This window comes from Onychostoma macrolepis, chromosome 04, assembly GCF_012432095.1.
Source record: "Onychostoma macrolepis isolate SWU-2019 chromosome 04, ASM1243209v1, whole genome shotgun sequence".
Lineage (NCBI taxonomy): Eukaryota > Metazoa > Chordata > Actinopteri > Cypriniformes > Cyprinidae > Onychostoma > Onychostoma macrolepis.
Window position 1 is genome coordinate 11,284,913 of NC_081158.1, and position 72,089 is coordinate 11,357,001.

At 38.0% G+C, this 72,089-nt stretch overlaps 1 protein-coding gene, 1 long non-coding RNA gene and 1 pseudogene across 4 annotated transcripts; all 3 read left to right on the top strand.

Moving 5' to 3' along the window:
- Positions 1-21,570: 21,570 nt before the first annotated feature.
- LOC131539456 (uncharacterized) lies at positions 21,571-30,798 on the top strand. Of its 3 annotated transcripts, XR_009270857.1 has the most exons (7): positions 21,571-21,693; positions 26,342-26,479; positions 26,753-27,027; positions 27,641-27,725; positions 28,072-28,166; positions 28,383-28,474; positions 29,251-30,798. It is a non-coding gene; the product is annotated as an uncharacterized LOC131539456 (long non-coding RNA). The 3 variants fall into 3 exon arrangements; XR_009270858.1 differs by lacking the exon at positions 21,571-21,693 and having other exon boundaries at positions 25,011-26,479; positions 28,392-28,474; XR_009270856.1 differs by lacking the exon at positions 21,571-21,693 and having other exon boundaries at positions 25,012-26,479.
- A 9,808-nt stretch (positions 30,799-40,606) lies between these two features.
- Positions 40,607-41,554, top strand: LOC131538488 (uncharacterized). Its single transcript, XM_058772361.1, has one exon. It carries the CDS (start codon positions 40,607-40,609, stop codon positions 41,552-41,554), a length of 948 nt encoding a protein of 315 aa, XP_058628344.1.
- Positions 41,555-47,016: 5,462 nt separating this feature from the next.
- On the top strand, positions 47,017-56,235 carry LOC131539372 (uncharacterized; annotated as a pseudogene).
- The last annotated feature ends 15,854 nt before the right edge of the window (positions 56,236-72,089 follow it).

The following is a 72,089-nucleotide window of genomic DNA, read 5'->3' on the forward strand; positions in this document are numbered from 1 at the left end:
AGTTTAGTAGATTGATATGCTGTTTTTTATTTTTTTATATAGAAAACAAAAAGGAATGTTTTAAAATAGGGCACATTAAACATATTTCCAGTCTAGAAAATTACAGTAATATAAGGCTCGACTGTGTAATTACAGTTTTTCTCGATTGCTAACACACAATTCATGAAACAATTCACCATTTTTGCAAACTTCAAACTTCCAGGTCAAAATCAAAATAGTTCAGTCAAAAACATATTCTCTTTTGTCAGACTCAAACTTTGGCCTCAGATGATACACAAACCTGTCAAATACTCAGACTACGTTCCTGACTAGAGAACACTAGTGAGATCAATTCAAAACACTGTTACAAAAACCTCCTTTTGGGAAATAGAAATCCTTTTGCCAGTCAATGTCTGTTACAGTATACGGCATAAATAAAGGGGTGCAGATACAGTAAAATTCAGCAATTAACTTTAAGAAAAGTTTACTTTCATTACACGACTGTAAAGATATCTTACAGTAGATGAAAAGCACTAGAAGAGAAAAGTTCAAAGACCAAACAACTGAATATACAGTAAACACACACTGGACTATACTGTCAGTTACTGTGAATGAATAAATAAATTAATTAATTACAGTTTTTCTCGATTGCTAACACACTGTAACTGATTCATTTGGCCCATTTTTCCAAACCATTCATACAGTTCTCAAAACAAAGACATGTTTCTCAAAACTTTTAACACATTTCACTTGTTTGCACACACGTTCCACTTTGTTCAGTGTTTTCTGCAAAACTACACAAAAACGCCATCATTTTGCACAGGTTTAACCATGTTCACATTTAGAAAACTCAAACACACAATATAATTAACTCAAGCATCAAAAAATGAACACAAACAGCACATGTTTATCCATGTGTGAACATTCAGTAGCAAAACTGATGACACACAGGTCAGAATCTCAGGATGATATGCACAGGAGCACAAGTGATTATGTGTTTTGGAAAATGAATCCTGGTAGTGGGAGACAAAGAGGAAGAGGAGGAGAAAAGAACAAATTAAGGGGATGAGGTCAAAGGTCGTTTGTTCCTGATGAAATACAAAGCACTATAGTTGAGCATGTTCTTCTGCATGGACTGACCGTGAGGGAAGATGGCCTACAGGCTCATCTACAAGGTTTCAATACTACTGACACATACAATATAATTACAGTACATAGCAGCAGTACTTCAGATGAGACAACTTTCATTATTCTATGTACAGTAAATAATGTAGCACATGTTGTACACCCTCAAACTCATTACAGTACTGTTGAAATGATTTGTAGCCAAGTAGTCCTTACATCTACTCTATTTTGCAGAACTGAGAGACGACTGTCCAGGAAGGCAGAGAAGTCTTTTTCAGAAGACTAAGAAACCGCTATAACAAATAAGGATACTACCAATACTGTAATGCAGTTTGGCTGAGGATGCTGAATGAATGAATGAATGAATGAATTTATTTATTCATTCACAGTAACTGACAGTATAGTCCAGTGTGTGTTTACTGTATATTCAGTTGTTTGGTCTTTGAACTTTTCTCTTCTAGTGCTTTTCATCTACTGTAAGATATCTTTACAGTCGTGTAATGAAAGTAAACTTTTCTTAAAGTTAATTGCTGAATTTTACTGTATCTGCACCCCTTTATTTATGCAGTATACTGTAACAGACATTGACTAGCAAAAGGATTCCTGTTTCCCAAAAGGAGGTTTTTGTAACAGTGTTTTGAATTGATCTCACTAGTGTTCTCTAGTCAGGAACGTAGTCTGAGTATTTGACAGGTTTGTGTATCATCTGAGGCCAAAGTTTGAGTCTGACAAAAGAGAACATGTTTTTGACTAAACTATTTGATTTTGACCTGGAAGTTTGAAGTTTGCACAAGTTGGTGTGTAATTTTGAGATTGTGTTTATAGTTGTGAGAAAATGGTGAATTGTTTCATGAATTGTGTGTTAGCAATCCAGAAAAACTGTAATTAATTACTGTAATTCATTCATTCAGCATCCTCAGCCAAATTGCATTACAGTATTGGTAGTATCCTTATTTGTTATAGCGGTTTCTTAGTCTTCTGAAAAAAGACTTCTCTGCCTTCCCTGGACAGTCGTCTCTCAGTTCTGCAAAAATATGTAAGGACTACTTGGCTACAAATCATTTCAACAGTAATGAGTTTGAGGGTGTGTGCTACAGTATTTACTGTACATAAAATAATGAAAGCTCTCTCATCTGAAGTACTGCTGCTATGTACTGTAATTATATTGTATGTGTCAGTAGTATTGAAACCTTGTAGATGAGCCTGTAGGCCATCTTCCCTCACGGTCAGTCCATGCAGAAGACCGTGGTCAACTATAGTGCTTTGTATTTCATCAGGAACAAACGACCTTTGACCTCATCCCCTTAATTTTTTTCTTTTCGCCTCCTATTCCTCTTTGTCTCCCTCTACCAAGATTCATTTTCCAAAACACATAATCACTTGTGCTCCTGTGCATATCATCCTGAGATTCTGACCTGTGTGTCATCAGTTTTGCTACTGAATGTTCACACATGGATAAACATGTGCTGTTTGTGTTCATTTTTTGATGCTTGAGTTAATTATATTGTGTGTTTGAGTTTTCTGAATGAGAACATGGTTAAACCTGTGCAAAATGATGGCGTTTTTGTGTAGAGTTTTGCAGAAAACACTGAGCAAATTGGAACATGTCTTTGTTTTGAGAACTGTATGAATGGTTTGGAAAAATGGGCCAAATGAATCAGCTATAGTGTGTTAGCAATCGAGAAAAACTGTAATGTTAATGAATATGAACTGATTATTTAAAATGATTTAAAATGAAATTATTCAGGGGTTGACTTGATGGGTATGTAGACCCTACTGTATATATTCCTGCTTTAATAATTTCTGTGCATGACTGCATGCTAATGTAATGCCACATCCATGATTTACGTTTTCAAATGAAGTTAACATTTTCTAAAGTACGTCAGAATCAGAATGAGCTTTATTGCCAGGTATGTTTACACAAACAAGGAATTTGTTTTCGTGACAGAAGCTTCTGCAGTGCAACAGAATGACAGCGACAGAACAAGACACAGATAATAAAAATAGAACTAAAGTAAATAAGGAATAACAATATACAAACTGACAATTGTATGCACAGGTATATTACAATAGACAGTTTTGTATGTACAGGTATATTATGTGCAAATTGAAATGTAGACTAAGTATGCGTGTTAGATAAATAAGTGTATAAGTGTATAAATAGTGTTGTGTGTTCCACGTTATTGTCAAGTGTTCATGAGATGGATTGCCTGAGGGAAGAAACTTCCTGTTCTTGTGCTCAGAGCTCTGTAGCGTCGACCAGATGGTAACAGTTCAAAGAGGGAGTGTGCTGGATGTGAGAGGTCCAGAGTGATTTTGCCAGCCCTTTTGCTCACTCTAGATGAGTACAGTTCTTGGAGAGTGGGGAGGGTTGTACCAATGATTCGCTCAGCAGTCCGGACTACCCTCTGTAGTCTTCTGAGGTCAGATTTGGTAGCTGAGCTGAACCAGACAGTTATTGACGTGCAGAGGACGGATTCAGTGATGGCAGAGTTAGAACTGTTCCAGCAGCGCCTGTGGCAGGTTGAACTTCCTCAGCTGGCGAAGGAAGTTCGTCTTCGTCTTATGTCTTCATAAGTGTGAAGCGTATTTTCGCCCGAACAAAACAAGTAGTGTGATGAGGTTTGAACACAGCGAAAACTTTACAGTGGATGGGAAAAGGTCTTTTATTATTCCTGAATCCTGCATCACAATACGTGAACTGCATTTATGACAAAGAACTGCACAGATGCAGATATCATTAAAAACTAGCAATAAATGCACACACGTTCCGTCGAATTGTAGATGTGGATTGAAGAACGTGCTGGTGCAGAATAAAGCCCAGTACAGATTGTACGATTTTAGAAATCTAAGATCATTACAAATCACACTATGCGACATGAAACTAATAAACGTGAGTACAACATGTACATTTACCCAGTGGCGCCTCCAAGGGGGGGTCAGGGGGGGCCACGGCCACCCCTAAAATGACACTGGCCACCCCGTTGGCCCCCCCAAACAGAAAGAGTGGAGTTTTTTTTAGAATAATATATATATTTTTAAATTAACACGGACATTGACGAAACACTACATTAAAAATAAATATAATAAACTTGTATTATGTGTACCGTAGAATTCGCTCTCAACCCCTCCCCCTCTTTACCTGCGTTGCGGCGAGAGACTTCGCGCACTCACACAGCAGCACTATCGAAGCATACTGCAGCACATGGTCTGTTCAAGTTTGAGAGATGCAATCAACGCGGGAGAGGAAACTTACAAGTAAAACTTAGTTTTCGTATGTTATATAAAACTTAGTTTATTCTGTCAAACTCACATAATATAATACTGTTTGGCTATAGATTAGGCATCACTAAGGCATTCATTACAAACTGATCTAAATTTTTATTAGATTAATATTACTCGGGGCTCTACAGTGCGACCATTTCAGTTGCATTTGAGGCTGAAAACTAGGCTACTGCGTGCGACTATGAAAAAAATATTTAGGAGAAACGTGCGACTGACTCAAATCAGCATATTTGAGTTTGCACTGAAGGGGCTTCAAAGGTTTCTAACTTCCTCACAACACGTTTGGCTGCGTTGAGTAATGTAGCCTATCACTTACAGACCTATCCACTCATTATAACAAACAACGCAAAGACAGACAGATTCACTGTGCAGTGTAAGGAGCTGATTATAATAGAGTTTTGTGAGATCGCAAACTAAGATGAGTGACAGCTTTTAATGATTATTAAGGGAGTTTGCAAATGTGATGGATTTAATACAACAGTTCATTAAACAAGAAGTTAATATTAATTTAAGTGACTTATATTTTCTGACTACAACAGTATTGCCTTATTTTGCTCTATTTCGTCAATGAAAATAGTTTCCGACAAAGTAACAGCTGAGCCGCTGCGCATCTCCATTCAAACACAGCGGTGTTTTGTTTATGCATGAGCTGCGTTTTTAAGGAATCTAGTGTCAATAAAGACAGTCATGTACTTCGTTCCTGAATGAATCAGCCATTCAAAGGAATCAAATAAATGAATGATTCAGTGATAAAATCAGTGAATCTGCTGGCAGTTTTAGTTTAATTTTTAAAGTGTATTTCCTCTTATTTAAATCATTTAATATTTCTATATTCAAAATTTTATATTTAAAACATTAACCTCAACATGAATTTATGAATTTAATTGCACTCTCAGCCTCATTAAACATTTGAAAATACACCTACAAGCCACTTGTGTGTTCTTCTGTGCCACCTCTGTAGTACAAATTTATTCCTTAAATACTGATTGCATTTGATTGAGAACTTATTGTTATTCTACTTTTTATTCTGTTGTTTTAATTAGAAATGTTAAAAAGCTTATACATTTTTGAACTGATAAATAAAAGATGACATACGTTTAATAAAGTTAGAAAAATGCCATTACAAAGGTAAAACAAAATTCCCTCTAAATCACTTTAAGGAGTCAAATATCACCTCGTAATGGGATTTTTAATTATTGATTAGAAGGTGTTCCTAAATTTTTGACCGTACTCCTAAAAAGAAAAGTAAGCGTAGAGCCCTGTTACTCCATCAGTTGATCTGTAAATTATTGCAGATTTGGGCAACATTTAATCTTTGGCTCTTAAAGTCACATATGTAGAACAGTTTTTGTTACCCAGACAGACAAGTAGTATTTTATTAATTTATGTCTGACAACAGAAACAGAAAATATTTAAATTAAGCACTGACAGCATATTTCCACAAAAATGTAGGGTTTATGATAAATAATCGAAATGAAGAGGAAAGCAGTCAACATCCACCTTCCTCAGCAAAAGGTCTGCAAATTCTGAGAACATTTAGGGCTTCATTTACTGCAACAGTCAGTGTACCAATTGTTTTGATGAAGTGATGGGTTAAACATCTATGCTTCTTGTTTACTTTTACTCTCATTTGAAATGAATTTGCACTCCAAATAAATATGAGGGTACTTGCAGTTGAATTGCAGAGCGACTTTTTTCTATTTTGCTCTATACAGATTTTTTACATTTTGCTCTGTATAGTAATAGCCTACTGAACTTTATATGCTCCCATAATTAATGGTAACACCAAAAAGTAGTGTCTGCCATTAGATTTAGGCATGCAACACTTTTTTGTATTGTGCCACCCTAACATTTTATACTGGCCTCTTTCGGCCACCCTATAAAAAAAATCCTGGAGGCGCCACTGCATTTACCGGGATTGGATCAGAATTGCACGCCGAACCCGCAACAGTCCACCGCGGGAGGAAGACGCAGAGTTGCACGCTAAAACTAGTCGCAGCCACCGCTACGAGAAATGAGGCAACGGTTGCGCGATGAAGGATACAGCCGAACAGCCCCAAAGTCCCAGGAACAACGCAGCAGAGTCACGTGCCGAAGACAGCCTCTATCACCGCAGGAAGCAGCCAAACCGTGCACAGAGATCCAGAGGCGGCGAGCCACACGCTGAGACCGGAACACCACCACCAAAGCAGGCTTCGGTAGAATGGAATTAGGCCACTTTTTCACTGTAACTACTCGCTGGTCATTAAATAGTCCACGCTTCCAAAATAATGATGTCCATATGTTTTATTTTTCTGATATGGAACTCCGTGAAAACTACAACAAAACAAAGAAAACATAATTTTACACACAACAATTTGAAGGACATCAACGCAAATAAAGAAATATACAAACATTAACACTTTTACTGTATTGGCCTGATAACCAGCAGTAGAATGGTAAGGAGCTCTAACGTGCACGAAGGACCCTCCGAAGTGCATGAGACGCTCCGCCTTCACAGTATTTCCACCAGGTGTTCCCGATTGCCGCTCTTGTTGCATAGCAACGGTGCGAAAGGAGAGCTGCCATCCTGACAGGATAGGTGGAGCCAGAATTGCTCTTTTTTTGTTTTTATGTTTTATGTCATGACAGTGATTAGCCAAGACCGAGGCCAGGTAAGTTACACTGGTTTGCTGCGTCCTTAATTGCCGGAATACAACTTTAAATGCTGGTATTGGCTTTGAGCTTACTTGAATAATGTAATGACACATATTTTAAAGTGAAAGTGACATACGGAATGACCCATACTCGGAATTTGTTCTCTGCATTTAACCCATCCACACAGCAGTGAACACACACACACCGTGAACACACACCCGGAGCAGTGTGTTCCATTTATGCTGCGGCGCCCGGGGAGCAGTTGGGGGTTCGGTGCCTTGCTCAAGGGCACCTCAGTCGTGGTATTGAGGGTGGAGAGAGCGTTGGACATTCACTCCCCCCACCTACAATTCCTGCCGGACCTGAGACTCGAACCTTTGGATTACGAGTCCGACTCTCTAACTATTAGACCACGACTTCCCCGAAAATTAAAAACTACAAAACAAACACACACACACACACACGTTTACTTAGCTATCTAAATGGGGACATTCCGTAGGTGTAATGGTTTTTATACTGTTCTTACTGTATGTGCTATTGTCCTACACCAACCCTACACCTAAACCTACCCCTTACAGGAGACTTTCTGCATTTTTACAATTTCAAAAAAACTTTGTTTACTTTATTTTTAAACCAGTTTTACAAAGGAGGACGTCCCCAAAGGAAGGTTTTTGGAGATTTTGTCAGGTTTAGCTCACTTTTGGGTACAAATTTGTCTCCAAAATATGGTTAAGTAGGTACACACACACACACACACACACACACACACACGTCTATGTTACTAAGAGGGGACTGTCACTCTACACTGACCAAGAGAGGACCAGGGTTTCTGCTTATTTTGACGAAACAAAAATCACATACAAAATTTTCTTTTAAGGCCTTTTTTCGTAATATAACTGAAAATAAGATTTTTTTTTTTTTTTTTTAAACACATGCCAAGTGGGGACCTGAAACTCTGAGTGACTTCTACCTATCCAAGAGGGGACCTTCATAGACTGTAATGCAAATGTGTGTGGAGACGCAGAGACTGGCACACAGTCTTTCTTCACAATCTGACTTTATTTCCATGCAACTCTAAACTTTTACACGTTATCACTACTGCACAAATATTCAGACAGTAATGCTAAATGGTCCTTAAATCAATAAATAACCTGCAGATATTTTCTGGGTTTCAAATAAAACCAAAACACTTCTCAATGTATGAATGCAATTATATATAATATATATGATTGCATTCATACATTGAGAAGTGTTTTGTTTTATTTTGAAGCCATATAATATAATATAATGACCATATAATAGAGAATTTGTTCAGATGACTTTGGTCCCCTGTTGACTTGTGAAGAACGACATGTGTTTGGTTCATTTGTCATTTCTTGCATCACAAACACACTGTAAAGATGCTGGAGCTCAAGAATCAACACTTTTAATACCGCTGAAGACGGTTACATTTAAAAGTTTTGTTGTGGAGTGAGAAAACTAAAATACCCTACTGTGTTTAGTGTTTATTTCTAAACGTTTAATTGCATTAAGCCATATTTTTTATTTATGAGTATAATAAAATATAAAATATAATCAAATGTGAATCATATGCAATTTATCAGTCTTTTATTGACTGGTAAGTGTAGTATATTTTTCTTAAAAAAGGACTTTCAGTAGGACCAAATGGAGCTTCAAAATATGGGTGACTGGTTGGTTTCAAATTTGATTATTCTTGTAAACATTTCAACTGGTATTACATAATTATACAGTTTTGCTGGTTGCTTTGTGTCAAAACACAAACTTATTATCATGGCAGATGAAACATGATAAATACTGAGAAAGAAAACGGAAGTAAAACAACTGGCCATAGTGCCCCGGTTTCACAGACAAGGCTTAAGGCTAGTCCTAGACTATAAAATAGCATGTTTGGGCTGTCTGAAATAACTTGCCATGAGATATCTCAAAAAATGCTAGTGCCATTGTCTCAAGATACAAACCAGTCATGTGTCTTTCTAAGTCATTTTTATAAAAGCTGCTTAAATACCCTAATTTAACAGAGGCCAAGTCCTGGTTTAAGCTAATCCCTGTTTATGAAACCGGGTCAGTGTCTGGTAAAGATGCAATGCATAAGAGATAAAGTGATAAAATAAAAACTGTTTTTCTGTATTGCATGCAAACTGAGTGAATGGTGCTTTGATGGCAGATAATAACAAAAACAGGTCAGACGGTATCAGGGAGAAGAGACGACTGAGGTGAGGCACATATCTGCCTTTAAGACAATGTTACAATTAAAATGTACAATTTAAATGTTCCCATACTTTGAAGTCACTGCTAAGGGTTTAATGCATATATTGTGGATTTGGCAGTGTGTTGTGTATATTGAGGCGTCTCAGAGTCTCTTGGCTTAAGCCTCTCTGTATAGAGATGTAAATGAGCAGCGGGGGATGGTGAAGTCTCTTTCAGACACACATTATAGTGGAGGAGGGGAAGACCAACAGCTTTACTAACACTAACACTAGTTTTACACACACTAACAGTCTATCAGAGAAATATGTTGACTTTAGCCATCTTTTTTGACATATAAAGCAACAAAAATGACTAAAGTCAACACATTTTACTAATAGACCTTCCACGTGGGCTGTTTATCAATGTGCATTCTTGTCTGTACTTGTATTGTTGGGAAACTTATAACATTCCATATAAGATGGCAAAGTTTGATGTCAAATTTGTGATACAAGAAATGGTGAATCAAGCTATTTTATTCAACAAATTCACTCTTCTCTGTTTTTACCTTAAAGGAACGACTTTCTGCTCGATTTAACTCAAAAATTTGAGTTTGTCGGTGTAAATGTAAGTTTGGTTCAGTGATGTTAAATAATATTCTTCACTTGAACAAAATCAGTTAATTTAGATCTTCTGTATGTTTCGAGTTACAGGCAAGCAAAACAATAAGTGTTTCTAAAATATCTAAAATGTGAATCATATACAATTTATCAGTCTTTTTTGACTGGTAAGTGTAGTATATTGTTTCTTTAAAAAATGACTTAAATTACATTTTTAACTGTTTACTGATAGTACTAATAGACCAATTTCATGTAGACGTCACAGTTACGTCACTCGGAGCTGCGCGCGCATTCTGGTGGCAGAAACACACGGTAACAAGCGGAGTGAAACGGGGAAAATCCACAGAATAAGAGATAAAATGTACTGTTGTGCCTTTGGATGTCGGAATCGGAATGCAAATAATTTTTTTTATAGAAATACTGTCGTCAAATATGCCATTTGAAGCTAAACGCAGACGTTTAAACGGACAGACTAATGAATGAAACCTGCTATGATTACTCTACTTTTAAAGCATAAATTTGATTTAAACAATTGGTCTACATAATATTCACATATACAGTTCATAGGGAATATATTATATTTGTCCTACATTTACAGCATGAAATACCAATTTGCATCACGTTACCTATTTTATCCCACAATTCTTTTTTGAGACTTTTTTTTTTCAACTTTATATTCGTATTTCGGACTTTATAACTCGATTTAACTCAACAATAGTGAGTTTGTCCATTCTGAGGGGAAAAAAGCCAGATGTTTGGGATAAACTCAAAAGAGAGAATGACCTTGATTTTTCTTATCAGACTTGTGAGATATAATCTCGGAATTGCAAGAATAAAGTCAGAATTTTTAAATATTGAAATTTTAATTTGAACGCTGCTGCCAGACAAAATAAATAAAAAAAATAAATAAAAAATAAAAAATGGTCTCCCATAGTAGCATACATTTAAATCATAATAAAACCACACATATAACCATGGTAAAAAAAAAACATATATATAATGGTTTTTAGGTTGCCTGTATGAAAAACAGTAGTCTAAAAACATTCAGTATAATGCACACATGCTATAGCTTAATCACAAATACATACTATAATTTTACACCATTACTCCTGTAATAAAATTCAATGTGAATATCCCACATTTCTGCCACAATACCATGGTGCAGTGAGTGTTACTACAGTAAATCCATGGTAAATGGCGGCGATGTGTAGACTTGAAAGCCTTCTGACTGTCTTGTTGCACACAGTGTTTCTCCTGTTTGGCTCTTAACTAGTTTAAATCACAGAATAATTTGTGTTCATCGCTGAATGCAATCGCTTCAATCTCACAGCGCTGTGTACTGCTCGCGTGACCGTCTCATCCACGAGTAAACACATCTGCTCTAGTGAGCTCGCGCCGCGTGGCAGTTTGAATTTTTTTTTATGGCCTTATTTCAGTGGCTTCAAAATTTTAGTTTTTCACATACCAATGCTGGCTGTTCAAATATGGGAAAACACTTATTGTTTTGCTTGCCTGTAACTCAAAACATACAGAAGATCTAAATTAACTGATTTTGTTCAAGTGAAGAATATTATTTAACATCACTGAACCAAACTTACATTTACACCGACAAACTCATATTTTTGAGTTAAATCGAGCAGAAAGTCGTTCCTTTAAGGTAAAAACAGAGAAGAGTGAATTTGTTGAATAAAATAGCTTGATTCACCATTTCTTGTATCACAAATTTGACATCAAACTTTGCCATCTTATATGGAATGTTATAAGTTTCCCAACAATACAAGTACAGACAAGAATGCACATTGATAAACAGCCCACGTGGAAGGTCTATTAGTAAAATGTGTTGACTTTAGTCATTTTGTTGCTTTATATGTCAAAAAGATGGCTAAAGTCAACATATTTCTCTGATAGACTGTTAGTGTGTAAAACTAGTGTTAGTGTTAGTAAAGCTGTTGGTCTTCCTCCTCCACTATAATGTGTGTCTGAAAGAGACTTCACCATCCCCGCTGCTCATTTACATCTCTATACAGAGAGGCTTAAGCCAAGAGACTCTGAGACGCCTCAATATACACAACACACTGCCAAATCCACAATATATGCATTAAACCCTTAGCAGTGACTTCAAAGTATGGGAACATTTAAATTGTACATTTTAATTGTAACATTGTCTTAAAGGCAGATATGTGCCTCACCTCAGTCGTCTCTTCTCCCTGATACCGTCTGACCTGTTTTTGTTATTATCTGCCATCAAAGCACCATTCACTCAGTTTGCATGCAATACAGAAAACAGTTTTATTTTATCACTTTATCTCTTATGCATTGCATCTTTACCAGACACTGACCCGGTTTCATAAACAGGGATTAGCTTAAACCAGGACTTGGCCTCTGTTAAATTAGGGTATTTAAGCAGCTTTTATAAAAATGACTTAGAAAGACACATGACTGGTTTGTATCTTGAGACAATGGCACTAGCATTTTTTGAGATATCTCATGGCAAGTTATTTCAGACAGCCCAAACATGCTATTTTATAGTCTAGGACTAGCCTTAAGCCTTGTCTGTGAAACCGGGGCACTATGGCCAGTTGTTTTACTTCCGTTTTCTTTCTCAGTATTTATCATGTTTCATCTGCCATGATAATAAGTTTGTGTTTTGACACAAAGCAACCAGCAAAACTGTATAATTATGTAATACCAGTTGAAATGTTTACAAGAATAATCAAATTTGAAACCAACCAGTCACCCATATTTTGAAGCCCCATTTGGTCCTACTGAAAGTCATTTTTTTTAAAGAAAAACTATACTACACTTACCAGTCAATAAAAGACTGATAAATTGTATATGATTCACATTTGATTATATTTTATATTTTATTATACTCATAAATAAAAAAATATGGCTAAATGCAATTAAACGTTTAGAAATAAACACTAAACACAGTAGGGTATTTTAGTTTTTCTCACTCCACAACAAAACTTTTAAATGTAACCGTCTTCAGCGGTATTAAAAGTGTTGATTCTTGAGCTCCAGCATCTTTACAGTGTGTTTGTGATGCAAGAAATGACAAATGAACCAAACACATGTCGTTCTTCACAAGTCAACAGGGGACCAAAGTCATCTGAACAAATTCTCTATTATATGGTCATTTCTACACCGTTTAACCTGTCAATGCTAAATGAGCAGTTTAAGCAAAATACTTGCATTGTTTTCCAGCGCTTCACAGTTCTCTGTTGTTCCTCATATAAATATCTAAATGTATCTATATATATAAGTGTCCAACAGTATTTAGTATTAGAGTGACATAATAATGCTAATTAATCAGACATTATTTCACCTCACTGTAATCAGGTCATACTGAATGTTTGAGTAAAGTTATGTTGTAAGACTTTAGAGGAGTTTAGGAGTGTAAAAGACTGGTCTCTGTTAAATCTCCTCTAGAGTCTCAGAGTCTCTTAGGGCCATTCAGAGACAATAGAAGAGTGTGAACGACGTGTGTGAAACAGCCCTTACAGTTCCTGCTCCGGCCTACAGGGGTGCTGCTGAGAATGGCCTTAAACACACACGCCTTTTCAATCGATTTTAGCTTGATTTAAGGCATGACCAAAAGGGGACCTGAAAAATGTCCCCACTTGGCTCTCAGGTCCCCTGTTAGTGAGTGTGTAACGACACCAAGGTCCCCTCTTAGATAGGTAGGCAAGTGCACACACACACACACACACACACACACATTTTCTTCCTTTATTTGGATCCACAAGACAAGCAACAAAAACGGAATCCAAACACCTTGGGAAGTCAGTTTGCAAGATGACAGGTTCACTTGGCTAACATACATTCACAAGTCCTTATATTTATACAATCAACACTCAAGGATAGACAAAACATCTTCGTTTCCATATTTGCATACTCCCTATAATGGCTGAAACTGAACAAAATTTAGCAAGTTTTTTTGCTTTCTTTTTTTGCAATCCACCCAACTGCAGTCCTTTAATCACATTCTTGTGCACATGACCTAAACTTCCAAATATTAGAATAATCAATTTACACTGATAGTCAAGTTGATGGATGGCTTCAACCAATGGCTGATATTTCAACAATTTAGAAAGATAACAAGTATCGAAATATAAGTCAAAACAACAGCCAACTTCAATAACAAATACAGTGTTCAAAGCCTCGTTTACTATCACAATGTCAGGAGTATTTGGAATGTTTTTAAAATAGTCTCTGTCAGATGTTTTGTGATAGAACCAGTTCAGTTCAACAGTAGTATGCTGATAAATCTTACTATCTTTATGTATTCCTTTACAATCAAATCAACCAGTCGATCGTGTCTGGACACATACACACACACACACACACACACACACACACACACACACAGACACAGAGACAGCCACACACACAGACACAGCCACAGCAGTTCAAATGCTGACTGATTTCTTACAAAGGTGCGATCTTATAAAGTTTATTGTCTTGACCATGGTGATCATATGTAGACAGGTTTGCAACCCGGACATTTTAGGCAGTTGAGCATAAAAATAAAAGTGTGAATAAAAAAAAAAAAAAAACACTACTAGAGCATTGTTCAGCTCAATGTTCAGTGGCAGCCGTCACAGCTGAACAGTGCCCTGTATGGCCAGTCCCGAGTCCTTCAGATGCAGCCTTTGATATAGTTAGCAACAATTTGTTAATATTCTGACAATAGATGTTGTTACTTTCATTTTCAAAATAATCAGTGGTGGACTGTAAAGAATTACATTCATTAAGTATTCTTGTACAAATGTGAAGTACTAAGTTTTCTTCTTTTTTTCCTCACAGGACAGCAACACTGCAAAAATATGGTATTTTACAACATGATGCATTGTTGTAGATTAAACTACCCAACAGTATGAAGTAGGCAACTTTAAATTTAACAATCTTGAACATATACAGAAGTAAAATGCAACATACACAGTAGTGCAGTAGTAATATTAATGTAAAACCATCCTGACGAATTCTTTTTCAGAACAATACTGTATACCTTTACTTTTACTCTCAATACCTTAAGTATATAGCGTATGTAAGACAATACTTTTAATTAGAGGATAGTTCACTGAGCTGGCAGGCCCTGACAGTGCTGCTGGACAGGCCCGGCTCCACGGGGCCAGGGTGGGCCTGGCCCACCCAATCAGAAGCTTGGCCCACCCTGGCCCCACACCACATAACAGCCAATCACATAATTGGTACAATATTCAATTGAGCTCCGGTGTCCTGGCCAAATTCCCTCCACTGGCCCTTGTCAATCATGGCCTCCTAATAATCCCCATCCACTTGATTGGCTCTATGACTCTCTCTCCTCTCCACCTGTAGCTGGTGTGTGGCGAGCGCACTGGCGCCGTTGTCCTGTGGCTGCCTTTGCATCATCCAAGTGTATGCTGCACACTTGTGGTGATTGAGGAGAGACCCCACCCTCGTGATTGTAAAGCACTTTGGGTGTACAGCTATACACAATAAAGCGCTATATAAATGCATCATGCATTCATTCATTTTTTTTTTTTTTCTTCCCAACTTCCCAACCAAGACATAAGAAGCCTCACAAGCTCTGAGCCAGAAATTCGGAGAAAAATGATACTTGTCTTGCCATTACTAGCACTGCAAATGAAAAGGCTCAACACTTTTTCAACGGAGATCCTGAGAACATACCCTGGCCCGATTCAGATTCAGTGTTTGGAGCCACTGTGTCCAGCATCATCTCAGCAACTTCCAGTAAGTCAAGGTCTGTTTCTAAGATGTTCAGTCTGTCTTCCCATGATTCCTTGCAGAAAAGACAAGAAGCAGAAGCTGAAGTAGCAGCTACACAAGAGGTGATTAAAATAATGAAGACACAGCATCAATATGAAGAGGAAATCAGGAAACTTGAGGCAGAAGATGAAAGGTTAACGACCGAGAGGGAAGCTCAAGAAAGGGAAATAGAAGCGGAGAATGCAAGAAAAAAAGCTCAATTTATCTCAGAAAGAACTATCAGGAAAATAAGGTTGGAAGAGAAGAAAAAGGAAGTGGAACGATTGGAAGAACTAAAAAGACATAACGCAGCACAAGCAAGGCTACAAGTTTATGCTGAAAGCATCGAAGCTGATGAGGGAAAAATGCGTTCCGTTCCTCCTCTTCAACAAAAACAAGAAGACCATCTCTCTCAAACAAATCAACCCTCTTATTCTCCTCAAAGGTTTCCAGTCGCTCAAGCTCATGTATCTCAGTCAGATGCATTAGCTGCTTCCAGTGAAGCTTCTAATGACCTTGTGAAAGCACTCGCTGAAGCTATTACAGCCAATAGGATTCCAATTCCAGAACCTGCTGTTTTCTCAGGAGAACCTCTGAAGTATAATGATTGGAAACTGTCTTTCAGAACATTAATCGATCGCAAGAACTTACCAGCCCAAGAAAAGCTCTTCTTTCTACGCAAGTATGTAAGTGGTCCAGCCAAGAAAGCTATTGAAGGACACTTCCTGGTTGGAACAGAAGCGGCTTACATGGCTGCCTGGAACATACTTGAAGACAGGTTTGGCCATCCGTTTGTAGTTGGCAAGTCATAACACGACAAAATACAGTCATGGCACAAAATCGCTACCAAAGATAGCAAAGACCTCCGGGAATTTGTAGATTTCCTGAGCAGCGTTGAATCAGCCATGCCCTATGTTCAAGGTTTACAAGCTCTGAATGACTGTGTTGAAAATCAAAGGATATCAGCTAAATTGCCAGAGTGGTTGAGTTCACGTTGGAATAGAGCAGTTACTAAGTTCCAAGATGAGTACAAAGGATTCCCTGATTTCAAATACTTTGTTGAATTCCTCAACAAGGAAGCTAGAATCGCATGCAATCCTATCACCTCACTGCAAGCAATAAAGCCAGTAGAGCAAGAGAGATTCAAGCAACCTGATCAAGATCACTCCAAGTTTCAACGGAATCGCAACTCAAGCGCTAAGACATTCACTACTAGTTCCAGTGAAAAGACTAGTATCATGTGTGTCTTTTGTAAGAGAGTGTCGCAAAATTATGGAAAGGCCAGTTGAATAAAGATTGAAGTTTGTACAGTCTGAGAAATTGTGCTTTGGCTGTCTTAAGGCTGGTCATAACTCTAAGGGCTGCACCTCTAGGAGTGTGTGTGAAAAATGTGAAAAGTATCATCCAACGTGCTTACATCAGGATTGGGTAAATAAAGGTCCAGGACAAAGAGCTAGACTCAATCAAGATCAGTTAAGGGCTAATCAAGACTCTGCAGACAGAACAACTGAATCACAGAGGATACAAGAGTTTATGCCTGTGACTTCAAACAGAGTGGTTCAAGAAAAGAATGGCACTTATACTTCATCCATCGTTCCAGTATATGTTTCAACTATAGCTGAACCAAGGAAGGAGATTTTAGTGTATGCTTTGCTTGATACCCAAAGCGACACCACTTTCATTTTAAAGGATACAGCTGAGACACTTGATACTAGAAAAGATCCAGTCAAACTCAAGATTTCTACAATAACTTCCAAGACGAAGGTTGTGTCCAGTCACAAATTGAATGGACTACAAGTAAGAGGCATTAAGTCTGAAGTGAGAATCCAACTTCCAACGACCTATACTAGAGACTATATACCTGCAAATAGATCTCATATACCCACTTGTGAAACGGCAAAGAACTGGTCTAATCTAGAACATCTAGCAGATGAAATGGCTCCTGCACTAGATTGTGAAATAGGTTTGTTAATAGGGTATAACTGTCCTCAAGCCTTACTCCCCAGATATGTTCTCAGAGGTAACGAAGATCAGCCCTTTGCACAAAGGTCTGTGTTAGGCTGGAGTATAATCGAATGCAACCACTACGACGGTGACTATGAAGATGAAATTGGCGTGAGTCATAGGATTATTATGAAGCAAGTTCTACCAGCTGGCGAACCTTCTCACAAACTCAAGTCTGAAGTCTGCTATGTTCGCAGGAACAAGGTTAAGGAGATGAACACTCCAGCAGAGATATTGAAGATTTTTGAGTCAGACTTTGTTGAAAGGAATAATGAGGAAGCTTCTGCATCGCAAGAAGACCTACGGTTTCTGGCAAAGTTAAATGAAGGCATTAAGCAATTGCAAGATGGGCACTGTGAGATGCCATTGCCTTTTAAAGGTGAGAGACCGGACTTGCCGAACAATAAAGCGTGTGCAGAGCATCGACTCAAATCCTTAGAGAAGCGTTTGAAGAGGGATGAACAATACTTCAAGGACTACCTAGCTTTCATGAAGGACATAATAACAAGAGGTGACGCTGAAAGGGTCCCAGAGATGGAGTTAAGCAATCAACCAGTATGGTATATCCCTCACCATGGGGTTATAACCCACAGAAGCCAGGCAAGATTCGCAAGATTTCAGAATACTTCTCTGAATGAGCATGTGCTGACTGGGCCCGACCTCACAAATACCCTAACTGGAGTCTTGTGTCGCTTCAGGAAAGGGCAGGTAGCCATCATGCGTGATGTGGAGCGTATGTTCCATCAGTTTTATGTTGCCCCAAAGGATCAGGACTACCTCAGGTTTTTGTGGTGGGAAGGCGGCAAAATGGAAGCTCCATCATCAGTTTTTCGCATGAAGGTCCACTTGTTTGGAGCTGCTTCCTCGCCTGGCTGTGCAAACTTCGGGTTCAAGTACCTCGCCTCACAAGGTGAAGGCAAATTTAATCAAGCCACAGTGAAGTTTATACGGCGTAATTTTTATGTTGACGATGACTTGGCAAGTGTGGATACAGAAGCAGAGGCTATCCAGTTGGTGAAGGAAGCCAGGGATCTCTGCAATACCGGGAAGCTCCACTTGCACAAATTCATCACCAACAGCAAGAGGGTAATCACCACAATCCCGAAGGAGGAATGCACTGAAGGTGCAACTGACTTTGACTTGGCCCTAGGAGAACCTAAAATAGAAAGGGCGCTCGGAGTCCATTGGTGCATAGCTTCAGATGAGTTCCATTTCAGAGTACTAGTAAAGGAAAATCCTTTCACTAGAAGAGGTGTGTTGTCTACAGTTGCTTCCATTTTTGATCCTCTTGGATTCGTTGCTCCCTTTATTCTGGTTGGGAAGAGGACCTTGCAAAGGATGTGTAATGACAAGATAGGCTGGGACGAACCACTTCCTGATGACCTCAGGCCGCATTGGGAAGCTTGGCTCCGAGACCTCCACAATCTGTCCTCAGTAAAGATACCGCGTTGTTATGTGCCCTCAGCGTTCAAAGATGTCCAGCAATATGAGTTACACCATTTTGCTGATTCCAGCATGTCAGGCTATGAGGCATGTTCATACCTCAGAACTGTGACCAAGTCTGGTGAAGTTCACTGCACTCTCGTTATGGGTAAAGCAAGAGTTGCTCCAACAAAGCTAACAACAATTCCACGATTGGAGCTCTCAGCTGCAGTTGTAGCCACAAGAACTGGTGATCTGCTCAAAAGAGAACTAGAATTGGATGGTATCTGTGAATACTACTGGACCGATTCCAAGGTTGTCCTTGGTTATATTAACAACGATGCAAGACGGTTCCATGTATTTGTAGCCAACCAAATTCAGCAGATCAGGACAAGCACTGAGCCTAGTCAGTGGAGATATGTTGCTTCAGATCAAAACCCAGCTGACCATGCCTCTCGTGGGCTCACTGTGAAGGAACTCACGGAGTCTAACTGGTTTACTGGTCCAAGTTTTCTCTGGCAAAGAGAACTTCCTAAGGAAGACATTAAGGTAGGAGAGGTTGATGAGGGAGATCCAGAACTCAAAAGGGCACAGGTTCTTACAACCAAGGTAAAGGAAGAGATGTGTCTGTCGGATCGTTTGGAAAGGTTTTCGGATTGGAAGAGGGCAGTCAAAGCCATAGCTAGACTCAAACGTTGTGCGAGGAGTGTGGAGGGTTTGGTAGAAAGATCCAACGAAGCCACAAAACTTGAAGAAAGGAAGGATGCTGAGCAATTCATAATTCGTACAGTTCGAGAGGAAGTGTAGAGACAAGGGAAGGAAGTTCATTCAAATCAGTCCAATAAGCTGTATAAGTTAAGTCCGTTTATTGATGATCAGGATATCTTACGGGTGGGAGGAAGATTGACGCAGGCTGAACTTCACCCTCATGTCAAGCATCCGGCCATTCTTCCTAAAGGTCATCACGTATCTCGTCTACTCATAAAACACTTCCATGAGAAAGTGCAACATCAAGGTCGAGGTATGACCTTGAATGAAATTCGCTCCAATGGCATTTGGATTTTGGGATGCAGTAGTGAAGTGTCATCTCTTATCTACAAATGCATAAAGTGTAGGATGTTACGGAAATGTAATCAGGAGCAAAAGATGGCTGATCTGCCACCGGAAAGGATGGAAACTACCCCTCCGTTTACCTATAGTGGCATGGACTGCTTCGGGCCGTTCTATGTTAAAGAGGGAAGGAGAGAGCTGAAGAGATACGGACTCCTGTTCACCTGCATGTGTTCACGGGCCGTTCATCTTGAGGTACTGGATGATCTTAGCACTGATGCTTTTCTTAATGCTCTGCGTTGTTTCATTGCGATTCGTGGCAATGTAAGTCAGCTGCATAGTGATCAAGGTACTAATTTCATTGGTGCAAAGGGAGAGTTCCTGGAGTTGATGAAGGGAATGGACCGAGAACGTGTGAAAGAGTTGGGCTGTACCTTCGTCATGAACCCACCTGCTTCCAGTCACATGGGTGGTGTCTGGGAGAGACAGATCCGGACTGTAAGGAGTGTACTGACATCCATCTTAGACCAGTCTGCAGCGAGACTGGACACTTCTTCTTTAAGAACGTTCATGTATGAAGTAATGGCGATTGTCAATAGTCGACCATTGTCCTTAAAACACATCAGTGATCCTGTGGGACCAGAACCATTGACGCCGAATCATATACTAACAATGAAGTCAACTATCATTGCACCACCTCCTGGAGAGTTTGTAAGGGAGGATCTCTATCTTCGGAAGAGATGGAAGAGAGTTTTGAGTTTTGAGGCGAATGAGTTTTGGACCAGGTGGAGAAAAGAATATCTGTTGAGTTTGCAGCAGAGAAATAAGTGGAATAAGAGTAGGAGAAACGCTAAGATAAATGATATTGTTCTGCTCCAAGATGACTTGGCACCACGAAATCAGTGGAAGCTAGCCAAAGTGATAGAAGTCTTTCCAGGGACTGATGGAAGGGTGAGAAGACTTAAACTTCTTGTTAGTGATGCAACACTGGATAGCAAGGGTGCACGCACAAGCAAGTCAGTTTATCTAGAGAGACCCATTCACAAAATAGTGTTATTACTTGAAGCTGTTTAAAGGGTTAAGTTTGATGAGAGTGATTTCACTGTGTATGCTTAATGTGAACAAATATCCTTTGAATGTTAAGTTCACGATGATTTACTTGAGTATTCATAATTTAAGAATCACACCTAGTGTGATGGTGGGAGTGTATTTACTACCTCAAAGTTTCTATTTTCTGTCACAAAGGGTATCTGAGTTGATGATATCTATTTCCACTAGATGGCGCTTGTGTACTTAAGCACTCACTCATTTCACTAACTTTTGATTTGTTTAATTTAACTTTATATTTTGGTTATTTTACAGTGTTTATTGTGATTTCTATACTTAATTATCGTTTACTTGAGCAAGATTGCAAGACTGAAAAAGAGTTTTTGGTTGTTTTATTTTATTCCCATCTTGCTTTTCTATATCACTTCCTGTTTTGTCATCTGCGCGAAGAGATAGAACGATGCTATCTTTGAAAGGTTTAAGGTGTTTCTATGTACGATTACAAGTCATCCGTCCAAGAAACTTCAAGATATAACCCCCTCTCTTAGCTTACAAGCAGGCAAAAGTGGTATGTTGATGTATTTTTTGTTCATTTAAGAGTTTAAAGTCGTATGCGTGTTTTCCGTGTAACTGAATGTGTGACTGATGTTATATGCGTCCTGTTTATTTAGTTCTACGGTGTTAGTGTTGGCGTTGGTGTCCATGTCCATAAGTGCCTTAAACATCTGTAAAAGGAACCTCAGCCTTCGCGTTGTGATTAAGGATTCTTTGTTCACCCGCTGTCCACTTAATTAGAATAATTTTCTACCCGACCCGACCATTCTCGCTAAATTTAGATCTCGTTTCCAGAATCTCACATTTAAATTTACGCTACTGAAAGAGAGATAGGCTAACAAATAAAAGTGTAGTCTGCACAAAATTGCATGTGTTATTTTATTTGTCTTGCCAAGTCTTGAATTTGTTGACTTTGACTTGACTTTGAGGGAAAAAAGTGTCACAGAGAAAATTAAAATTTTATTTATTTTTATTCTTGTCATTCGTTTCACATTTACAACACAATAGGAAAAAGTGTCGCAGAGAGAGAAAAAAAGTAAGTTGTACAAAAATAGCCTTTTAGCTATTTTTATTCCTCTTGTCAAAATACTAAATTCGTTTGACATTTTTCTGTTAACACAGTATAGGATAAGTGTCGCAGAGAAAAATAAATAAATAGGACATCTGTCATTTAAAATTATAGGCTAAGCAAAATATAAACAAAACAGAGTTGATTGTCCTTCAAGGACAGCACATCATCCACACTTTGCTCCACACTTACTCCCCATATCTCCTCACTGGACGCGCCTTTAGAGAGAAATGCATCTTTATGGATTACATAGGCTAATGAAAGAGTTTTTAATTTTCGATTTGAATTATTTCATTGTAAAGTAGTATTTTATAGCATTCTATAAATATATTTATTATGTCAGTGAGGCAAGTATTTGCTGAGTTTCGGTTCAGTTTTTGTGTAGTGTTCCTGCTCAAGATCAAGACCCTGTTTTTCTTTATTTTAAAAAGCAAAACATTTTGTTGATATTGTGAGTGCACACAAATAAAACTCTTTGCGGCTTCGAATGGTGTACACGCTTACCTTTATGAGGAAAAATTACGGCATATTTAAATTTTCCACTCTTAAGAAAAAAAAATGCAAGTGATCTCGCTAGCGCCTCCATGTCCTTCGCGCTTCAACTTCCACTTTTAGCACAAACGACTTTATATTTATCACACATTTATCTTACATTTTTAAATGTATATTGTGAAATGCATTAAGTTTTTGTATGTCCCATATCGTGTTTATTTGAGAAGGCTATACTGATCAAACATATGCTCAACTCACTGTCTGGTGCTGGCCGCTTGGTATTTAAAAAAATAATAAATACAACTTGAAATTAACAAACATAAAATGTTCCAATCATGTTTCTAAATTAACTTGATAAAGAAACGAAACAAAATATAATCACTTTGCCATTAAGAACCAAAACTGAACTTTTTTAATGGCTGCAACAGCAGCTGTGTAAAGGGGAAGAGTTTGTCTCGGGTAGCACGCGGCATTTTATAGACCTGCTCCAACACACCGGTCTGTAATTATCAAGCACTGAACACCTTGGATTAGCTGGTTCGGTGTGTTTGATCGGGGCTGAAAAATGTTATTTGTGTATTTCAATTGTTGTTTTATCAGTCTACAGCGCTTCGCTATTTCCAGAGCTGCAAATATATCCAAGTCACTGTATTTTCCCCATCCTTGGAAACGAAAATATATTATAAATTAAATGTTACTTTTAAATGTTATATTTTTATTTCTGAAATGCTTCTTACAAGTACAAAAATGTGTACAATATTGAAAACTGTATAATTAAATTTGTATTATGTTGTCCATGGGTGTTTTCACTTAGCCTACAATATTAGTAAATGTTCACCTTTTGATTATTACTGTTGCCTCTAGTAATTCTGTGTCTGCTTTTTAAATTACCAACAGTATTTTTGGTTAATTTTAAGCCAGCAATAGTCATTTTCAATCAATAATTGAGTTCATTTATTATTAGTGCAAAATGCTGTTTTTATTTATATACATATATATTTTTTTTGTTTAACCCAAGCTGGGTTCAGCCTGCTGGGTCATTTAATTGGGTTGTTTTTAATATTTTTACCCATGCTGGGTATAGTTTTTTGTTAACTACCCAGCAAACATGTTAATGTGGGGCCCACATGGGTTTCACATGGGTTTCACGTGGGCTACAGGGGTACAGAGTGGGCACGGGCTCAAAATAGGCATCTTATCTGGGGCCCACATGGGTGAACCCATGAACAATTTTCTCGCGAGATCCCATCCCCCACGACATCAAACTACCGCGAGATGCAGCCCTGCCTCGAGCCGCACGCAGGGTGGATCCCGCGAGATTTCATTCAGCATTTCCCATCCCCCACGCAGCACGCACTGCGTCGCGCCGATGCCATTACTGCTCACTGACTTGTCACGTTTCATTTAATCTATTCGTAAACAATGACATGTGCAAACAGAGAGCGTTCAGTGCGTTGGCGTCCAGGTGCGGGTTACATAAATTAAACATTGATTTAATGTTATGCACAGTAATTGTTATGGTTACATATATGCATAAACTTAATTTTTTTGAGGTGCATTACGCCTTTATTATTATGAAGTGAAATTAATGACCATTCTCTTGCTTTGCGGACACAAAGACCAAAGTTAATTCGTAGTCCAGTTGTGGTCAGCGGGATCGATGGCACGGAAAAACTTGAAATATTAGATCTTTATCAGAAATGTGTGTGTATTCTGCAGCTGAAAAAACTCTGCTTAATGTTACACATTATAATTATTTTTGTTTTAGATAGAACATGTCTATATTACGTTAAGCAAAAAATAAAAAATAGCCTCCAGCAGTGTGACTGAATTTTCATTTGTGTAATTCTAGTTGGAGGGGGTTGGGCTTTGGGAGAGTTGAGCTCCGAAGTAGGGGCTGCAAAGTAGAGGTCTGCATTCTTGCGCCGCGGGAATAACGCAGTAGCGGTCGGTAACATGTATTTTGTTTGCGGGGTCTGTGCGCAGTGATGCTCAGAGCAGGCTACCGATGGTGATATACGGCCCTCAGACAGAACAGGAAGGTTGTCGATCAGTGACAGCAGAATAAGGATGGAGCAAAGTGTGGATGATGCGCTGTCCTTGAAGGACGATCAACTCTGACAAGACAAATAAAAATAGCTAATAGGCTTTTTTGTACTTTTTTTCTCTCTCTGCGACACTTTTTCCTATTGTGTTGTAAATGTTAAACAAATTGTATCCTGACGAAAAAAAATAAATACAATTTAGTACCCCTTTATTAGTTTTTATATTACAAATACTATTTCGTTATATAATATATTTGTTGAATAATGAAAGAACTTGTGAGTTTAAACTTACAGACGTTTTATTAATTTGTCCGGAGGGTATTTTGTTTCATTGTTTTGGCTAAATCGTGGCCAGGTTTTATTTATTCGTTTCTTGTTTAATAACGGGAATTAAATAATACAATGTGCTCACATTTTCACTAAAATTAAGGAAGGAATTAATAAAAAATAAAAAAATTAAATGATTTCTTAATTCGGGCATGTCATTTGCAGGAGTTGTCTAATGTAGTTCCTGTTAAATAAGGACAGATAACAAAGTACGTCCGTGAAATGTAGAAACTGTAACGTTTATTGTAGGAATTATTAAATGTAAATTTCAAACATTTGTATTTGTGACAAATATTAAGTAATGTGACACTGACATTAGCATATCCACATTGAATATGCTTCCACTTTTAATGCTCCAATACAAAGTAAACTACCTTTTCTTTATTTTATGGTAATGTAACATATTCAATAATATAAATAATACTGCACACCTGTTAAATTTGTAAATTTAAAATACAGTGTAGTGTGTAACAGTAATACGAAAGCACAGGCTCACTGTCATTTACTATGCTGCTTGAGTTTGTTCTGAATAACAAATGCACTAAAGTACTAAATTTGCTTATGTGAATATGAATTATTTTAACTAGTTTATCTTAGATTATAGACCAACTACAACCAATTTCGGCAGAGTGCTATGCAAAACGCGAGGGAATGTGCTCCAACGCGTTCATATTCTTACTTTTCAAAGTCTGTGGTTAAAGCGCCACTTAGCGGTAAAAGGCAGCAAATACACTTTTTTAATGTAGAAGTATTATTCTGGATGAGTACCATCTGTAGATGCATTTAGGTAGATAAAGGGCGCATTCCCTTCAAAAACAAATGTAATCCTCTTCAGCTGCTCAGATGACGGGAGTAAATGACTACTGTTTTGTTCATTATTACATCCAACAACAAAACACCTCAATCGCTTAGGAGTCATTCTTGTCTACATCTGCTCCGGCGGTGAAACAACTGATGACAGCTCACTCAGGGTGGGTCTGAGGTAAGACACCAGTGCAGTCTTTGCTAAAACGCTACTGTCAATCAACAATTGTGGGAGGGGCCTCCGTCCATGTGACGTCACACGGACAGACGGCTCGATTTGAGAAAGGGGAAAACATCCCAGACAGCACACGTACGTCTGGCCGACGTCGGCCCAATATCGAAACGTCGGCCTCACTACCTGAAACATCTAATAAACATCGGCCATGCGTAGGCCGATATAATTCGGTCAGTGCTCTGTTTTCCAGCTCATCAGTCGTCGGCTCTGAGTCGGTTCACGACCGCAGGCCGATGCCGCGCTTTTCTGTTTGCGGCGAGCCCAGTTATTCGTCTCTTAGCAACCCACAGAGAGAAGACACTCATCCCGGCGACATCTGTGCTTTCAGGTAAGATTTCACTTCAGCTAAATTACAAAAAAAATACTAACGTTACTTTGTTAACTCTGTGACACTTAAAAGGTACTAGTTAGGCACAGTTGGTGTGCTACAGCACAGGTGAAGAGACTGTGGCTAATTTCCAACTAACTTGTTTAGCTAACGGTCACGCTAGCGATTTTTAAAATTAATGTTTCCAGCCATTTCTCTGAGGGGAAATGTTAAAGCGGATTATTAAAGAGAAGTCCTAACTGCTTTTTCGCCGTGTTTTTCACTCTTTTACAGGCTGCCAGAAAGAATCCGTCTCTATACGGTGAGCTATTGTTGCTGTTGCTTTTTGAACTACAAATTGAGTTTTAAGTTCATTATTGAATATTAATTGAACGAGACTGTAATTTATTAATGTAATATTTTAATCCTGTATGTTTATTTGTGTAAATGCTGTGTACGCGTTGAGCTCTGCGCGAGCGGGGAGCAGAGTTGCCATGGAAACGGGGCTTTGACACAACTACTGGCGAACAGTAATCTCCGTCTCTCGCTGCGGTTTTCACTGATTTCAGGTAAGTACTGTATAGTCCCTAAACTTAATTACACAAATATTACATACAAACGTCCCTGACACGTTTCTTACTTGTTATTGACATGTTTCAATTAAATATTTATTTTATAGAAATTGTTTAGTGTCTTCAAAAAAATTTGTTAGCATCTTAGCAGTTTTCAGGTAGGCTAACTCTAGATTGAGCTCGTGTTTATGAAACCCTGGGCTTTTAATCAAATATTCGAATAAAATAAAAATTGGACTGTGTCCTATGGTGTGACAGCAAAAATGTAGAAGAAAAAAAAACTACAAATAACTTGAGAAAAATGTATCTTCTTTCTTAGAGTTACAAATAGCATGAGAGAGGTTTATCTTCAATGTTAGTTTAATTTAATTTAATTTAATATTTTAAATTTTTTTTGCTGTCACACCATAGGACACATTGATATGTCAACTACCCATATGAGAGATTTTGATAGCTCTGTAAAGGTTTTCCTGGCGATTTGTCAAAGGGTTGTTGGAAAAGACTTTACTGAATCGATGACATCACTTACATGGAGAGTGTAATCGACTGAAAACAAGTTTTGATATTTCATATTAAACAAATATTAATAAAAATTGTTCTGTGATTTCAGGAGGACAGAAAGAAACTCTACATAACAGAAGGGAAGCTCCAAGATTTCAACATTTCTGAAGGGAGCTACTGACTTAGAAATACAGGTGAACTGAAGAAGCTGAAATATAGATCATGAAATATATTAATGTGCATTTTTCAAAATATATTTAGCCAATTTTAAGAAGGCCTTGACATCAAAACGTAAGTGACACTCAACCTAAAACTAAAAACATAGATTCTGTTATATTAAGATTATGTTGTTATTAGTAGTAGTAGTAGTAGAATTTGTTGTGTTTGTGTATGTGTATATATATTTGTTAATAATTGTTATATATTATTCTTTCTTTTATTTGCATTTTACTGCTGCTCTAGCTCGTTTCCTTCTAATAAACCTGGAGTTGCAAACTAAATATTGTTGGCTCTGTGACAGATTGCTTGTTTCTTTCCTAGATTCTTCAGTGGTGATGGCCTGCTGCACCCAGCAGAGTTGGAGTGAAGCTACTGTCAGACAGTGGCGTACCGCGGGGTTTCAGTCAGGGCCTTCAGTAAGCAACTGTAAACTACATGTACACATTTTACACATCTCTGTTACAGCTAATGTAGCCATATGCGTAATGCACATATTATGCCGCACACAGGCTCTCAACAACAGTGACTGCTGATCAACAGCTGTCATTTCCTAGCTCGTTTCCTTCTAATAAATCTGGAGTTGCAAACTAAATATTGTTTGCTCTGTGTCAAATTGCTTGTTTTGTTCCTAGATTCTTCAGTGCTGATGGCCTGCTGCACCCAGCAGAGTCAGTGTGAACTCCTGTAAGACAACATCACCAAGATGCTATAAACCGCAGGATTAGTAAGTAAAGTCTCGAACATACACACTGTTTCATAAGTTTGGGTTGGTATGATTATTTTGTTTTTTTAATGTTTTGAAAGTCTCTTATGCCAACCACAGTTTAATGTATGAAATTATTACAATTTACTACAATTTAAAATAACTGTTTTCTATTTGAATATATTTGGAGATAATTTATTCCTGTGATGATAAAGCTGAATTTTGTGTCACATGATCCTTCAGAAATCATTCTAATTTTCTGATTCTTATCAGCGTTGAAAACAGCTGTGCTGCTTCATTTTTCCAGGATTCTTTGGTGAATAAAGTTTTAAAACAGTACAGCATTTGACATTGATAATAATCAGAAATGTTTCTTGAGCAGCAAATCAGCGTATCAGAATGATTTCTGAAGGATCATGTGACACTGAAGACTGGAGTAATGAATGTTCTGCTTTGATCACAGAAATAAATTACATTGCATAATATGCAGAAAACTGTTGTTAAATAGTTTTACTTCATTTTGATCAAATAAATGCAGCCTTTGTGAGCAGAAGAGACTTCTCTCAAAGACGTAAAAAAATCTTACTGACCCCAAACATTTAACAGTAGTGTAAATTACAAATATGATGTTCCACCCACTTAAATATACTGTGGCATGTGTAGTCCATTAAAATACATGTTTTAGCCAAGTATTCACACAACACATCTGATAACCTTGCACTCCAGTTATATGTCTGAATAATATGAACAGCAGCTATGCTAAACTTTCTTCTTTTGATTTCCTGTTTCTATCTTAGGATGCCCATCCCGATGTTACTAGAGATGAAGCCAGCTCCAGTTTGGATCCAAACTCACTTGTGAAGATGCCAACGCTCACAAAGACTACAGATGACGGCAACTGTACATGGACACACAAAACACTGGACACACAAAACAAATATTATCCTTATATTGCCTATAAGGGTAAGTTTGACGATTTTCAACCCGCTATTGTATTATTGCAACGTCTGTAATATCTGTAAATGAACAATATTTACTCTTTCTCTGAGTTATGTGGACCCTATTTGTCCCCTTTTATTTGTAAGCAGCACTTCGCAAAATGATGCAAAATGAAATGAGTTTTGACAAAATGACACAAACACTTTTGCAGCATCTAAATGAAAAAATGCTGTTTTGCTGACAAATACACTGGGTATCTTGGAGAAAGAATAAACATTGTTCTTTTACATATGTTACCAACATTGTAACAATACAAAATGGACTGAAAATTGTTGATCTTACCCTTTAATAATGTTGATGTTACGTCCTCTGTCGTGTGTCATGTGTTCCCACCTCTTGTGTCCTTATTTGGTCATGTTCCTGTCCTTGTTGAGTTTGATTTGTAGTTTATTCCGTTCAGGTGTGTGTATTTATCAGTGATTGTCTTGTGTGTGTGTATATAAGGTCTTGTCTGTTCAATTAGTGTTTGTCTGGTCTACTCGTTACTTCCCGGTGTTCCTGTGTGTGTCAGCCCTGCCTTGTCTTACCCTGATGTCACCATTAAAGACTATTATTTTGAAGTTACTCCTCGTCTGTGTGTTCGTCGTTCCTCCCTGCTGTGTGCACCGTGACAGTTGAAGGATAATGTTTAACTGAACACAAAAATAGAGACTTTAAATAAAAATATTTTAGAATTATCATGCTATTTAAAATTTTTAACTGCTTATTTATTGTTTGCCTGGTTTTTAATTTGTGTTTATGCAACTGTTGTATTATTGTAACTCAGTTTTTGCCATGAAGATAGCCTTCGATGCTGACAGCACAGAACACATGACTTGTTTTATGAACTACTGTCATATGGACATTATTTTGTTGCCAGAAGATGGTCTTCCCCAGCGAGTCTCAGTCACCTCTGGCTGATTAAAGGATGTTTTTAAATTGTAACCTTGAAATATGCATATTCTGTAAACCTACTTTGAAATAAGTATTGTGAAAAGTGCTATACTTATACAATATTTAACCATGGTTTTACTATAGTAAAACTGTAGCAAGCATGATTATAGTAACCATGTGTTTTTTTTATTTTTGACACTACTGTCTGTCTTGCCAAGGACAATATTACCTATAAAGCCACATAAGAACAGCTGTGTGTCTCTGAGCAACACAGCAATGATTAGTTTCTGAATGAAGAAACTAAACACACATGGACAAAAATGCTGCTGTATTGTTAAACTAAATCTATTATGCTGTCACAAATTAAATGAAAATTAAATGCCAGAGTTTTTTGTTCAGTGCATGTGCTTGCTGACTGAATTCTGCTCTCTTGTGAATTCTCTCATCATAAACAACAAAGTGCAGATGTAAGTAAGAGATAAATTCTGTGTATAGACAGCTTTAATGATTGTAAGGGGAGTTTTTTGCATGTTTAAACTCGCGCTAGACTGGCCTTTGGCAATGTAAATGTTCTTGCTCGCTTTCTCTGTATAATATTCACTCTTTGAAAAACTGTGGTCACACTTTATATTAGGTGGCCTTAACTACTATGTACATACATCAAAAAATAAGTACAATGTACTTATTGTGTTCATATTGTATTGCAAAACACTTTTGCTGCTATTGAGGTGGGATACGGGTAAGGTTAGGGACAGGTTTGGTGGTATGGGTAGGTTTAAGGGTGGGTTAAGATGTTGGGGATAGGTCAACAGTAGAGGTCGACCGATAGTGGATTTTACCGATACCGATTGCTAGGTTGGACCACACTGGCCGATATCGATTAATCAACCGATAGTTTTCAAAATGGATACTGAAAGAAAGCTAGTGCTTTACTATTTAAAAAAAAAAAAAAAAAAGCAGTAACAGTACTGAACCATACTTTGTAAATGAATAAAAATATTAATATTATTTACTATATTGATCATTAAAGTTATTTCATAGTTTTATAATGTTAAAAGAAGAAACTTGAAAATTTAAAAATGTAGCCTATTAGTAGCTAATAGTGAATGTTGAAATGAACACACTCTAACAAGGAACAATACTTCTACAGTTTTCATTAATGCTACCAATGGACTCTTATTGTTAAGTATTACCATTTAATTTCAACAGTCATGCTTGGATGGCCATTTTTAAATATCTACACAAGGCCATAGCATTAAAATTACATATGGATATTGTATGTGTACTCACACACTTTATTTGCTTCTATTTTTTAACACTTGATAATTACCTAATCCAAAAAAAAAAAAAAAAAAGTTAGTCACACACCAGGCAAAAGCGCAGCGCTGCGTCTAGGAGAACTCAGAGGTATCACACACACCCACCAGACGCTTTGCGTTCAATTGAAGTGGCGGTCTAAAACAATTTACTTAATCACCAAACGGACATAAGTTTTCTTCAAGAACGAACAATGTGGCATAAATGAGTTTGAAGTTTGGTGTATAAAAAGAACAGAGCAAGCGGAAAGAGAAAGCGCGAGCTATTGCAGCTCTCTATATGAAGCATACAGACTTTATTAGAGACACAGAAAGACAAACGTTTGGCTGAAAAATGCACAATACATAATTTATAGCCTAGGGTGAAGTCATTATGTACATTCACAAGGATTGGGGACAAATATAATGTAATTTAATAGAAAACTATGTGAATGGCGCTCTGTTCCGCGGCAGGATTTTCTGTCGGCTGTATTTAAATGCGAGTCTGGAGTTTCCTGCTCTGTGCAGCGCGCAGTGTCACGTGTCAAAATAAACAACATGTGCTGTCAGTGATTTCCGCCTCCAGAGGCCGCTCTCGTACTGTATAATGCCAGCGGTCCCTTCTCAGCCACTCCATCAACGGTTGCAAACTGGAAAACTATCGGCATGGATTTTTGCCGATAACCGATAGTTGCGGCAATCAACTATCGGTGCCGATTAATCGGCAAAACCGATGATCGGTCGACCTCTAGTCAACAGTGTAATTATAAATGTAATTACAGAAATTAATTACAGATGTAATTACATATAAGTATTTTTAAAAATATAAGTACAATGTAAAAACATATATGTACACAATAAGTGCATTGATACCAAATGATTAATTTAAATGTAAGTACATAGTAGTTAAGGCCACCTAATATAAAGTGGGACCAAAAAAAAAAGTATATATATATATATATATATATATATATATATATATATATATATATATACATATAGATCCTCTTAAGACCAGAGAAAAAGTTTTAGGAAAAATTAGTTTTTCATGTCTTTAAATTGTTTAGAGCATTTAGAATAAAAAATAAAAACATTAAAAATGATATTTCATTCATAAGTTATACTATGTCCTCAGTAGAGGACATCGGGACTCAATTCCTTTAAAGAAAATAAAAAGACATGAATGAACATGAATAGGCAAAAACAATAGATTTTTTAAATCACCAATACGTTTTTAGTTTAAGATTTTTTTTTACCAAACTTTGTATAAAGATGATTCCTACTATGTTATAACATAATGATTTTATATACCATTTTTCTTTCTGCAAAATGTGTGTAAAATGGCCATAAACGGGTTTTCTCATTATATACAATGTATCTATAAACTAAATCTAATTTGCATATTAATGTGTTTTTGGGGCAACATGTAATGAAAAAAGAAGTGTAATAATGGGAGTAATAATTGACACGATTTTCATAATAATATATAATATTATATTATAAAATATAATTTCTTTCCCTATTCATTTGTTATGTCTCCCAAAATGCGTAATAAACATGCTTTTAGTCCCGGCGTCCTCATATGAGTTTCCTTCCAAAAGTTCAAGACACCATTGGCTCTTTGACACCCCAGAGGTGTGACCTCTATAGAGATAAAGTTCTCACATCAGTGACACCCCTCCAGTCTGCAAATCTTTTAGATTCTGAGAAGATGAGGATGTGAGCTAGAACTCTTCTGGACCCTTAAGTTTTTGTGCCAGGCCTTGCAGCCTTGACTTTCCATTCAACCAAAGGTCCTCGGACCTCAGCAGATCTCTTTCTTAGCTCTTTTTCACTTTCTACCTGGGAAGAAACTCCCAATCACCATCGAGTCAGGACATCTTTGGAATTCATCACTCTTCAACCCGGAAGAACGTGATCGCGAGTCCAAAACCTTGAAACCATGAAGATTTTAATCCGAGACTGCATTCCGGACACTCGCCAACGACCAAGGCAATGCAAGTATCGTACATTTAACTAAACGAAACAGAGGTTTACAGAGGTTCATTCATCCACTTTAGCTTCCCTTTGCATGTAAGCGTGAGTGTATGTTTATTCATTTGTTTGTTTAGATTAGTTATGTGTGTTAGCGTTTAGTTAATAAAAGCTGTGTGCACAGATTACATGAGTTTCTGGTTCTGCCTTGCAAATTAATGTCTCTTTACGATTTTGACCCTCGCTACATGCTCTAATGCATTAATAGGAAAGTATTTTCTGTGGCCATGGAAATATCCTTTCTTAGAATTGATATGAACTTACACTGAATGTTCGCTGGACGAACAGATCAGTTGATGGCAACTTAATTCTACTACAGTTATTACTGTCAGCCGATATAAATAATTGTAATTAATCATAATTAACTTTAATTACTTATATACATTTCCCTTTTGAGCTGATTTGCTACATCCCGTTTGAGTTCTATTAGATTCACCCGTGTTTCCCTTGTTATCTCATTTTGTCCTGATTACTTAAATCCTGTGTCTTTCCATGTCCAGCGTCTGGTATTGTTCGTCGATCCCTCGTCCTACGCCTGTATTCCTGCCTGTTCCGTGTGTCCCTGTATATGGATGAATAAAGACTGTTGAAGTTGATCTCCTTAGTTTCCATGCTCCTACGTCTCCTCCACAGTAGGTGAAGCGTGACACAGGTGACTTCCATTGTGTGTTTTTTTTTTTCTTCTTACTATGGCAGTCAATGGCTACTGTTAATTCTCTGGCTACCAATATTCTTTAGAATACCTTCTTTTGTGTTTGGAACAACATGAGGGTCAAAAACAATGACTGTATTTTCATTTTCATGAAAATTTTCATTTTCATCATCAGGTTAAACTCAGGTGTTGTCATGAAGGAGTGTATATTCAGGACACAGAGTGCGTCTTGAATAGTGTTTTGGGGTGCAGAAGCATACTATTGTACACAGACAGTATCAACGCTGAAAGAGCATGTCAAACAAATGATAAGAGTAGAACATGTAAATGCTGAGGTGGATTTTTCCTGTGAAGCCGCTATGGAAATACAGTACATGTATAGACTCTCCAGCACATTCAAATGAACACACTGAGAAAAGATTGTGTGGACAAACATGCAAATGAAGAAGAACAGTGAAAAAGGCTTTTGTTCAGAGTAATAAACAAATGATGTTATGTGCAGAGTGAAGAATGAGAGCAGATGCAATAATCAAAGAGTTTAAAGCTGCAGACAGAAACATCAGACTAGAGGTCTTCACGGGCACACTTGGATCCAAAAACCCGAGGTCAGACCCGAGACCCGAACGGGTTCGGGTCCAAAACTTCTACGAGTGCCTCAGACACGGGTCGGGTTTGGTATTAGCAGCCTCGGGTCTCAGGTAATTAAAATAAATATGCTTTTCCCAAATTGACCTGATTAGACCCGAATTCTTTTAAACTTTCCCGGATGCGTAGCCTACTTGTGTGTTCATGTTAAGTTCATTTTTGAGAAACGCGCGTAAAAAAGGAATATACGTTTATAGCCTCAGAAATCCATCTTATAGATATCCATCAGGAAATTCACTCACTTCATTATGCTGCGTGTCAATGCAAGGCTTTTCTTTTTTGTGTGCTGAAGCCCTTCACCGGAGATGAGTTAAATAACGTTGCAGACAAGCAAATCCCTAATTTATTAACCTTTCAATTTAATTTTTATGAAACTATCACGTTTATATTTCAAATTCACTGGTTACAATTGAAAGCCAAACTCAGAAATAACATGTATCCATCAGGCAGGAAAAGATATAAAGTAATAGGCTAATAAGTAAATTAAATTAATGGAGCAGCGGCCAGATCAGACAGCAGGACCCTGGGATTTTTCCGGACCGATGCGGGGCTGCAGGCTGTGCACACATCAATGCCGTTTACGTTCGGGTCCAGTCGGGTTCGAAAATAAATGCAGTCGGGTCGGTTTGGACTCAGGTCTAATTTCATTGGGTCTGTCTCGGGTCGGGTTTATCTTTTTTAAAAAATTATTTATGCACGTCGGGTTCAGGTAAGAAGTGATTCGGGTCGATTCAGGTCGGGTGCGGATTTTAGGACCCGAGAAGACCTCTACATCAGACACAGGCAGGGCCGTGCACAGACCTTTTGAGGGGCATGTGCTGAAACTTGAAAAAGGGCACCCCCCTTTTTATTGGTCGCATCTTAATGACAAATTAAATAACACAAATTAATGGTCTCAACAGCTTTAGATTTATTCACTATTATTAACCAGAATCAGAATCAGAATGAGCTTTATTGCCAGGTATGTTTACACATACGAGGAATTTGTTTTCGTGACAGAAGCTTCCGCAGTGCAACAGAATCAAATCAAATTTGGATAAGAGTGTTTTAGCTAATTTTAGACCAATCTCAAAACTTCCATTCTTGGCTAAAATTATGGAGAAGAGTGTTATAATAATAATAATAATAATAATTCCTTACATTTATATAGAGCTTTTCTAGGCACACAAAGCACTTTATATTGTGAGAGGAGGGGTCTCCTCATCCACCACCAGTGTGCAGCATCCACCTGGATGATGCGACGGCAGCCATAGTGCGCCAGAACGCCCACCACACATCAGCTTATTGGTGGAGAGGAGACAGAGTGATGAAGCCAATCAGCAGTGTTCTCACACAATTTCAGTCATTTGTTGATGCAAATGAGATCTGTGAAGTGTTTCAGTCAGGTTTTAAAAAACATCACAGCACTGAATCAGCTTTGCTGAGAGTTTTAAATGATATTTTTCTTGCGACTGATCTCGGAAATTTTACTGTTCTTTTACTTTTAGATCTGACGGCAGCGTTTGATATGATTGACCATCAAATACTTATATCTCGTCTTGAAACATCTGTGGGTATCTGCGGAAATGCCTTAAGATGGATAAAGTCATATTTTCAAAATAGAAGTTTTTCGGTCCGCATGGGAGAGTTTGTATCGGCATTGGCACCCAATTCTTGTGGTGTCCCACAAGGCTCTATTTTAGCACCTTTTTTCTTTTCTTTGTATATGCTACCGTTAGGATTGATTTTGGATAAATATGGTGTGTCGTTTCATTCTTACGCTGATGATACTCAGTTGTATTTGTCTTTTAAATCCCTGCATGGTATAACTCCTTCATACATTGCTGATCTTATTCATGTTCAAGAGTCAAATAGATCATTACGATCTAATGGACAAAAGCTCCTTCATGTTCCTCAATCAAAATTAAAGTTCAGAGGTGACCGTGTGTAGTGCCTTTAGTCCTGGACTAATGACATAAGCACTAACATCTATCTAGGCTCGGACAGGGGTTGCTTAAGAAGAGTGAGTCAGTTGAACAATTAACAAATTTATTGCCAGAACAGCAATGTAATAGACACAGCCTTAACTGGGTATATTAACAATGAAATAAAACGAAGAGCTCTTCAAAATAAGAAATAACAAAAACAAAATCAACAGAAACCTGTTTAAATTGAGTTCTTTGTCCTTGAATATATAGGTCTGAGTCCAAGGAATAGTTCTTTAAACCAGTGTGTGCATAGATTCCAAAAGCGATTAGTTCCTTGAATGAGTGTATGGATTCCAAACAAAAGGGAAGTTCCGCTCCTCGAATGTAGGTACGTTGAGTGCACTAAGTATTCCTACCAGTGTGGGTGAACAAGGTTGATGCTCTTATCTGGTGTTTCGATGGACAAATCAAGCCAATCAGGCTCTCTCTATGACGAATCTCGCAGCTGGCCACACCACTTTCACGATCATCAGTCTCACTGGGCTGGGCTCGCCATCTCCACTTCTTCGGATACCTCAAAAAAAACAATCTACACAAAGCGTAGAAAAAATAAATCTTCTGTTCTTAACATGAGACCTCGTTAACTTCTTTTGTGTCTTTCAAAGTACAATCAGTGTAACCAGTTACTATAGATGCACTTAGATTACATAAGCAATTGTATTTTTTTAGAACATGTGCTTCCAAAATAAAATGAATTACATAAATTAAAACAACAATAAAGATGTTTAACATCACTAACACAGTGGTTTACATTTGTTCTTCTCTAAAACATCTCTTTTTAATGTTTCACAATAACATGAAATTAAATTGCATTATTCCCTTTTAACTTATTCAAAATAGCATGTACAACTCAAAATAAATACACTTGTAATGTATCCGCTTTATAACCCCTTTACAATCACTATTTTTCTTGAAACAAGTCACTCAGATCCATTATGCAGCACCAGCAGGTCGCCTCTAACGTTAAACATGGCGTGCATGAAAGTAAAAGTGTGAACATTGTCGTAAACGACATGGATTGTTCTCATAACCATGATATTACATACCAAAGTTGGTTTAAACATTGAATTCTCGGATACTCCGATTGGTTTTGTAAGGAAAATGTCTTTTTTATACACCACTACTGTATCCCATTTAGAAGCTAGCCAGAATAAAACTAGCAAAATGTGGCTCACTCACCGGAGATTAACCAAAGTTGAGCAACAGTGCTTCATTCGATGTTCAAGTGGAATCTAAGTAGTAAACAACTTAGTAATTAAATTCAATGATGAAACTCAGGATTTAAAGCTAATTTGCTGTAGTTTAATACAAAAACTCAGGAGCTCGTCTGCATGCATGTTTCTGAAAGAATCATGGACAGGAAATGTGATTCTTGCTTACTCTAGGCTCCACTCTACTAGGAAGAGTAGAGCGCCCTCTATAGGAAATTATATACTACTACCACTGACTTAGTATCCCTAATTTTATAGGGGTTACACGTGCATTTGTGGTAGCTGCTCCAAGGCTTTGGAACAGTTTGCCAGTGTCTTTGCGACAATTATCATCTCTGAATGTATTTTTTTCACTAGCCTTTGATCAGGGATGAGTGCTGAGGTATTGTTGCTGTAGTTACCCTTTAGCGTTTGTCTTGTATGTTGTATGTTGTGTAGTGATGTTTTCATGGTTATTTATTATTTGTTATTATTCTTTTCTATTGATCTTATTGTACAGCACTTTGGTCAACTTAGTTGTTTTATTAGGTGCTTTATAAATGGAGTTGGAGTTGGAGAATGACAGTGACAGAACAAAAACACAGATAATAAAAGAATAAAAATAGATCAAGTAAATAGGAGTACAAATTGACAGTTGTATGTACAGGTTTAATACAATAGACAGTTTAGTGTTGTGTGTTCCACAATTGTTGTCAAGTATTCATGAGATGGATTGCCTGAGGGAAGAAACCGTTCCTGTGCCTGGCCGTTCTGGTGCTCAGAGCTCTGTAGCGTCGACCAGACGGCAACAGTTTAAAGAGGGAGTGTGCTGGATGTGAGGGGTCCAGAGTGATTTTGCCCTTTTGCTCACTCTAGATGAGTACAGTTCTTGGAGAGTGGGGAGGGTTGTACGAATGATTCGCTCAGCAGTCCGGACTACCCTCCGTAGTCTTCTGAGGTCAGATTTGGTAGCTGAGCTGAACCAGACAGTTATTGACGTGCAGAGGACGGATTCAATGATGGCGGAGTAGAACTGTTCCAGCAGCTCCTGTGGCAGGTTGAACTTCCTCAGCTGGCGAAGGAAATACAACCTCTGCTGGTGTAGGGAGTGAAATTATTTCCTTGTGAAATTAATTCCTCATGAAGCCAAAACTCAGGAACTTACACACTACAGATGCCATGCAATAAAACAATAAAACTTATCTGGAGAAGAGATCTTCAAAGAGAGCAAACAACACCACTCCCCTTGTTCATTTACGACCCCCTTCCTCCCCTGCCCTCTCTGCCTCTGACTCTTTTCCCCCAAAAGGCTTCACTCAAAGTTCATTAAGAATAGGTACGACATATCATATATATTGTGAACCTGTTGTTTTTCCCCTTCATGTTTGGTATCATTTTAAAGGTCTCTGTGCGACTGGTAAAATGGTCTCAATAGCCCCTTTCGCACCGCGTTAGTTCCAGAACTAAAAGTACAGTACTAAAGTACTGGGATGATTTTGCGCGAAATATTTCCCAGTACCATTTAAAGGGTTGCATTCGTACCGACAGTGGGTACTAGGAAGTGATGTAAGCCGGTCGACAGCGACGTCATTTGTGCGTGGCATTCAACAACAAAAACAAAGAAGAACAACGTTAACAACAGGAGGATGGAGGACGCTGTGATCGGATCTGTGTTTTTGTTGTGTTTTGCGGGTTTCACAATTATGGACATGGAATATCGACGTATACGTCAAGCGATTGAAAGATGGGAAAGGAGGACTAAGAAACTCCAACGACAACTTGCAGTGCTACATTTCATTGAGGCTGATAGAAGCACAAAACGGCGTAGACAAAGTCTTCAGGTAAATTCCATTTATAAAAGCTCTCAGTATGTTCTTTCTCATGTAATGCTTAGAAATATAAAAATATCAAATATCAGTTAACATGTATACACAAGAACGAATACATAGTAAAATCCCCAGTGTTAAATTAACACTGCTCAGAGTGTATTTGGTCCCACTCCAAATAGTGTTAAAGTAACACTGAAGCAGAGTTAAAGTTAGTGAGATAAGTAAGTGATTAATTAAGTGCTTTTACTGTGTACTTAATGTGATATTACAAATTCCGAAAAAGTTATGCACTATTAACAAAACGTGCACTATTGCACAATAATGCACTATTACACCAAAAAGTGAATGACCTACTTTGTGTAATAGCTACTTTGTTGTTAGTCTAATATCTGTGATTTTGGATCATATAATTAATCATGATAATTGAATATCTATTACTCATATGATTATATTTGTGGTCTTATAATGTTCTAATGTGATTTTGTGTAGTTTTTCACTGGCAATGGAGTTGTGTAGCTCTCTAACAATGTACTGAATGTGTTTCAGATGTTGCTACAGATCAACTCACAACGCTGTTCACCTGCTGTTTGGGTCCTCAGAAGAATCGATGAGTGGTGGTCAACTGTCGTGCCCTATTTCACAGAGGAGCAGTGGATCCAAAATTTCAGAATGTCTAGAGAGATATTTCACTACATCTGCCACCATTTGAAGCCAGCCTTAGAGAAATTGGACACAAACTATCGTGTGTCTGTACCTCTCCAAAAAAGAGTTGTTATTGCATTATGGAAGCTCGCAACTAACTCGGAGTACAGAAGTGTGTCACATCTGTTTGGAGTTGGCATTTCAACTGCCTGTGACTGTGTTAAAGACTTCTGCTCCTCAGTTGAAAACATCCTGTTGCCTGAAGTCATTACTATACCACAGGCAGAGAAGCTGAAAGAACTGTCCCTTAACTTTGAAAAAAGATGGGGTTTACCACAGTGTGTGGGGGCAATTGATGGCTCCCATATCCCTATTCTGGCTCCCCAGGAATACCACACTGAATATTTCAATCGTAAAGGTTGGTATTCCATTGTGTTGCAAGCAGTTGTTGATGCAAAGGGGTTATTTTGGAATGTTTTTGCTGGGTTACCTGGCAGTTTGCATGATGCCAGGGTACTGCGTTTGTCTGCATTATGGGAGCTGGCTGAGAGAAGAAATTTGTTTGCACAGCAATACAGAAATATTAATGGACAAGACACGGGCCTCTACATCCTCGGAGATGCAGCATATCCACTCACAAGTTGGCTCATGAAGCCTTTCCCTGACAATGGTTTCCTAACAGCACAGCAGCAGGTATATAACCATAAAACTAGCAAGGCAAGAGTTGTGGTTGAAAATGCATTTGGCCGATTGAAAAGAAGATGGAGATGCCTGCTGAAACGCAATGACTGCAATCTGGAAAGGGTGAAGTCCATGGTGCTCACCTGCTGTGTACTACACAACCTCTGTGAGACCCATGGCAAGGAGTATAGAGAGGAGTGGTGTGTACCTGGTCCTTTCCCCCAGCCAGATGTTACACCCCAGGCACCTGTTGCAGATACTGAAGGGGCTGGAGATCATGTTGCCTTGATGTAGCATTTAAATCATTTTGGTGACAGCTAAAATGTCCCAGGTTTAATTATTACAAACCTAACTGTAAAAATTAAGAAACGGCATTGTGACTTCTCAGGAGACTGACTTCTGAAAGCAAAGTAGTAGTGTATGTGTTTTATTCAATAAATCATTTTAAATGGTACACTATTTTTGTCTGTCCATGCTTTTTTATGAGTGCATAAGCCATATATACTATATTAATTACATATACTAACTGATGTTTCTCTTTTATTTTGGGTAAAAATACCTTTTTGGGATAAGGCGTCGCAATTTGTTAACAGCTGCTATCTCATGTTCTGCAACAAGGTGATTATCAGCACAAATAGAAAGATTAAGCACACATCTTTTGTTTTGTAAACTTTATTTTTATAAACAAATGTCAAATAGAAATAGTGTCTTTTTAAATAGACAAACTGTAACAAATAAATACAAACAGGAAAAAAACCTTAAATGTGCAAATGATAAAAGTGAAACATGTTTTTTCACACTTTACTTTTATAAACAATGGTTTCAAATAGAATATGGGTTCTCTCTGCATAGACAAATTAACATATATACATAAAAATTTTTTTAAAAACACTGTGTAAAAGTAGAAAAAAGGGAAAAAACATTTCTAGGGCTAGTCCAGAGTAGGTTCATGTGGGTGCTGTGCACCTGCCACCAGCTTGTTCATGGTGGCCAGAAGGCCCTCCATAAAAAAAGCCTGCTGACACTGTGCTTCTGCCTCTTGTATAAGCAGCCGCTCACGCGCCTCTGCTTCTCTCAGAATCAGAATGAGCTTTATTCGCCAGGTGTGCGCAAACACACGAGGAATTTGTTGGGGTTTTTTTAAGGTGCTCCTGGTACATACATACATACATACATACATACACATCTGACATGAGAACAGAAAAAAACATTTAAATAGTAAGACTTAACAATAGATAATAATAATAATAATAATAATGTATGAATCTGGAACAGTAGATTTATGTACAGATTTGTGCATTATTTACTTTATATACAGCTGTATAAATAAACAGATATGTATATGTATTTACATGATACTTGAGAAGGAGGCAATAATTAAAGATGGAGAATGAATTACAGAATGAATTACAGAACACAGGTAATGATCCACGTGTTAGCTGTTTAAGCTGGAGATGGCATGGGGGAAAAACAGTTTTTATGCCTAGATGTTCTAGTGCACAGAGATCTGTAGTGTCTGGCTGAAGGGAGAAGTGCAAACAGGTTGTGTCCGGGGTGAGAGGGGTCTTTGATGATGTTACCTGTCCGTTTATTCACTCTGGAGTTGTACAAGTCCTGAAGGCTGGGCAGGTGCACACCAATGATCTTTTCTGCTGTCCTAACAGTCCGTTGAAGTCTTCTTAAATCTGATTTGCTGGCTGACCCAAACCAGACAGTTATAGAGGAGCACAGAACCGACTCAATAACAGCTGAATAAAACTGTTTCAGCAGCTCCTGTGGCAGGTTGAACTTTTTCAGCTGACGAAGGAAGTACAACCTCTGCTGGGCCTTTTTCACGATGGAGTCAATGTGATTGTCCCACTTCAGGTCCTGGGAGATGGTGGTGCCCAGGAACCTGAATGACTCCACTGCAGCCACAGTGCTGTTCATGATGGTGAGTGGGGGGAGAGGAGGGGGGTTTCTCATGAAGTCCACTATCATCTCCACAGTTTTGAGCGTGTTCAGCTCCAGGTTGTTGTGACTGCACCAGACAGCCAGCTGCTCAACCTCTTGCCTGTAAGCAGACTCGTCGCCGTCCTGGATGAGGCCGATGACTGTAGTGTCGTCTGCAAACTTCAGGAGCTTGACAGAGGGGTCTTTAGAGGTGCAGTCATTTGTGTAGAGGAGAAGAGCAGTGGGGAGAGAACGCAGCCCTGAGGAGCTCCAGTGCTGATGGTGCGGGTGTTGGATGTGAGTTTTCCCAGCCTCACTAGCTGCTGCCTGTCTGTCAAGAAGCTGGTAATCCTCTGACAGATGGAGGTGGGTACAGAGAGCTCTGTCAGTTTGTTCTGAAGGGTGTCCGGGATGATGGTGTTGAAAGCGGAGCTGAAATCCACAAACAAGATCCTTGCATAAGTCCCTGGTTTGTCCAGATGTTGCAGGATGTAGTGCAGTCCCATATTAACTGCATCATCCACAGATCTGTTTGCTCGGTCAAGCAAGGGTCCAGTAATGTCCTTCAGGTGGGCCAACACCAGTCTCTCAAATGACTTCATGACCACAGACGTTAAAGCAACAGGTCTGTAGTCATTAAGTCCTGTGATTTTTGGTTTCTTGGGTACAGGGATGATGGTGGAACCTTTGAAGCAGGAGGGGACTTCACACAGCTCTAGTGATCTGTTGAAGATCAATGTGAAGATGGATGATAGCTGGACAGCACAGGCTTTGAGGCAGGCTGGAGAGACACCGTCTGGGCCTTTGGCTTTCCTTATCTTCTGCTTTCTGAAGACTTTGCATACATCATCTTCACAGATCTTGAGTACAGGCTGAGAAACAGTAGGGGGGAGGGAGGGCGAGGGTGTGGATGGCTGTGATGTGAGACAGTCGGAGCAGGTGTGGGGTGTCAGACCAGTCTTTTCAAACCTGCAGTAGAACTCGTTCAGGTCTTCAGCCAGTTGTTGATTGGCCTCAGTGCTGGGGGATGGGGTCTTGTAGCTGGTGATGGCTTTCAGGCCTTTCCACACTGATGTAGAGTCATTGCTTGAAAGCTGTTTTTTTTAGCTTTCCAGAGTAGTTTAATTTTGCCACTCTTATCTCCCTATTCAGTGTGTATTTGGCCTGTTTGTACAAGGCTTTGTCCCCACTCCTGTAGGCGTCCTCTTTGGCCTGGCGAAGCTGTTTGAGTTTTGCACTGAACCAAGGTTTGTCATTGTTAAATGTTAAATAAGTCCTGGTGGGTACACACATGTCCTCACAGAAACTGATGTAGGACGTCACGGTGTCAGTAAGCTCGTCCAGATCAGTAGCTGCAGCCTCAAAAACACTCCAATCAGTAAGTTCGAAGCAGGCCTGTAAATCCTGCTCTGCTTCAGCAGTCCATCTCTTTACAGTTTTTACTACAGGCTTAGCAGATTTGAGTTTCTGCCTGTAGGCTGGTAGAAGATGAACCAAACAGTGATCAGAGAGTCCCAGCGCTGCACGGGGAACAGAGTGATATGCATCCTTTAAGACAGTGTAGCAGTGGTCCAGTATATTTCTGTCAGTTTCTCTCTCTTCTCTCTCTATCTCTCTAGATAGATAATTTGAAATCTTTATCCTTGAACATGAATAAACTGATATTAAATGGATAAACATTAGGCTACATGAATATAAATAGAGAAAATCAATAGGAAAAAAATATTTCATTAAATAATGTCAGTGCTGCATTCAGCTTTATGGTAACACTTTTGAATACTGTTCCGTCGTTAATGAATAACTACACAGGAACAAATGGCTAATGCACTATTAATATTGTAGTAACTACTATTAACTAACAATAAACTCTGATTAACGATTTATTAAGTAATAGCGCTAAGTTGAAACTGGTAGTTCACTATTAGCTAACCAATAACTACTATTTTTTTCATATATCCTGAGAACTCCTAAGAACTACTTTATACAGGTTCATAATTAATGTGAATTATGCATAATGAATAATTAATTCTAAAATGAAGATCATGGTAACCCACTAGTAATGACTCAAGTGTTACTACATCCTTCTGAAGAAAGTACTAATTATTTGGATCAGTATTCTAGTTATCACGATCTTCACTTTAGAATACTGATCCAAATAATTAGTAATTCCTTCTGAAGAATTTGGTAATACTTGAGTCATTACTAGTGGGTTACCATGACCTTTACTTTAGAATGAATTATACATTATGTATTATTCATATTAATTATCAACCTGTATACAGTAGTTCTTAGTAGTTCTTGGGGAGGTATGAAAAAAATAAGTTACTGATTAGCTAATAGTGAACTACCACATTCAACTAAGCACTATTACTTACTAATTCATTAATCAGAGTTGCTTGTTAGTTACTAGTAGTTACTAGAGTGCTAATATTGCATTACTCATGTGTTCTTATGTAGTTATTCATTAATGATGGAACAGTATTCTAAAGTGTTACCGCTTTATTTTTCAGTGCATCTAAGTTGGTGCAAACCAGGAATTTCATCATTAGGTGGTTTAGCCCTCGCTACAGTTGCTGATAAGTGTTGCCATCTAGTGTTGTGGCTGCAGCATGTCTACAGCATAAATATAAATACAAACAATCACATATGAGTAGAAAAAAACCTATCTATGTGAATCCGTAGATAGAATCTATCTACAAATCTATGTGCATTACATGCAGTTACAGAATGAGTGGAGCCATATTCACAAGATAAAGACAAAGTCTGTGCTTTGCTTTAGCTTAAATACACACTTTAGACAAAAACTTTTGCAGTCTTCTCATGGCAATGTCATGAAATGTTTGCTAGCCTCATTAATGCAGGGGCGCAGACACGTCAGAAATAAATAAATTATATATAAATTACAGACCCTAAAAGGGTCTAGAACTGTCCTGGTACAAACTTATCTTTATTCTTCTTCATTCTCTTTTAATACATTATGTGCAAGTTCACATTTACTGTAACCTCACTAACTCATATTTTTCTCATCTGATTGTCTTTAGCATGGACTCAGTGGGAGTGAATCTGATAAAAACAGCAGCTCTTGGGAGACCCTCACAGCTCGGCATGCTGTATGACTGCAGAAAAGACGAGTTAATAGCAGGTACTAAAACAGCCTTTACAGAGAGATATAAAGAAAATAATAACACTTCCATTTATTTAATACAAGTGAATAATCTAATTAAAAAAAATAAAAACTAATAACCCCATAAAAGACACTTTGAAATGGAGAAGGAATATGTCAAAACTGTGAGTGTGAAAAAGTCAGTGTGAAGAAAAATATCCCCACCTAGCGGTGAACGTGTGCAATTGGAATAAAAATTGTATTTATAGAGCTGTTGAGTTAAAACACTTCACACATGTAGTAACAGGAATACTGTATGGAGCAGATGCCTGCTTTGTGTTTGATAGACAAGTTTCTTCAGATGAGGACAAAAGCACAGTAAAAGGAGAAGTAAAAGTGGCTCTAGAGAAACTGATGGGTGTCATTTCACTAGATGCAAACGTTGACCTGAACATGAATGACAAAGAGAAAACTGCAGTCAAAGACTTCACTTGTACATTTTATGGTGACTTCCAGCTGCCGTCTAACCCGACCACTTTTGAAGATGTGATGAAGGTTTTTGCTGATCTTCCGAAACTGCTGAAAGAAAACCAAGAGCTGGCGGTTCCTCTGAGAGTTTGGCTTTATCCTCTGGACAAACTTCACTCAAGAGCTTCAAAACTTCAGAAAGACATCAGCATGAATCTAATCCAAGAAACTGAATCAGTGGTTGAGAGTTTAAATACAGCTGAGATGAAAAGCAGTGATCTTCTGGAAGACTCTCCTGCTGTGAATTTTGCTGCATTTCATGATAAAATGCAATGAAGCAAATGAAGCAAAACTGCTACAAGTACAAGTTGAGACTCATGAAGAAGCTCGGCTCTCTGCTGCCAAGCATCCGCGGAGACTTGATGAAGGAATCAGCATTGAATGATTTTCCACAAGAACATGAAGAATCTCCATTCAATCAAAGTGACCTCACAGAATGGCTGAAAGAGAGAGAAAGAGAGTCTGAGATCATTAAAACAGTCCTCAGACAGCTGAAGGATTATGGTGCACAGGTGGAAAACAACATAGATGTCATTTTGATGGATCTGGAGGTTGGAAATCTGGTCAGTTACACATTCACGTCGTTGAACTGCTCAGACATGATCCTTCCTAAACAAAAGGTCTATCTGAGTTCTTCAACAAAAGAAGAAAATGTAGAGATAAGCCCTGATTTCAAGCAAAAGTCTTGGCTCACTGCTGAGATCCAGAAGACCATGAGGAGAAACTTGGAGATATTTAAGAACCTGATGAATTCAAAGGACTGTAAACCAGCAAAGTTTATTGTGTCCTCAAAGGAAATTGTGAATAATCCTGGTTCCTGCATTCTTCTGTATGAAAGTGAATGTGATGAAGCTGTTTGCTTTACTCCTCCATCCAAACCAGTCTGTCCAATCACTGAAGAGGTCAAAGGTCAGAGTGTGGTTCTGAAGGTGGTTCCTTCATCATGTCCTGCGACAGTGGAGCTCAGATTACTGTATAGAGCAAAGCAGGACACAGTCTGGACATCTGAACCTGTGCTGAAGGATCAAGACACAGTTACTCTGACTGATCTGAGAGAAGAAACTGAGTATGAGATCAGATGTGCTGCGGCGGGGAAACTCAACTACACCACAGAGAGTGACGTGATCACAGTCAAGACGGGGGTATGAAGAAATGCATTTATTAAATAACTGGAAACATATGCAGCTTTATTAGAGAGTGTCTTGAGTACTTTATACTTAACTTCTCTTATTGTTAGATTCAGGACAGTTTTTGATCAGTATCAAATGTGTTTTTCAGAGAAATATGAGGAGCAGTGCAGGTGAGTCATATACTTTTTTTGCTTACCTGATATTTAACCCTTTATAGGGCACTCATTGAAATACTTGGAAATTCAAAATTTCAACCCTGGAGTGTTATTGGAGGTTACTAAAAGACTTTTAAACTTTTGTGACTTTAAAAAAAAAAAATCCTTTTTATGTTGAAAATCAAGGTCAATGAAGTTACCATATATGGTTCCTCGCCAGTCTATGGTCATTTTTTTCCCAAAAAGCATATACATTTAAAATATAAGAAACGTATATAAAATATAAATAAATACATGAAACCTATATAAATTTCATAGAATTTTTATTTAGGAACATTTTTTTCTTTTATTTAGGAACTTTTTTTTTCATGTGTCATAACTGTAGTCCAGTCACTTAGGCAACGGCTTCATGGTACTTGATGAAGCAGTTGCGTTCAGCATTGAGGCACAGGTGGACCTTACAGACCCTGCAGACCACATTTGACCTCAAAATGTTCCCCTTCCTGCTGCAGTACTTGCAGGTCTGGCGGTTGGTGTAGACAGGGGCATGGAACAGGGACGTGTCAAACCGCAAAGAAGCATCTGGGGTGTGGCTGCGGTGTCCCCGGATAGGCATGGGGACATCAACAGAGGTGCTGGGTGCACATGGAAATGTTGAGCTCCTTCGGGGGCGAGGCATAACTGGCCTCTGGCTGCTGCAACTCCTAAACACCTGGATCCGGAAGTTCTTCAATGACAGGCCATCATCCACAGCAAGAGCCTTGATGTCCCGCCTGTACATGATCCAGGCATTCGTGAGGCTGACATCTATTGCATACGCAAACATCCGCATGTACCACCTCTTGGATTTCATGGGGTGCGGTAGAGGTGGACCAGCATGTCACTCTTGTCAATGCCCCCATGTTGGCATTATAGCTCTTGATGACTGCAGGGCAGCTTAAGTTCCTTCCTCTTGGTGTCACTGCAGTACCGGTAGACTGAGGATATGGGCTCCACCCCATGTCTGTTGACAGCAGAGACGACCCTGTTGTCCTTCCACCTGAGGGCCAGGATCCCATCATCACTGGTGACGTAGTCATGTACACCACGAGGGACAGCCTTTTTCTCCATGTCCTTGATGGACTTCAATGGAGGTTTGCCTATTCTGGTGTCCCTAGCTGTCCCGTGTACCTGCAGTTCTTGTCTTTGAGGTACCGCACTATCTCCAGGCTGGTGAAGAAGTTGTCCGCAAAGATGGCTGTGGTGGTGGACGAGGACATGGTGCTGGCCAGGACAGAGACTATCTGGCTGGTGACACCCATGGCTTGTTGTTCAGACGTCATGGGGACACCGTGGGCCTGCAGTGTAGTTTTGGTATAGCACCAGGTCATGAATAAAGCCATCCTCAGAAGCCCTGGCAAACAACTTAAATCCCCATTTGTCCGGCTTGCTCTTGATGTACTGCCTCAGGTTGCCAGCTGTCTTGCCTTTGTAGGCAACCATAACTTTGTCCACAGACTGCTTGGGGGTCTGTGGCTCACTCCTGAAGATAGTAACCAGGTGGTTGAACAGTGGCCGGACTTTAAAGAATCTGTCGACGGTGCCAGGGATCTGGGTGTTGTCGTTAAAGTGGACAAGCCTTCTCATCAGCCTGAACCTCTTAGATGACATGATGTTTGCAACTTGAGGGACCCTGGTCTCCATTGCCCAGTAGTCCTCAATGGAGGGCAGCTCAGAAATCCCCATGTAGAGGAGGATAGCCACAAAGTTCCTCACCTCATCTTCAGTGGTGGTGAAGGTGGTGTTGACGTCCTTCTGGGTTGCATACAAGTTGGTTTGGTATGCTATGTGCTAGATGACATGGGGGCTGAAGTACTTACTGAAGTAAGCATATGGAGTCTCGATGAAGTCAGGGGGAACGTGCTGGTACACAGGCAGGGCTTGGTTGTCCAGGTCAACCTTCTTCCAGGTGGTTAGCCTGGATGCTGGCTTCCCCTTCTTTGTGGGGCCCTTGGCTTGCGGTGGTGGCTGGTCTTCATCCTCCTCCTCTTCATTGTCGCCGCCTTCGCCCTCAAGCTCCTCCACTGCAGTCTGCACACACTTCCTCTTGGCAGAGGGGCCCATGTCACCGGGCACTCGTGGGTAAGTGGGATGAAGTCGGGTCTGCCACGCCGTCGCCTTCCTCATCAGAGCCCTCATCGTCACTGATGGCGGGGTCAGCTGGCACAACAGCAGTCACCCTCTTTCCATAAAAGAGCCGAGTAGACAGCTGCAAAATAAAAGTATGTTTTTGAGTCAATATCAAGCCCACTTTGAGTTATTTGTGAAGGAAAACAGTAACAGTGAAGTACAGATCTACTGAAAACAAAGAATATTGACCCTTTGTAAATTGTAAATATATAATAAGAAATGAAAAATAGCACTAAGTACTGGTGGTACCACTTATTTTAGCAGTAATAAGGCTCACAGTAAAAAATAAAAATAAAATAAACACCAATATATGCCATTTAAGTATAATAAAAACTGTTATAAGGTCATAAAACTGAACAAAATTACACATATTTCCCTACTTATGGCGTGATCATTTCAATAAATGGTTTATGTTTTGCACTGGATCACTGCATAATGTTTTACAAACCTGTGGCAACATCCAATGCACTCTTGAGTAGAATCGTCGTACATTATAATGCATTTAAGTGAAAAATAGCACTATAAATACTGGTGGTACCACTTATTTTAGCAGTAATGAGGCTCACAGTAAAAATAAACACCAATATATGCCATTTAAGTATAATAAAATCTGTTATAAGGTCATAAAACTGAACAAAATTACACACATTTCCCTATTTATGGCTTAATCATTTAAATAAATGGATTGGATCACTGCATAATGTTATACAAACCTGTGGCAACATTCAGTGCACTGTTAAATACTATTGTCCTACGTTATAATGCATTATTTAAAAAAAACAACCTAAAGTATAGCTTACTAGACGCATCGGGCGTATGTCTATAAATGGACACACTGTAGCTTGCGCTAGTTTTAGAAAACGCTCTTAAGCGTTAAGATCAATCGTTATCGAGAAACCCGGCCCTGGCCAATATCAACAGCTAAAGTGTGGCCCAGGGCTGCATTTCTCGATAACGATTGATCTTAGCGCTTAAGAGCGTTTTCTACGAGTCAATTTACGAACGCTCGTTATTGTTTCACGTGCTTTTCCCAAAAATGCACATAACACAATCGCACGTAGCCGTGCTGTAAGTGCTACTTAGGAGTCGCTATCCGTTGGTCAAGTGCTGAAATGTCAATTTATAGAAACGCTCATTAATTGAAATGTTAACCTAATGCTGCGTTCCAGAAAGCTCGGATAATATAATATAATATAATTTACATTTAGTCATTTAGCAGACGCTTTTATCCAAAACGACTTACAAATGAGGACAATAGAAGCAATCAAAACCAACAAAAGAGCAACAACATGCAAGTGCATGTACTACAGCCTAACAAGTCTCGGTTAGCCTAACACAGTACACGTAGCAATGTTTTATTTTATTTATTTTTTAAAGAAAACGAGTAGATAGAATATAGAAAAAAGTAGCCTAGTGGGGGTTTTTTTAATTGTTTTTTATTTTTTTTATAAGAAACAAGTAGATAGAATAGAAAAAAAAGAAAGCTAGTGTTAGTTTTTCAAGAAAAGCTAGCAGAATAAATATGCAATTGATAGAGGGTCAAGTGTCTGTGTGTGTTTTTTTTTTTTTGAGTTTATCCCTATTTTTCTCAGTCTTTGAAGCGTTTCCTACATTATTTCTTTTATTGGGTTTTTTCCCCCAGTCATTTAATTTAAATGTCTATTTTTTGTTTTCTGCCATTTTTAATTATTTCATTTATAAATTCATAAAAAAAAAAAAAACAAGTAATAAAGTGTACAATAAAGTACAATCAAAAGCTTTAATTATAATCACATTGATTGCACTTGGTGTAATCTGCCAACTGTCCTGTAGGTGACCTCATAATTCTGTCTTCTTACGATGCACGTAGGGCTTTACGATTACTCCAGAGTACTTGTAGATCTATGATGATTTTCAAGTGCTACTTAAGTTACGATGCTTTTGGGAAACAGACCGTAATATTAAGATCAGTTGTACGATCGTTTTTACGAACTTCTTAGGCTTACGATGCTTTTGGGAAACGCAGCCCAGATTAGTACGTGTTCCCCGGTCCAGAACTTGTCCACATCTTTTTTAGCCAGAACAGAACCAAAATAGTGCCATAACCCAACCCAAAATGAGCCAAATCACAGATGTGGCTGATATATGGATTATATATATTATATTTTCGTATTCTTATACAGTTGAGTTCTGTAAAGGGCTGACGGCCCTTATGTAGCCCAGATGTGGCTGATACACCAAAAGCCATTATTTAACCATATTTACACCACACCTATTATTTTATTTAAAATACCCATTACACAGTAAATCTTAAACACATCTTAAACACAAACATTGATTAGCAGTCTTTTTTTGTTGTTGTTTATAATAGAATTTTAATGATAGAAGTACAGTACAGAACATAACAGAAGTGTGCTATTTTGTAAATGTCAAATGAGTCTCGCCAATCTCTCACTCACAGTCTGTCAGGAAGAAGGAGAGAAAAAAGAACATCAGTATATCATAATTAGTATCATACATTAGATTATTTGCCTATTAAGACGAGTACATATTATTAATGACTGTAAATCAGCTCTGCACACATTCTCTTTTTCTGCCACCCAAGACATGAGTGCTGCTGTGTAGCCCTTTTTAAATGAAGAAAACTTTAGCTACTCTAATAATAGACTATTGTTTTAGACATAATACTTAATAATATACATAATATTATTGAAAACGTTATGGGTGTAATGGTACACAAAATGATGGTTCAGTACCTCAGTTTTGAAGTTTGATACATGTTTGGTAGAGCAGGGGAAAAACATAAAATTGCTTTTTTATTTTTATTAAGTTTACTGAGCAATTTGTGGCTCTGTCTTTAAATAAATTCAATTATAATTACAATTTTCTTAAGGACAAAAAAAATCTATCTCAGCTAATGCTATAAAATAGGGAGCCCTATTACTTGAACATTACAAAATATTAAAAGCTACAATTAACAACAGAGCCCAAAATATTAAATTAAATTTTTATTTTATTTTAGATACAATCATCAACACTCAAAAAAACAAAACAAAAAAAAAAAGGATGCAAAGATGTAAATTGCACATAGGCAGTTTTTACAAAATGTCTAAGTCTAATTATATAAATGTTTCTTTATTTTTAAGCAAAGTGATGAGCTGTGAACACTGAATGACTTGCCTGAGGTAAGAGATGCTGCTTCGTGACATTTTGTTGACGAGCTGTTTTGTTGGCATTTTTCCGCGGTTGAAAAACTGATTGAGAGATTACTTGAGACAAGAGATGTTCATTTGTGTTTAATTTGCGTTATAACTAGTAGAAAAGAGAAAGGGATGATCGCATTCCCTCTCTCTCTCCGCACTGCCGTTTGTACCTGCAGCGGTCTGTCACGCCACATCAAAGAGCCTCAAAACGGCATTTATCATTTACATTTCCTGATAGACATCATTTAAGAAATGAGACTTTGTTTCTTATTAAGAATACAACAGAAAGCTTATGCGATTATTGGACAGGAGGCAATGTATAGTAATAATGTATAGCAACATTTTATTCACGCATAAATGGACAGTTCCGCACATGCAGTGGTTAAAACTATTGTTCGGTACACATACCGAACCAAATGAAATGTTTCTGTATAAATAAGTGTACCATTACACCCTTAGAAAAACACCAAAACTGTACTTACCTGAATAATAGTGTGTCTGAGCAAAGGCTGTTGTTGTGAGGGAGCTTCTTCATCTTCTTCTTTTTAACGGTGGTTGTAAAGAGTGAGCAGAGCGGGAAATAACGGATATATTTTCAAATTTTCAGTAATCTACCAATAGGAATAGGGGAAGACACAAAGCAACCAATAGCATTGTTGAATGGGTTGAGATGTGGACCTCCACACATGACTATAGCAGGTTATGTGTGTTTTTCCAAGTAAAAGCCCAATACCTCAATTCAAAGTGCCATCCAAAAGAAAATTCCCTCCAATTCTAAAGCTATGGCAAAACATATATGATGAAAGTTTGGCCCATATGTGCTCAGCCATGCCATACCTAGGCCAAATGTGACAGATATCAGCCCAAACGTTCTTGCTATCTGGGCATTAGGCCACCACTTCAGGGGAATATAACCATTATAATGGTTAGAGTGTCGGACTCGTAACCCAAAGGTTGCAGGTTCGAGTGTGTGTGTGTGTTCGTTCACTGCTGTGTGTGTGCACTTTGGATGGGATAAATGCGGAGCACTAATTCCCGAGTATGGGTTATCATACTTGGCCGAATGTCATGTCATTTTCACTTTCATTTTCACTTTGGGCCGGAGCAAGTTGTTGGATCTGGGCCGGATCTGGTTTAATTTATGTATTTATTTATTGTCACAGCTTCCTTGTGGCCCAAATTTGGCAAACAGGAGCGGACTGCCCAAGTGCCATCATTTTACACAGTATGTGGGCCGAGCAAAGTGTTGGATCTGGGCTGGATCTGGGCCAGAATTAAAATAAAAGTGTGTGTGACACTTTATAAAGTTAATCACGTGGGAAGTTGTAGTTTAGGGTCAGCAATATCTTTATCTTATCTTATTTGCAAAGATTTAAAATAATTTCAGTTTATTTTATTTTTATTTTTCGGGTTTTATTTGTTTTTACAGCAATATCTGTGTCATTTTAGAGCTAAGTTTATGCATTGAAATCACAGGTGTAGTCTATTTTGTTTCAGTGATCACAGGTTTTTTTTTTGTTTTTTGTTTTTTTAGAAAACAGAAGCAGCAAAACCATGAGAAAAGACCACAGCAATGGAAAGGGCTTAAATGTTGCACATAATATAAAAAACAACTGGAGCACAATAATAAAAGATGGAAACAATGAAAACCTACCCATGTTTAAACTCAATCTGGATGAAACATGGCAGAACAGTGATGGATTCTGCAGAAGAAGCACCTTTGGAAAAAACACCACAAAACCAAACAAGACCATTATGATGATCGGAGCCACAGGTTCAGGAAAAAACACTATTAACAGCATGATCAACTACATTCTGGGAGTGCAATGGATAGACGACTTCCGGTTTGTGCTGATAGACGAAGGGAAGCAGAAATTCCAGGCTGAGAGTCAGACGTCACAGCATATCAGATTAATCACATGGATGGTTTCCTTATTCTCTGACTATTGTGGACACACCAAGCTTCGGCGACACCAGAGGAATTTCACATGACCAGAAAATCACAAAACAGATTCAGGAGTTCTTTTCTGGCCGAGGAGGGATCGACTGCATCGATGCCGTGTGTTTTGTAGTACAGGCTTCACTTCCCCGTCTGACGCACACACAGAAATACATCTTTGACTCCATTCTTTCCATGTTTGGGAAGGATATTGCTGAAAACATCCTTATGATGGTCACTTTTGCAGACGGGAAAAAACCTCCTGTTCTCGAGGCCATCAAAGTTTCTGAGGTGCCCTGTTCTACCAACAAGTCTGGAGATCCACTTCACTTCAAGTTCAACAACTCTGCTGTGTTTGCTACCAATAATAAATCTGAAGAGGATGATGACTCTGATTGTGAAAATCTTCTGGAAGATCAAATCTTCTGGAAGTTGGGATTTTCTAGCATGAATAAATTCTTCACATCCCTCAACAAGATGAAAACCCAGAGCTTGTCTCTGACACAGGAGGTCCTAAAAGAGCGGCAACAGCTAGAAGTGCTTGTGGAAGGCCTCCAGCCCCAAATCAATGCTGGTCTGACAAAACTAGATGAAATCAAGAAGATAAGAGCTGATCTGGAGCAGCACAAGGCTGAAATGGAGGCAAACAAAGATTTTGAATATGAATTAGAAGTGATTGTCCCAAAACAGATCGAAAACAACACAGGCTACTTCTTAATGAACTGCCAGATTTGTCACTTCACATGTCATGATAAATGCACTATTACAGATGACAGTAAACGGAAAGTGTACGGTCTGTCCAGGAAAATGTGTTTGGAATGTGCACTTTAATCAGAAATACAGATGGAATTATGTCACAGAAAAGAGAAAGGAAACCTATCAGGATTTAAAGAAGAGATTTGAGGAAGCATGTGGACAGGTCAGGTCAAAAGAAAAGATCTTTGAAGAGCTTGAAAAGGAGCTTATGATTGTCCAGGATATTGTGACCCGTCTAACTGAACAATCTCAAAAGTCCTTGGAGCGGCTGCAGGAAATTGCCCTCAAGCCCAATCCTCTGTCCACCCCTGACTACATTGATCTGATGATTGAGTCTGAGACACAAGAACGCAAGCCTGGATTTAAAGATCGCATTCAGTCTTTACTGGACGTCAGGAAGAAGGCAGATATCATCAGTAAGGTTTCCACAGGAGGAGCGCTTCCAGGGGATTTGAAAGAATACAAACCTGAAACAAGAAAAGATGATTCCTTTAATGCAATGATCCTGGTCAGAAAGGGGATGAAGTATGTTGAAGAAAAAGCTATGCTTAAAAACACTTTCATATGATCCTAGAGTCCTGTTCAGTCAGGTGAAGGGGATGAATAATGTTTGGAAAAAATGCATATATGGAACAAATCTGTAATGCATTTAAGTAAAACTTTAACTCTTCTATCTATAAACTAAAACATTTGGTTTTGTGGTAAGAAGCTCCGCATGCATTTTTATGGTATTTAAAATACTTTCATACTTTAGAAATCATTCTTTCTATCCATGATGTATTATGTATTATAACAGCTTGTTACGTGAAAAAAAGAGAAAATCATACATCCAAACATGATATATGTTATATTGAATGAATTGAATGTAGCGGATTTCACCCAGCACCACAAATAGACCGCCGACACCAGGCTCTTTGAGGAAGCGAGTCTGCAGTTTATTGACAATTAATACACACAGCTTCAGACTCGCTGATTCAGCCGACTCTCTCCAGTCACAGACTGTTCTGATGTTCTACACAATAAAGTTCTGTATCACAATGAACATTGTCTTTCTGTGTCTTACTTATGGAAATTGACATTCACACAAAACAAATTAAATGATAAAATAAACTTAATCAACAGTACATTCATTTACTTTGATATCATGGCCAATATATCTCAGTTTGTTAGATCGCATAGTGGTTTATTTTCTTATTTTGTCAAACATACCTGCAGTTTATTGACAGAGGACAGACAATTAATACACACCACTTCAGACTTGCTGTGATTCAGCTGAAGGATGCTAAAAAATGCATCAGTATCGTCCTCCTTAACAGAAACTGCAATTCATATACACAGATTTGTCTATGAACATACATTCTGACATTAACCCTTGTGCACTGTTCGTTTGGGAATTACACTCCAGAGACCCCAGGCAACAAAATGTAATTTTGTAACAAAATAATATATATATATTTTTTTTTAACAAATGTATTTTTAGTCAGTTTATTAATGTTTTTACTCCACATTTGTGCAGTTTTTGGAGGATTGATGATATTTTTTACATTTATACAAATAATTTAAAAAAATATTTTTAAATAGGTTTTTATACAAAAACAGCTTTTTATGTAAAATTCACTTTATAAAAAGACGCATTTCTAACTTTCATTCATGGGGATAACATGGATAATTTGACATGGTTTAGTGTAAGATTTTTGCCCATCTTTTGGAAAATGCAGTTTTAAAATAAATAAAAAAAATCATCACTTTAACCAGTAGATGGCCTAGAGCTCTACTGTTTGCTATTTGACTAACTGAAAGACATATTTTCACAAGTTTTTCCAGTTGGATTCATATCTAAATATTAGAAAATCACAAAAAAAAAAGTCAAAGTTTAACATGTTTTGTAGTAAAAAAAAAAACTATTTTTCAATAATGTTTCATTATGATTAGAATCAAATCTGAACAAGATGTGAAGAGAAATGTTGGAGTCTTTAGAGTTTATCATTTATTTTACACATCTGTTTTTCATATAATTCTACAAATTTAATCTACACTTCAGTTACTAAATAAACAGAACGGAAATTAACAGAAATGAACAATTATATTACATATTGATTAAAAATACATGCAGCAGTAACAAATGCAATAACAAATGAGCAAATAAAGCACTAACAAAGTAAAAATTAGTTTGTAAGAGATGAGACCAATTATTGTTCTATAGGTGTTCAATTTTTCAGTCTTGTTTATTAGTCAGTACACTGCAGCAGGAGGCATAGTAAACGGCATGACTTTTGCAGATGGTGTTGTTTTCCGATCCTGTACACGGGAACAGAGGTAGCATCTCATCCTCTTCCTGGGGTTTTCTTCTGTGTGTGATGTGGAAGCTTCATTTTCCACCTCAAGAGATCTTTTCACTTTTTTCAGGATACCGAGAGAGGCTGGGGTGCGTGCAAGTTGCTGTCGATTCTCCGTAAGGGGAGCCACCAGACTTGTTCCAAACTCCTCCAGAAATAGCCTTTTCTTGAAGGCTTTCCCTGTGTTCCATTCTGGACAGACCTCAGACCTCAGACCATAGCACGCAAGAATTCAGTGCAGAGACATCAAGCATGTTGAAAAACAGCACCATCGGCCAACGAGCTGGCTACCATCTGCAATATTACAAACACAGACACACACACACAAACTTAGTTCATCTGCTGCTGTTTGCTTGCAAAATAAATGACACTTACTTTATAACTACTATTCACATTTCAATAAAAATAGAAACCCCCCCCCAAAAAAATAAAAATAAATGAATAATAAAAATATCTTATCCAGGTTGTCCACTCCTCCTTTGGATTTGTTATAGATCATCTGTGGCTCCTTGTCGTCTCTGCTGCTTACTGTGGCCTCCCTGCGCAGTGTGCTAAGCAAAAGCACAGCTTTCCCTCTTTTGGGACAGTAAGAAACAAGAGACTGTGTCTCCGTAAAGGCAAACAATGATGAAAAGTGAGCTCGTTCTTTTGTTTCAAGCAGGGCAGGTGGGAGTTCTGGCTTATTTTTTCTAATTGTTCTGACCATTGTAAGTCTCCACTGTGACATCAAGCACAACTCTCATCCCCTGGTTCTTTTCTTGCTGTCCACCCACAGCCTTGCCTGTGTATACTTGCATTTGCCAGGCGTAGCTTGTTTTTGTGTCACATGCAGCCCAAATTTTGATGCCATATTTCCCTGGCTTACTGGGAATAAGCCTGCGATGGCCTCATTGTTGGAGCGGTATACCCCAGAGAGAATCACAAGACCAATATAGGCCTGAATGTCTATCAAACCCAAATCAGTCCACGCATCAGCAAAAACTCGCCTCCCCTCCAAATTTGTCATTTCAAGCACTATATTTTGAATTTCCTCAGTAAAAAATAGCTTGAATGTTGATTTGATGTCCTCAGCATGAGAACATGCATACCTGGTCACAGGGCCGTTTCTAGCCAATTTGACGCCCTAGGCGAAATCATATATATATATATATTCTTTTTAGACACCAGTTTCTTGTTACATTCAAATTGGGTGTCATAGTAACGACACTGATTTGTGGAGATTGAGTTCCACAAATCTAAATGCATTATTTGTAAATTGACTTAAGATAAACATTTTGCACAATTTATTATCTGTAATATCATTGTGTTGCCACTAGATGTATAGCCCTATGTAACAATCCCTAGTAGCTAAGACATTGCACATAATTTACACATAAATCACACATAAATTAATTTTATTACATTTGGATTTGGATACATGTTTAGATACTATCAATGGCTACTTTTTGTCTTTATCTGTTTTTTGTTAAATTTTTATGTTGTTGTTGCTTGAAACATTGATTTTAAAGTGTCAGTTATTGCATTATTATTTCAGTCAAACCTATAAAACCCTGTGTTGCCCCAAACTACATATAAAAGCCTGATCAGTGGCATAAAAGTAATCAATGCAGCTACTTAATAATCCTTTGCTACTCATTAATGTGTGAACTTCCCCTTTAAATAACGTGACGCTCTGCCCTCTATGTGTATGACGCTTCTTCTCCCATTAAGTGCTGTGTTAGAAGTGAATGAATCGATCAGCATTTCGACACCTCCATAAGGATGTATTAAACTCGACAAAGCGGTTTAATAAAGGATGTATTGATCTTGTGAATTAGCGAATTTTACTATACCAATGCTTTTTAATTGGCTGTTAAAGTTTATATGGGAATATTACATGACACGCTGATCCTTGCGCATTGGCGCAAAAACGCACACCTTTTGGACAAATCTCGCAACACGATTCATCAACTGCCACAAATACTGCCTAAACAAAATACTGATTCTGTGCACTTTATTTACTGTACCAATATTTTAAAATGGCCTTTGAACTTAGCTTTATTGCATGGCAAAAAAAAAAAAAAAAAGTGTTACCTTGCCAAAGCACTGACAGATCCAGACCCATTGATCTAATGGCGTTGATGAGCGCTCCAAATGCAAGCATGCAACAATCAGGCAGGAATTCAGACCTCTCTGATCCAATGGCATACAGGCATCGTCAGATTGACAGTACTCTAGCTCAATGATGTTGGGGATCCAGTGGGGGCGGCAGTCATATTTCAGGGTGACCGTGCCACTCTTTATCACAACCCTGCTAAAATATAGTGCCCAGTACGTGCGCTCATTGGCGCCCCTTCAGCTGGTGGTGCCCTAGGCGACCACCTAGCTCGCCTAGAAACGGTACTGCCTGGTCATTCCTGGAGTCATCCGCAGTGCTGTCTGACTTTTTTGCATGAGGGGGTGGAGATGATTTCCAGCGAATGTTTCCATTTTTAGAGAGGTAAGTGTTTGGCTCCTCATTGGCATCCTCTTCACCTGAATTTTCCTCATAAGTTTCATTGTGATCTTCCTCCTGCTCAAGGTGGTCTTCTGTTTCAGAAGCTTCATCAAAGTCCTCTAATTCAGCATCTGCCACATCTTCACCGTCACTAGATTCTAAAATGTAATCCAGGGTCTCCTCAAGACTGAACTGTTTCGCCATGATGTTGCAACAGAATGAACTGTGTGCTGCATGCAAGTCACAGTTATACCTGAGCTGCAGTCACATGACTTTGTTTCCATAACAAATGTGCAGAACCAGACAAAATACTCTGATAGCAGAAAAAGTCATCTGCCCCAAATCTCAGTATTTGAACTGTGTGTCTGTGCTGACTGATATTGTCTCATCCTTTCATCTCTCTCTCTCTCTCTCTCTCTCTCTCTCTCTCTCTCTCTCTCTCTCTGTGTGTGTGTATTGTGCATTGTTGATGTGTCAGTGTCACCAATTTATTTTTGTGGTGGTTCTGCATTTTGGAATTTTTTTTTTCTGACAAATTATAAGAGAACAGTTTTTATAGTCTCACAAATTTATTCTTCTGTGTGTGTGTGTGTGTGTGTGTGTGTGCGTGCGAGCATGATCATTTTGCATTGTGGATGTTTTGAAGTGTGCCACTTCATTTCTGTCTATGTGTGTTCTCTGTTTTTTTCTGATTTTGAGGATGAATTTTATCTGTTTTCTGAACAACATGAGTGTGACTTTTTTTTTCACGCCGACATTAAAACAAATATCATTCCAATAAATTTTTTTATTTGTAGATCTAGAAAGTGTTGACAGGTGAACAAATGGCGCTTTTCCACTGCGTGGTACGACTCGGCTCGGCACGGTTCAGAACGGCACGGCTCGGCTCAGTTCGGCTCGGTTTGCGTTTCCACTGCAGTTTAGTACTGCTTTAGAGTGGGCGGGATTACTCACGTGTTATAGTTGCGTCGCCTCTACTGCCGTGGCCCGTGACTCCTGAAAAACTTTTTAATTCCGCGTCGCTGCATCAAGCTCTCGCTGGATCCGCTCCTCGGCTATCAACGAGAGGACAGTCTGTACTTCCTCAACAGACAACGAAACAGCCATTTTTGGGTTGTTAAAAGAAAGGTGTGCTCATTCAAAACAGTTGCGTTCGATCCTTCGCTGGCTGCTGATTTAAATCTAGCGGGTCTGTTGTGTCTCGTGCCGCAAGTTCAATGACGCAGGCAGTGACGATTTTCTCCGGCCAATTAGTGATCAGCAGAGTTTACACGTCAGGTTTTGGTAACGGTATGGTTCGCTTGGAACCTCGGCCGGGGTGGTACTAAAAAAAGTACCAGGTACCGTACCCAGTGGGAAACCCCCCAAAAGTGAGCCGAACTGAACCGTACCGTGCCGTACCAGTGGAAAAGCACCAAAAGTCTCATGCCATTTGGACAAAGAGAACTTTTTTTTTTTTAAATTCAGCAAACATCCTCTGGGGTCAAAAAAGACCCCAAACAGTGTACAAGGGTTAAAAGAAGTTTCTCACATTTACTGCACTCAATGACATTTTCGCAGACTCAATCCACCAAAAATTATAAGAGAACACTTATTAACATGGAAAAACCCACGCTCAATTTTCGCGCACAGGCGGAAACATGAAACAAACATGTGCGTTCATAAAACTCTGAATATACATCAAAATCGTCAACAGGTAAATACATGCTTACTCGTTTCAGTTTCATAACACTTTTATGATTAATACCAACTCAAAACTTCAACTAGTAAAGCACATTTTCACTCTTTGATGCAGGGCACTGCAGAAACATACCTGACTCTCTCCAGTCACAGGCTGTTCTGACTGAGAGACAGTGTTGCCAGATTGGATGGACGATATCCAGCCCAAAAGCTCACAAAAACCCGCCCAAAACTTTAACTGTCAAAATAATGTGATAGAATGTAAATCAAGGTTGATAAGAGCCATTTTTATCTCCTTATAACGAAATAATAATGACAAAATAATATAAATATAATGCTAAATAAATTTCCCATGGATCAAATCGGGGAAAATACATTAAAGAGAACTACCAAATATGATTAAAATATGCAAGAAGACACTGTCAAAACGGCAATCAAGAAATTAACTGATACCCTCGAAAAACACATCATTTTCAATGTCAACAGTCAGAATTTAAATGCAAAAAGTGCCCAATATAAGTGATCAGAATAAGCAACGTAATTATAGGTATTTCACACTCGTTCATGCGCACACCATGACAGTCACAACCTTGCTTAAGTTCTGGCCCAATTCTGGCTGGGTCCCCGGCCCAAAACTGGCCCACGCACTAAAAACCAACTCAATTTCCTCTGGCCCAGATGCCCCACACCCTGTAAAATGACTCTTATTTATTGACGTGGCCCAGATCTGGCCCGCATACTGTAGAGCAGTGGTTCTCAACCTTTTTTGGACCAGCGCCCCCCTGCCACTATTCAGGTCTCTCACCGCCCCCCATCAAATAAAACATAGTCTAATCATCTTCACTGACTATTGAAGTTGATTATTATTTTGTGTTTATAATGAGAACTGTTATTATATTTACAGTAGCATTCAAATGTATGGGGTCATTACTTTAAGAAATTACTTTAATTCAAGGATCCATTAAATTGATGAAAAAAAAATAAAAATGAAATGACAGTGAAATTAATTTTTAAAATAAATCGCGAAACGTCGGCCTTGTTACCTCTAACATCTAATAAGTGTCGGCCAGGATATAATTTGGTCAGTGCTGTTTTTCCAGCTCATCAAACGTCGGCTCTGAGTCAGCTCACTACCGCAGGCCGATGAAGTGCTCATCATCTCTTTGCTCGTGCTCACAGAGAATCCCGGCAACATCTTTGGTTGACAGGTAAGTTTTCGCTTGAGGTAAATAATTAAAAATAATACTACCGACGTGCAGATCATGTCTATATTGCGTATGTAACTTATGTTTATAGTGCGTCGGTTGGTCAATAGGCTCTTATTTCAAAGGTGGAATCGTCAGATATGACTTTTAGAAGATCATAGATGTAGTTATTTGAAATTTAACATGATAAACTATACAGTATTCACTTTCAACTTCAACCATAGTGGTTTGTTTGACTGCCTTCGGCTTGCGCTTGATGCAGCTCATGCTCGCTGTTAGCCAATAACTTGAATAAACCGCTGTAGAACCGTTTAATTCGACCGAGGTTGCCGAAATAATGTTCAGTTTATGTGGGATTAATAATTTGCGCCTTTATCCCTCAAGTGACAGTGTTTGTGTAATTGTGTTTTTTATGCTAGTGACGTTTCATTCACAAATAGATCTGATACTTTAGTTTTAACAAATCTTTAATGAACAAATTGTTCATTTTTTAGGTCCTGACCGCCACTAGTTGAGTCAAAGATTCTTATAAGAAAAGATGCTCATCTGTTACCACCCAGTAGTTTAAATGTTTGTAGTTTCATTGCTACATCCTCAGTCATTACATTTCAACGCCATTATGTATCTATCTATGTTTGTGCTCAGCCATTGTGTAAAGTATATGTCATATCACACATCCTATTCATTAAATGATTAAATAAATAGTGAATAATGTTATAGCTAAACTGTCTATTTGGTTTGTTTACATGCTACTTCTGCTAATGAAGCTAACGTTAATCAATGGTGTTTACCATTATGAAGTAGCCTACTGAGAATGTTAGCTTCATGGTTGCTGTTGCTACTAATTTATCATTCTTAATTACATCATTGATTTTGTCTTTGTGTATGATAAACAGTGGAGAAAGCCTTACCTGATATGAACTGAGGACTGCAGAGACGTGAATTCCGGAGGATTTCATCACTCCAGTCTGTCCGTTTAAGGGCTTGCAACCATAAATGCCTATGTTTATCTTCAAATGGTGTCTTCGACGAGGGTATTCTATAAAAACGAAGGCCATCTTTTTTGGCTTTCCTGTTCTGACACCCAACAGCACAACAAGACATTTTCTAGTGGGTTGTGTTGCCCGTTTCACTCGTGTGTATTTCGCTTCCACTGTTTTTCTGCCACCACTATGCGTGCGCAGCTTGCAGTGACGTAACTGTGGCGTCTACTCGAAATAGGTCTATATTTCTTATCTATCTATCTATCTATCTATCTATCTCTGACAGACTGCATTGCCTTTAAAACATTCAAACTTTAAGCGTTTAAAGCTACTTTAAACTTCAAACTATTTCAGACTGAAAATCATCAAATTTAAAACTTTTAAACTTTGTAAACTTTTTAATCTTTTTAAACTTTTTCAAACTTTCTGATCCGGCTTTCTCAAGCCAACTTAAAGTTTGTCTTGACTAACTTTTTTATCTAGTTAAATTCAAACGAGTTCAGTTCTGTTTTTTTTGTTTTGTTTTTTTTAATTGGGAAGAGGCAGGCCACTCAAGGCTGAGTTTTGATTTATTAAATATATTTATTTATTTGTTTATGCTCAAAAGTATTTTTTTTTACTAATACTACTCTTATGGTAGATGGCATGTAACTAAGTAGCCTATTTATTGAATGAAAATGAGTTATAAATTCCCTTTGCAAAGTAATGTGTTTTGGTACTTTATTGATAAGCTACAGTGAAATCTTCGCTGTACTTGTTGTTTGGAGCCCATAAAAAAAATAATAATAATAATAGGTATGTGGGCCTAGGGTTGACTTGCTACGCCACTGTACTCCAGGTATTTAAGTCTGTGATACTTCTTCATACAAAAGCCCATAGGGTGAAAGGAAGGTCCTTTAATCATGTGAAAGTTATTCATCACAGCCAGCATTTTAACATTAATAATTAACAAATGCATTAAACACCTCCATTTTGCGATGTTTGATGGTCTTCATACATTTTAATTTAAAAAATCTAATAATATAATAATATGTAATAACTAGAAATGTTTTAAAGGGGTGGTTGAATGTGATTTCACTTTTTTAAACTTTAGTTAGTGTGTAATGTTGCTGTTTGAGCATAAACAATATCTGCAAAGTTACGAGGCTGAAAGTTAAATGCAAACGGAGATATTGCCTTTTAAATTCATGGCAGTTTAATGCCTACAAAAATGGTTTGTAAGGACTACAACGAGTTACTTCCCGGGTTGGTGACATCACAAACCCAGACATTTACATAAACCCCGCCCCCGGGGTTTATGCACCACTGAGCATTTCAACTGATATAAGCCAAGTCCAGTTGACTACATGTATCGGACCTTTTAAATGTTTTAAAAGAAAAAAACCCCCACCATAACATCATTACCACTAAGGTTGCAATTTTCTAAAAGCTATACATTTATGAGACACTGACAGGTTAAAGGCTACTGACCAGTGCTAGTTTGCTCTTTATACATTGGCAGGGCCTGTGCTGAAGTGAATTTTGACCAACCAGTTCCAGGTCAAAAATGGATTCTGCAATTTGTTTATTTATATGTAACCGGGTGGTGTAGAGTGGGGGAACTATGATGTCACTTTGTAGGCGAAAACCCGGAAGCGAGTTACCATTTTATCACTTCCGGTTCCATCGTCCCAGAGTCAATGGGTTTTTTGAATGGGATTTTGGTTTTTGGACAGTGTATCAATTTAGTATTTTCCAGTTGTAGTATAATTTGTAATACAATTAATTTTAGAACAACCAATGAATAGTTTCCCGCATTTTATATTTTTGTTCGACAATGTTTTTTTTTTGCTTTGCCCCGAAATGCAACACGTCATCGGAGGGAAGATGCTCGTTTTATCGCTTTCCTACTGATACAGACTCTGGGTTCATACTATAAGGTGAACTCATATTACCATTATTACATGTAAAACCACATTTACCGGCTTTACGTGGTGAAAGTGAAACTTTAATGATGCATAGTGTTTAAAGCCACGTTAAAATTAAATGTTTAAGGCAACATGATGCGGTTAGAAAGCATATAGATTTGATAGATATAGATTTCCTAGAAGCGAGGATGAAATAAGATTTGGTATACCCATCCTAACAAAATGATAGCTGAAATGTGGTCATTTGTTCACTAAAATAAGTTTAATCTTACCATATCCAAAAACTCGCTCACTCTGCTGTTATTTAAAAGATTAAATATGCGGGGATACATTTTAATTAAAATATTCATATTAATCAAGGATTTATTCACTTTTAATGCACCTTATTTCGAAATGTACAGACATATGTGCTTTAAATGTCCTTTAGTTAAGGTTATTTCATTTATTCACTATACTATTTATTACTAATGTCTCATTTCAGTTTTTTTTTATCAATAATTATCAGAACTCTTATTGATACAACTCCCTTAATTTGGTGCAAAAAAATAAAGACATGATAAAAAGATATGAAACAATTCAGTAGATACTTCATTATTACTTCTTTGCAGAAATGTTACATTGTTTCCTGAGTGTCCTGTATGAGGTACCTGCTACAAATATCTGGTGATGTGCTTTAATACTGCTTCACTATCAGAAGATAAACCTAAACAATATAACAATTACCAAAGAACCATAGTTCTTGAGCTTCTCAGAAGATAAAAGAAATAAAGAAAATAACATTCATAAATAGTAAAGATATGTAAAATGAACAATATAAAGATTTCTAGCATCACTCCTGTATAATTTGGCCCACCCCAAAAAACATAAACAGTTTTTGTTTAGGAAAATGAGCATATTGACTTTCTCAGGAGAATGTGTGATCTCTGATTACTGACTGTGGAGAAGACTCTTTCAGACAGTGCTGAGGAGGCAGAGTAAGGTGCTGGACGGCTGTGAGAGACGAGGAAGAGTGTCGTTCTTACCCCAGCAGCAGAAGACAGGCTCTTCTGAGGGAAGGACAGGAGGAGACTCTTCACTCTTCATCTTGTCATGGAGGGTTGATGCAGTGTTTTGCTGTAGAACAAGGCTCCTCCTCAGCACTTGGTCTTCTTCAGCAAAGAGTTCCTCTGGTGCAGAGTCAGAGACTCCAGATTCCTGGCAAACTGGAATCTTTTAATAAAATTTACCATATTATTGTAGTCAGGTTTATTGTTTTTATTATAACACATGGCAAAGGTATGAGAAAATTATATTAAAGGTGTTCTTCCTCCTCTTCGCCGTCCTGAGCCTGCACTGTCAATATCCTTCTCTGGCAGCTGAAAGGGAGGATATCATTGTGTTAATGTTGCTAATGTATGAACACAACCAGTCAAAAATCTGGAATCTTTTTTTTTTTTTTTTTATGTTTTTCAAAAGAAATCTCTTTTGCTCACCAAGGCTATATTAATTTGATCAAATTTACAGTACAAAACATTAATATTGTAAAATATATATATATTTTTTTAATTTCAAATAACAGTTTTCATTTCCTTTTTCTAATACACTTTAAAATGTATTTCATTCCTGTGAGGCAAAGCTGCATTTTTCAGTAGGCTTTACTCCAGTCTTCAGTGTCACATGATCATTCTCATATACTGATTTGCTGCTTAAGAAACATTTCTGATTATTATTAATCAGTGCATTTACATGCACCTAATCACATTATTGCCTCTCTGACCAAAGCGTGCATGTGCTCGTGACGTACATGAATGACACGTGCGTTTCCCAAAAGCATCGATAGCTAACTACGGTCGTTAGTTCCACTGAACTCTATTGGTAACTATGGAACTTGTGACCATAGTTGCTTTTGGGAAACGCACCCCAGATTAGAAACGATGGGGAAGAAAGCTTTGCATTTCTGGAGAGCCGAATCACTAAACTCTGTCAGCACACCAGTCTCTGCTCCTCACCCTCATCCAGCGCAGGCAAACCCAGCTGAAGTGACACTGCCATCACATTGCTATGGTGGCGAAAAAGCATGGAATACAAACATACAAACATGTTTTGCATTAAACAAATTAAAACAGTGGCCAGTAACACACCTACTCAGTAACACACCTATTTGTGCTGAGCAGTGGGGTTATGTTATGTGAATAATGGTGGTAAAAAAATAACCACAACTCAAATAATACTAATAATGGAAATTGCATGTAAAAGGGAGTGAAGAGCTTTGCTCTTGACATGTAAACATCATAATGTAATCAAGTCCTTACTCTGATTATTGGAAATAATCATATTATTTGTGCACATGTAAACGTAGTCTGTGTTGGAAACAGTTGTGCTACTTAATATTTGTGTAAATCGTGATATTTTTCTTCATGATTATTTTATGAATACAAGTTCAAAACATTCAAAAAAAAAAGTAAAAAAAATAAATAAATCAAATCTTTTGTAATATAATAAAAGTCTTTTCTATCACTTTAATTCAATTTTATGCATCCTTGCTATTAATGTCTTCCCAAAGAAAAAAAAAGAAAAAATCTTAGTCACTCCAACCTTTTGAACCGTCGTGTAGACCAGTGTTTCCCAACCAGTGTGCCGTGACAGGTCAGGTGTGCCATGGAAGATTATCAAAAACTTCCTTCTCTATTATATTTTGTTATTATTATTTTAAATCAGTGCAATCGTTATCATTAACAACAAGAGAAACTGAGTGCCCATATAGCTACAATAAACTTTATAACCGGCAAACTGATGAAAACTATTACAGTTTTTTCTGATGGCTTACAGTTTTTCTGGATTGCTAACACACAATTCATGAAACAATTCACCATTTTCTCACAACTATAAACACAATCTCAAAATTACACACCAACTTGTGCAAACTTCAAACTTCCAGGTCAAAATCAAATAGTTTAGTCAAAAACATATTCTCTTTTGTCAGACTCAAACTTTGGCCTCAGATGATACACAAAGCTGTCAAATACTCGGACTACGTTCCTGACTAGAGAACACTAGTGAGATCAATTCAAAACACTGTTACAAAAACCTCCTTTTGGGAAACAGGAATCCTTTTGCCAGTCAATGTCTGTTACAGTATACGGCATAAATAAAGGGGTGCAGATACAGTAAAATTCAGCAATTAACTTTAAGAAAAGTTGACTTTCATTACACGACTGTAAAGATATCTTACAGTAGATGAAAAGCACTAGAAGAGAAAAGTTCAAAGACCAAACAACTGAATATACAGTAAACACACACTGGACTATACTGTCAGTTACTGTGAATGAATAAATAAATAATATATATATATATATATATAAATACATTCATTCATTCATTCAGCATCCTCAGCCAAACTGCATTACAGTATTGGTAGTATCCTTATTTGTTATAGCAGTTTCTTAGTCTTCTGAAAAAAGACTTCTCTGCCTTCCCTGGACAGTCGTCTCTCAGTTCTGCAAAATTAGAGTACATGTAAGGACTACTTGGCTACAAATCATTTCAACAGTACTGTAATGAGTTTGAGGGTGTACAACATGTGCTACATTATTTACTGTACATAGAATAATGAAAGTTGTCTCATCTGAAATACTGCTGCTATGTACTGTAATTATATTATATGTGTCAGTAGTATTGAAACCTTGTAGATGAGCCTGTAGGCCAACTTCCCTCACGGTCAGTCCATGCAGAAGAACATGATCAACTATAGTGCTTTGTATTTCATCAGGAACAAACGACCTTTGACCTCATCCCCTTAATTTTTTCTTTTCTCCTCCTATTCCTCTTTGTCTCCCACTACCAGGATTCATTTTCCAAAACACATAATCACTTGTGCTCCTGTGCATATCATCCTGAGATTCTGACCTGTGTGTCATCAGTTTTGCTACTGAATGTTCACACATGGATAAACATGTGCTGTTTGTGTTCATTTTTTGATGCTTGAGTTAATTATATTGTGTGTTTGTGTTTTCTAAATGAGAACATGGTTAAACCTGTGCAAAATGATGGCGTTTTTGTGTAGAGTTTTGTAGAAAACACTGAGCAAATTGGAACGTGTGTGAAAACAGGTGAAATGTGTTTGTTAAAAGTTTTGAGAAACATGTCTTTGTTTTGAGAACTGTATGAATGGTTTGGAAAAATGGGCCAAATGAATCAGTTATAGTGTGTTAGCAATCGAGAAAAACTGTAAGCACATTTTTTGCAACTATTGGCTATTTTTGCAAAACTCTACACACAAATAAGAAAACCCTTCACCAAATCAGCAAAACATTGTAGTTTTCTTGCAAAAGCTAATAAACCTTGCTTAACTCTTCAAACCTTCGTAAAAATGGTATTTTCGTATCAAACAGTTAACACAAGCCATCACATTAATAAGCACACAATGCACCAACTACACACTGATGGTATGAATAAAAAACACATCTGGCTTTTGCTTTCTCTGTGCACAAGGTAGGCTATGTCAGTTTGAGGTGATACTTTTGTCATAGTTCTGTAAACATAGAGGGATCCAAACTTCAAGTACTGGTGTTTATTTACACACATCAAAACAAACACAAGTGTTTTTTTCCAAGTCAAAACAAAATAGTAATTTCACTGAGAAAAAAATAGAAATCAGTCTACATCGTGTCGTCTCTCTGGGTCCGGCCACAAAATTTCGTCTACATCACATGCAATGTCCTCTAGTCCAAGGCACCGGGGAAAATATCTTCTGGAATGGCGTATCCAGGCCTGACATGATGCCTGGTCAATATCCCCACATGCCTCCTCCATTGCCTGTAAAAGGGCTATGCGTTGATGGGGATGACGGTCATAGACCTTCCAATGATGGCAGAGAAGTATGGAATTCGATTTGTGCCAAATAAAATGAATGTAATTTTTAAAGAAACGTATGAAAATATAAATTGAAACTGAATAAAATGTCTTTGAAACTAAAAAAATAAATAGATTACAAGCAAAAAGTTTGACCTCGTTTTTAATATACTGCATGTTTTGCAACTGTTTTCTCATCTTTCGTTCGTTGGTCTGTACTTACAAATGCACTTCCAGAGTTTTAATTTACGCTTCTAAAGTTTTCGTTTACGATTCTGAAGATTTCATTTACGCTTCTGAAGTTTTCGTTCGCCATTCTGGCACAAATCTCTCGTGGGGGCGGGGCTAACAGCGGTGTGTTCTCATTGGCTACTGAATTTTTGATTGACAGCTTCTTGACCTGGAAGTGAAGGTGTCAGTATCGTTGCGCCTGTGTGGATGGTGGATGTGAGCGTCTGTTAGCGGCTTCCTATTTCATTTTAATGATATAAAATGATATATAAAGATTTTTTTATTAT

What these genes read in the sequence shown, in the direction of transcription:
- LOC131538488 (XM_058772361.1), top strand. Translation starts at nt 40,607, where the DNA reads ATGTCTAGAGAGATATTTCACTACATCTGCCACCATTTGAAGCCAGCC.